The sequence below is a fragment of the Elaeis guineensis genome, chromosome 1 (assembly GCF_000442705.2).
Source record: "Elaeis guineensis isolate ETL-2024a chromosome 1, EG11, whole genome shotgun sequence".
Lineage (NCBI taxonomy): Eukaryota > Viridiplantae > Streptophyta > Magnoliopsida > Arecales > Arecaceae > Elaeis > Elaeis guineensis.
Window position 1 is genome coordinate 38,625,279 of NC_025993.2, and position 72,089 is coordinate 38,697,367.

Genomic DNA, 72,089 nt, shown 5'->3' on the forward strand with positions numbered 1-72,089 from the left:
TGCAAAGGTCCATTTATGGACTTAAGCAAGCATGTCGGAGTTGGAATACTCGTTTCAATGATGTGATCAAAATGTTTGGTTTCATCAAGAATGAGGAGGAACCATGTGTGTTCAAAAAGATCAGTGGGAGCACAGTTGTCTTCCTCGTATTGTACGTGGATGACATCCTCCTAATTGGGAATGACATTCCCATGTTGATCTCAGTCAAAATATGGTTGTCTAAGGAGTTCTCTATGAAAGATCTAGGAGAGGCATCCTTTATACTGGGTATTAAGGTCTATAGAGATAGACCAAATAGGATGCTAGGACTTTCACAGAAGATGTACATAGAGGAGGTGCTAAAGAGGTTTAGCATGGAAAACTCCAAAAGAGGTTTATTGCCTTTTAGACATGGCATTCATCTCTCCAAGAAGATGTGCCCTAGCACACCTGAGGAGATTGAACGCATGAGCGAGTCTCATGTATGCCATGCTATGTACACGATCTGATATAGCCCATGCTATGAGTGTCACAAGCAGATATCAGTCAAATCCAGGCGAAAAGCACTGGACTTCTGTGAAATGTATCCTTAAGTACTTGAGAAGGACTAAAGATATATTTCTAGTCTTTGGGAATGGAGAACTCCAGATTCAGGGATATACAGACTCAGACTTTATGTCTGATATAGATGATCGAAAGTCAACATCAGGGAGTCTGTTCATTTGTAATGGTGGTGCAGTTAGCTGGAAGAGTTCCAAGCAAACGGTGATTGCAGATTCCACCATGGAGGTAGAGTACATTGCTGCATCGGAAGCTGCGAAGGAGGCATTCTGGTATAAGAAGTTTGCCGCAGAGCTTAGAGTGATGTCATCGAATGCCATCCCTCTTTATTGCAACAATAATGGTACCATAGCCCTAGCTAAGGAGCTAAGATCTCACCAGAAGTCCAAGCACATCGAGCGACGATTCCATCTGATCCGTGATTACCTCGAAAAGGGTTATGTCGAGGTCAAAAGAGTCGACTCCACAGACAATGTGGCAGACCCGCTGACTAAGCCATTGGGCCAACAGAAGATCGAAGCCCACCTTGAGAAGATGGGACTTAGATATGTAGCCAATTGGCATTAGGTCAAGTGGGAGTTTATTAGATGTGTGCCCTAAATACCAGATCGGCTGACACATTTCTGTACAAATCTAAGGGCAAAATTATAATTTTGACTATAAATGAATAAAAGGGTTATTCTTCTATCACATTGTGTACATTGTGTCTGTGATACATCTTTTGAGTTAGTGAGAATGTTAATTCATATTTTCAAGAGTTGAAAATTTAAGGCATGAATTTACATAACTAACTCATAAACTGCTCCTGACCATAGGATCATTACAAGGATGGTGATTGATCCAAAAGGTTGGTGTACGATCGCTTCCTTAGGGTAGATGAGTATTGAGTCTACGGTGTGGAGACACCAGAGTGAGAGTACAGATATTCATTGAGAACGAGAGTACTGAGCGTGACCACCTCGAGCAGTCATAAGGAAATCTACCTTCTCGTCGATGACTAGCTCGATGCTGCAGTTGTGTGTCTAGTTCTTTGACCTGAGGTGCATCGTCGGTTCACCTTGAGTGTGTTATAGTTTGACTACACCATAACTCGATCTTCTAGCCATCCAAAATCCTGAGGTGTATGTTGGCTATAGCATATTCATTGTAGGAACCAGATCGCATCAAAATGGGATCTATCAACCTCGATAGATGAGAGGAGTAGTCCTATGGTGATCGAAAGATTGAGTCCTTAAGCCCATGGCCATGGCAGAGTGAAATAATGGAAAAGAGTTTTTCATTGGTGTTTCACATCGGACTCGGATCGATCGATTGATTCATATGACTGATGTTGGGTTTGACGAGTTCACCTTAACCCTAATTCAGTCGGGACTCATGATAGAGAAACTCAATCACACAGGTAGCTGCACCGAGAGGTTCATCTTTAGTTCTGATGGGTTGCCACCGTATACTGCTAGGTGTCACTGGTGGATTTTGAGAGTAATTAGAATGATTTTGATGATCGATCATTTTAATTGTCTGAATTAGAAGAGTTCTGATCCATCGAAAGGAGTTTCGATGATGTCGATGATGAGATCACGACATGTCTCATTACCATACAGAATTGAACCTAACTGGATCACACAAACAAGGGTTAGGGTCTGGATGTCATCAATTGACGAGCCCAATTGATTTGGATAAGATCCAATTAGGTTCAAGGAAATCATGTTAGCACTCGATTGAGCCTAACTTTCTCCTCGTGTAATCTTTTCTATCTTTACTGAGCCAAATGTGATCTGGCTCATCCAGAGAACCTTGGAAAGATTTCTCTCAGTTTAAATGAAGCTTGTCCAGCTCAGAAAAGGCTTGTCTTAATTCATGAGATGAATTTAAGACAACACCTGCTAATTTCTAGCACCTGCCAATTTCATTTTAGGACATCTGTCAAAAGTTGACATATGGGTCTTAAACTGAAGAGGACTTATTGAAAGATTTTTGTGGAGTATCCACATACCTAAACCTAATCAAATTGGGTGCCATAATCAGATTATGGCATGAGCCCAATTGGATTTAAGTGGGCGCCCCAAATAGATAAGAACCAAAGAGTCCTGATAAACTTGGACTCTTTAGCGCCACCTTATTTGAGCCTATCCATTGTTGGTGCCAACATAGGAGAGAGCATGGAGATTATTATCTGATATGATCAGATGACATTACTCCATCAATCAAAATTTTTTCAAAATTTATTGGAATTTTTTGATTGGTCGAATGATGTGGCACTGCGCAGCATACAGGGTCTATATAAACCCTGCTGCACCTAAGGTTTCGGGGCAGAACTTATTTTGTGCAAAAAACTCATTGACTGCCACCCCCTCCCCTCTTCTCCACATCCTCCCTGCTCTCCTTTCTCCCCTCTTCACGTCCAAGAAGTTGGATGTTCATCTGGCATAGGTGCAAGGCGTGGTGACGCCTGGAACAGAAGGCTATAGGACTTCTTCGACAGGCTGCTGCTCCAACTTCAGGAAGACTTTTGAAGATCTTCCTAATCAGATTTAGATCTAATTTTTGGAGCGTAGAATCGCGAGGAGAAGACGTTCTAGATCCTACCTGAGTAGATACTGGTAGAGGCCAGGCGCTTGCGTGGCTATATCAGAACCTCAAGCAGTGCTGCGATCATCTATAGGGTAATTAGATTACCCTTGAGGTATGTCTATATTTCTTATACTTTTAGATTTAATTTTGAAATTAAAATATCAGATAATAAAATTAGATCTAATAGATATTAGATCTGAAGTAGCATAAAATAAAATTTAAAATTTATTCTGCCTCAGATTTGATGAAATCTGGAAGATCCTATACAGGAAAAAGGCAATTTTTCCTTCAGATAGAGTATGTATAAAGATTGTGAGTCAGTCAATATAAAATCGATCACTCTTAGTAAAAGAAGATCGCATCTTGTGAATTTTCATCTCCAGATGACTCAAAAAAAATCTTTTAGCTAAAAGTAGGATGAAAATTAGGAGTTTCTAATATTTCATCATTGGTCATCATTGATTGATAGAAAATTAATATAAATATGTGGTTGATTTTGATATAATTTCATACTCATGAACATATTAAGGATACAAGGATGATCGAAGGATTGAATTACATAGTAACTTACTGCTGAAGGGCATATTTGATATTTTTATCAAATTTCACATCTTCTGAGTAGTTATGATACATTGCTAGATATCAATCTTGATTTATGAGTTTGATCGAATTAAAGAATTTAATTCGATTGCCAATTAGAAGGGATTCTAATTACTGAACTCAGATTAACTCATTTTGGACCTTAATCGATTAGAAGGAGTCTAATCAAATTAGGTCAACTTGCATCCAGACCTATTATTGGCTTGATGTGGAATCCAATGGATCACATATATAAAAAAATTAGTCAAGAACTTTTTTTGATAAGGTTGATTGAAATTTTGGATCTAATCAGGGTTCTCGGTAAGCATGCTAGCATATGTGAAAACCCTAGCTCCTTGAGAGATCAAATTTGGTCTTAATCTTTATAATTTAGCTAACCCAATTTGGTGAGTATTTGGGTTAGATCGTGCCACCTAGAGGCAGCCCAAAGACGGGTGCCTCAACTCATCTTAATGCCAAAAACTAAGAGTCCTTTTTGTTAAGGACTCTTGGTGCAAGAAATAAGAAGAGCGCATGCGCTTTTTGGTTTTGGCATGCAAAAGGACCAAGAGTCCTTCTACTTTGGGTCTCTGACCTATATGGCATATTGATCAGCCACTTAACCTCTCTAGCACACCTTTTAAAAGATAAAAAATCCTTTTGATTTAAGCGTGGAAACTCTTCTGGATGGAGGCGCACGCACGAGTTGGAGTAACACGATTCTTCACATTACAAGATCCTTCTAGCATCTAAATTTTATTTATATGGGATGCCACCTATCAAATTATGTTCCTTATTTGTTACATCATTAAATGGAACATTATCTAAAATTTTTTCATATTTATCTGGAGGTGGGAAGGATGCCTAAAATTCCCATAAGCGTGCGTGTGCGCACAGAAGGAGTTAATGCGAGGAGTCGCATCTTCATGCTAAGTTTTCTCTCCATTGAGATATATTCATACCTCAATTTTTATGCCATAAGAAGCCTCATTCAGAGAGCTATCTAGGTGGCAAAATCAAAAGTTTTCTGATTTATGATGTGGCATTGAAAGCATCTTTCTTTTCTAGGAGTGGCAATTAGATCGGATCGATCATGAACGGGTTGGATTAGATGCAGGTCAGATAGAAATTATCAAAATTGAATCTGACCTATTTATTAAACAGGTTAGATTTTTAAACCTAAATCAGACTCATTTAATAAATAGATCATCCGATCTAATCTGTTTAACCTATTTATTAAACAGTTAACCTATTTAACCAACTCGACCCAATCCGTTTAATCTGTTTATCATTTAACTTGTTTATTAGATAAATAATCTGTTTAACCGATTTGACCCAACTCATTTAACCTATTTATTATTGTATGCTATGATTTTCATTGAAAAAAATAAAGACTAAAATGAATTCAATTTTTTAAGAATAACCAAGGTGAACTAAATGATATGACAAACAGCTACCACAACTAGTTTCACTTGTGTGATTGCAATTTGCCTAACCTTATCTCAGAACTGAATTATATATCAAAATATTTTCCAAAACCTGAATTTAAGATAAATTAATCAAATAAATTGTCAATCCTGTACAATGAATGGTTGTAAAAGTAAAACTGTCTTTTATCAATCATAAATCCTGATAAATTAGCAATGTCATGATAGATAGAACATGCTTTTTATGATACACAGAAAGTGACATAATAAACAATAATGTAAAAATATTAATCACACCACAGATTTGCCGGGTATTAACTCTTTCCCACATCCTAGTAACTGAAGCACAGTATACATACATCTAACCTTCGCATATAAAGCAAGCTGATCAAATTTTCAAAGCATAATCATTGCACATGCTGATAATCATGAAAAAAATAAACATGAAAATTCAAAATTCCTAGATTAAGGATTAAGAAAAGTATATCTTGGAGAAGATTAAGGAAGCACAAAAGGAGGAAAAGATCAAAAGAGAAAAAAAAATACCCTAGATCTCAAGCGATAAACCTCCCTCAATGACGGTCGTTGGAGAAGAAAGCAGCAACCAGACAACCACTAAAAGAAAAAAACCCTAGATGGCTAGATCTCAAGTGGCCAAGCCGCCAAGGTGCCAAGCAGCACAAGCCCTCAAGGACCAACGATGAAGGAGGACCGTCATCGAAGGAGGAAATCAGAGGAAACTACGGAAGGAAAGGGCCTTCACAGTTCACCCGGACGTCATTGGGAAGGAAGCTGTCAGCACCGACCGAAAGAGTGGAGGAGCAAAGGAGGAAACCCTAGATTTACAAGTCAAGGATGGGAGGGAACATAAAAGATTGAACACCAAAGAGGCAGAGCCACAGAGTGAACAAGTGAATGCCGAAGGGTTTCAGGTTTCCTTAGGGTTTTAGCTTTTATATTTAGGGGATAGTAAGTTCACGGGTTACAATCCGATCTGATCCGACCTGACCCGATCTAATCCATTTATTAAACAGATTAAACAGGTTAAATGAGTCAGTTGTCTAAAATCTGAACCTGACCTAATTATAAAATGGATTAAACATATCGATCCATTTACAATCTGAATCTGTTTAATCTAAATCTATACTTGTTTAAGATGGATCGAATATGGGTTGGATTGGTAGGTCGGATTGATTTTTGCCACCCCTATTCTTTTCTGGCGGATGTGAGGGAAGGCTGAATCACCGTATCAAATAATTAAGAGTCTTTCTCTTATAAGACTCTTAATATCTGATATACCGATTCATAGCATTTGTGGAGAGGCTTATCTGGACCCTCTAGTGCCCCTCCTATTGCTATAAATAGGGGATGGCAGATGAGGGTGATCATTCAATCCTGACAAGTGTTATCCACTCCCTCTCTCCCTCTCTTACAACCCTAGTTCTTTTAGGATAAGGCTTGTTCTTTTAAGACAAGCCTAATCCTCTTAAGAAAAAAGATTTAAGAGGTTTAGAAGAAGGTGGTCAGATCTAGTGGAAGGTTCTGAGAGGTTTAGACTTAGGTCTGGAGGAAGATCTGATCGACTGGTGGCTAGTCGAGTTCTAAATGTTAAATATATGTCTTAGAACTCAATTGTTGGCTGACATATTTTTTATTCTATGACATAAATTTATACTAAACTATTGATTTAATCAATAAAGGATAAATTTTTTTTTTCATTCAAATATTATGTATCCTTAAATCATCCTTGAAATTGATGTTACAATACATATTCTCAATTATTGAGAATTAGAAGTATGTATAATCGATTCTTAACTTACTCCTGATCATAGGATAGTCATGGGGATGATGATTGATCCAGATAGACTAGTGCACGGTTCACTTCCTTTGGATAAATAAGTCTCTAATCTATGGTGCAGAGATATTGAGTGACAAATATGGATAGTTGTTAGAGAATAACTAGTACTGAATATGACTATACAAGAGATCACATGGATTTCTATTCAATCATCAGTGATCATCTCAATGCTATAGTTGTGTGACTGGCTCTTTAACCTACGGTGTCACAGTTGCTCGCAGTAAGGCTACTGTAGCTTGACTACACATAAGTATTGATTCGATTATAAATCTTTGTAGTGGATGTTGGCTACAATTGGTTAAGCTTTGGGAGCAAGATGTACATCTAGATAGGATCTATCAATCTTGATAAAGAAGAGTAGTCCTATAAAATTTAAGAAGCTAAGTTCATAAGGCTATGACCATAGCAGTGTGATTGATGGAAAAGAGTTTCTATTTGGAATCACTATTGAACTTGAGCTGATCAGATTTATCATATGACTGATAATGAGGTTTGATGATTTATCCATAACCTGCCATCTAGTCGGAACTCACGATAGAGGGATTGTATCACACATTAACTACACCTAGAAGTTCTATTTTAGTTCTACTAAATTGTCACTACATATTGCTAGATGTCACTGATGGATTGTGAGAGCTCAATAGGATCATTCTGGATCAATAATCTTTATCGAGTTAGAGTGAAACTGTTCTGACCTACTGAAAAGGATTTCAGTGATATTTATGATAGAGATCATGGTATATCTTACTACCAGTCAGAATTAAACTTATGGGGTCACACATCAAAGGAAGAAGATTTGGATTAGTTAAAATTGGACTTATAAAGCATCAATTTATATGGATTTAGAAAAATCCTATTGGGTTCATGTTAATCTTGCTAGCACCTGGGTGAATCTAATTTTTTTTGTGGTTAGTTTGCTTATATGATAAGCATTAGCTAATTCCTATACTTGATTTGAAGCTAATTGAATTTGATTCAATGGGCTCTAATGATTAGATGCTCAATTTATGGCTTGAATTAAATCAAAAAAGAGTTTCTTGATTTTTTTGATTGAAAATTTATCTCGATTTGATTAAGAACCCTTGAATTGAATTTATGAAATCATATGGGCTGATTAGAACATGTTTAATTGGATCCCATATAATGAGACACCCAAGCCCAATGTGGGCGTGGATCTAGGCTAGGTGATGCCTCTTTGATTTGGTCCAAGAGATTTTAAGCTAGAATTTCTAATATGATTAGAAGAAGAGATCCTAATTTGATTAGAACTCCCTTATGTTATCTATTTAAAGGATCCTAGCCCTACCTCTCAAATGTATCTCATAATTTTCTTCCTTGCCACCACCCTCATTGTGCCCAACGCCCCCTCTACTCTCTCTCTAGCCCATGCCCTCTCTCTTTAGGCATCCTCTCTCTTGGATCATGGAGAGAGGTGGGCGGCAACATCTTGTTAGTGTCAAGAGTTGGCGCCACAAAGTTGTTGGAGTTCTTCTTCTTCCTCTCAAGTTTGTTAGAAAGTTATTACAACTATTTTTTGATTAGTTCTTGATTAGTTGAGGGATCAAAAAGGGTTCTTAATTTTTCAAGAATCAAGAAAGAAAAATCAAATAAGGGTTGGTTCATTCAAGAATTAAGAAAAGGGATCAAGGGTTGATGTCTATCCTCTTAGTTCAAGCCTATTCAGACTTTGAGTTCAAGTGAATTATTTTAAGAAGAGTCAATTCAGATCGGCCTTGTGGATGTTCGTAGAGGTAGGATACTTGTGCTACTGATTCAGAACCTGCTCAACCTCAGATCCAGGGATTGAAATAGATTTAACCTCAGTTATAGGTTTAAGGCAAAAGGAAAGTGATTCAGGTATGCAACTTGATCACGGGCTTTTATTTCTTTTTACTAAAATCAGTTTATGTTAATTTCAGCATATGAACTAGATCGATAGGTGCTTTCATATGATGAATGCACGCTTAGATTAAAATTATTTTAATCTAATTTACTATATTTTAGATTTAAAAAATTTTTAAAATCCACATGCACTAGCACCTGTAGAAATCCAACAATGGTATCAGAGCCACATGTTCATATGTATGAAAGTAGCATAAAAATTTTAAAAATTATTTTCAAAATTTTGATTTTGATTTATACATGTGATGTATATATTTTTGTTCAGATCTGAAAAGTATTTTTATTCTAATTTTTAATCATATATGTGATATATGAAAGCATGCATAAGTTAGAAATTAATTTTCTGTGATCTGAATTTTTCATGTATACATATATGATGGTCTATTTAGATTTAAAATTAATTTTTAAAAAATTTAAATTTTTTTATACATATGATGGCATGTATGTTCTAAAAACGTTTCAAGAATCAAAAACTTACTTTTCATACAATGAATTTAGATCTGAAAATTATTTTTATGATCTAAAATTAGTGTGTATATAAATCGTTGGGCATGGGTAGTTTCTGCATTAGGTCATGTAATTGGATTGCATCTTAGGTTGTGATAAAATTATATTGGATCAACATTGATGTAGCTATTGATCAAACTGAGTCAAGTATTGATTTGGGTTAAATCAATTGAGCTTATGATCTACAAGTATTATAGATTGAGTCGATTAAACGCCATATGTATAATCGAGTCAACCTAAGGACCTAATTTGGCTTTATGGCTCGAATCCGATTTAGCTAAGCTGACTAATTGAAACTAATAAACCATTTGATGTCTAAAGCAAGTCTCGATTGATGATTTTTAATTGGAAGGCTACTCACCTAGATAATTTTTATCTATGGTGAGTTAATGGTGTATCCGTCCGTCGATCTCACTTATCTGATCAATTAGATGATTGGATTCATTAGTTGTTAAGACGTTTTGGTTTAGTCTATGCCAGTTAGATCGACTATGTGATGACTGATTAGATGAAACCTAACCTAAAACTTCCCAATCAATATTAAGCCTTATGGTCTTCTATCATTGTAAAAGTGCAGGCATGCCACTGGTGTTAACTGTTCTCGACTGGTTACAGTAGTTCAGTTGCATCAGAAACACGCAACCACTCTACTAGCAAAGAGTTGCTCCAGGGTACAGATGGAGTTGGATCCAATATGTGTTATCTGAGAGACTCAATGACGGCTTCACACCTGCTTATGAAAGGTGGGTCTGGCTTAACTAAGAATAGGATAATATGTATTATCTATGCTCACATAACTTAGAGATCAAATCGCTGCAATATGCTTAGAGAAGCATTTGGATAAAGAGTTTCCTACGCATCAGTGTGCATATCATCAATAACTGTTAGGTGAGGTATATTACATCGGTGGGACCGCAGCACCCACTAGAAATCTTACATTGGTCGCGTCAGATTTTCATTTTTTATCCGAAGAGTATCGAAATCCAAAAAAATAATAAAAATCTATTTGCATCTAAAAATTTCTAGAGCAAATATAAATTTAAGTACAAATATCTAACTAAAATCTCTACTTTTATAGATAAACAATGTCGGCCTCTAACTTTATAGCCTGCATCCTTGAAACCAACCGTTTGACTGGCACAAATTTAAAGGACTGGCTCAAAAATCTTACGATAGTCCTGAAATCTGAGAAGATTAGGTATGTACTCGATCATGATGCCCCAGCTTTACCAGTCCATTCTACGGTTGAGCAAAGAGCTGCTCTGGACAAGTAGACGGAGGATGACCTTAGGATAAAATGCTATGTGTTGGCTTCCATATCAAATAACTTGCAGAGCCAGCATGAGCACATACCTATTGTCCGTGCTATGATCACTCATCTGCAAGAGTTGTAAGGTGCGCAGAGTCGGACCGCGCCCTTTGAATTGTCCAAACGATTATTCAATATAAAGATATGCAAGGGGCAGTCTGTCCACGATCATTGTATGACAAGGATCAAGAACCTTGAGGAGCTTGAGAAGCTCGGACTTACTATGCAAAAGGAGTTAAAAGTGGATTTGATCCTTCAATCTCTGACTAGTTTGTTTAGACAGTTTATCGTAAATTACCATATGAACAAATTAGACTACAATTTATCCGAGTTGGTCAATATGCTAGTCACTACTGAGGGTACCTTGAAAAGTTCAAGCGACTCTATTTTTGCTGTTGAGCGGACATCTTTCAAAAGAAAGTCTCAAGGAAAGAAAAAGAATAAGCCTGTGAAGAAGCAGAAAAAGAAAAGTAAATCCAAAGAAGGGTCCATAGATCTGTACGAAGATGTGAACCCATGGATAGGTGTGTCGCTGTGAATCCTGATAGCCAACAATCCATGTTATGTTGTTTAACTTCCAAAAGCCAGCAGCAGGGAGGTTGACAGGCTGAAACTATGCTGATGCTGAGGGTGGTGATGCACTGCATCTTTGAAGTTCAGCTTCTTTCAGTTTTGCTAGAGCTTGCTCCTCCGAACCCGTGAACAACAAACCACATTGCTTGCCTAGGGACATAATTTCTGTTGTTGTAAGAGAGTTCAGAAATAGGATATCTCGTGGGAGCAGGGTTGATTCATGTAGACCCAGAAATTTGATTTTTTTTGGCCCTTAGTCTAGCACTTCTTTTGAAGCTGTGCATAGGCGATTCATTACCAGTCGGTAGGTTTTGGTCCACCTGGAAGCAAACTTATTTTTTGTTTGGGGAGCTGACCTTGGTAGGCAACGACACTTCCACTAGGTCTGTCAGAAGCTTTTTGAAAACCTTGTGAACTGGGACATCCTCAGTTTGTAGGTTGACAGCAGCTGAAGGGTTTTTTTGAGCCCTGAAGTGTCCCATCTCGTTTCCAGGAGCAACACATTCAGTAATAGGTGGTAGTAGATCAATAGGTAGCCGTTGCTTTTGCTTTTTGTTCCGACATGGTGGCAGGAAATTCCTAATGAGGTGGGCAATGGTTGAGAATAGAGGTTCTAGGAAAATTGATGGACTAAGCACAAGTGGTTGTGGTTTGGAAAGTGGGTGCACCAAAGTGAGCATGGAGTCCCAAGGGGTGACTAGACTGAGCTCTGATGAGGTATGTTCTGATTCGGCTACATGGGTTCGTCTCCTCCCTCCTCTGTTTTGGTTGCGCCGGGCTGAGGACGGGCTGTCATCCTCCTAATTCAAGTGATGGCGCCAGGAGCCAGTGGAGGGTGAACGTCCTACCGGGCCATTCCAAAACTCCCAAATCTCCCCCTCTCCACCATCTGGGTGGTTATTGTGAGATGCTGATTATGAGTTCCTGCTCAGAAATATCGAGATCGAAACTCGATATGTGAATGGACCGACCGTTACCTGGATGGATTTTGGTACATTTTCCATGGCTTCAAAAATAAATACTATGTCAAAACCTGTTAGGTCCTCCCATCTGAGGCTTGAACGGCTGGCGCGATGAGGAGAGCCAAAGCTGGATATGATAGATGCAACAGTATCCGCCATCCAGCAAATTAGAGGTAGGTTTTTCAAGGTTGCGTAAACTTTGAACTTCAGCTCATGCGGTACACCCCCCTGAATTGATTCCAATGATTGGTGATGAGGCTGAAACCATCTCCCCTAATGTGGCCCTCTGCCATAAGGTTTTGAACTGTTTGATTATCAGGGCAGGATACAAAGAACTCAAGGGGAGCAAGTCAACGAGTGGTCAAAGATCCAACTCTACGTGCTTTGTCAGCCGGTGTGCAAGAGACATCGTCTGGTTTGATCTGCCTACCGAAAGATTCTACGTGTGCTGCTTTCCTTAAATAGTTGGATATTTCAACCATTTCAGCTGTGAATGATAGAGAGACCTTGGCTTTGTTCTCCTGATTTAGGATTTGAGGAGTGGGGGTCTCACTTTGGTTGGCATGGCTGCAGGTTTGGTTGGCCGTGGAGGGAGTTAAGGTTACACAATAGGCTTTGAAATAAGGTTTGTCTTGCATCCACGAATAAGGCTGAGCAAATAACCGAGCCTCGAAGAAACTCACCCAATCCGACCCAATAAACATTGATTTCGGTCTGTTGGATTCGATTTTTTATATTTTTAATCTGTTTGAAATCGAACCTAACCGATGTAATATTTCACAAACTCATTTTCATTTTGGGACGGTGTCATTTAGAATTCAATACTTCATTCTAAAAACCATCCTGTCATCTATTTGGATTCATGAAAATATTAATATTAAATTATTAATAAAAATATATCAATTTGAGATAATTCTAAAATGAAAGTTTTTAAACGTAGTTGTTTTCAAATAAGTAATTTTTTTTTTTTTTTATTTTGTACATATCTAAAAATAAGTTCAAAATTTGTAACTTATAAAATTTAGTTCTAATTAATAAAATAAATAAATAAATTTAAGTGGGTCAATATTGAATTTAAAATCAATATTGAGCCAATATTAAAGTCCAAACTGACACAATCTATTCAAACGTGCTACAACTATTCACTTCAGTTTCAAACGATTTATATATGATAAATGATCAGTAGCAGATTGAGTTTTCTTCAATCTAATTAGATTCGATCGGATGAATTTTTTTTTCTATCCGATCGACCCCGACCCATGGTCAGCCCTACCCGCGAAATGAGTGGCCAAATTTATAGCACCAGTAGCCGCGCATAGGGTCCGGCAAGCAGCTCTGTAGTGGTCTAGATCGCCACAGCAAAAACAAGGTCATCTTCTAAAAAGGGTGGTCTTTTGAGTAGGTGCACTGGGGACGGGTATGGAGGAGCTTCTCCCTGCCGCTGCAGCTGAACCAGCTAGAGAGAAATGACCATACCTAAGAGCATCAGCATATGATTTTTTTGACATATCAAGTTTTTCCATCTTGATTCGGTTACTTGCACCTTTGATACTCGGCACCACCACCAGATTTTTGGGAAGTTTCGAGTGTTTTCGACGCCTTTGGCGTGAACGGCGTCGAGAAACATGGGTCCATACCTCTTTTTCTAGCTACAACGGGGGTTTGATGAAGCACACAGCATGGGGTGAGCGGCGACTAGACAGTAGCTCGACCGTGGAGGGAGGAGGTTGGTTGGCTGTCCTGGATTTGCCTTGGAAGGGACGAGGAGTTTTTGGACGTGGAGGTCTCAGAAACCTCGAGTGACATGTTTGTTACAAGGTGGATGTGGAAACTGGATCCTCTTTCCACACGCCACTCCGCATCCAGTTTTAGTTACCTCTTGGGTGGGTGCCATTGTCGTTGGGTTCATGCACCTTTTCATAATAAACTCGTTTGTCTCCGATCGGCGTAAGCTTAGCTCCTGTGAGAGGAAAACCCGGGTTCAATGCAAAGCGTTTCTTCTTTGAGCGATTCTTTGTGCACCGCGTGTTGTGCAGAAAACTGCGCACCGTATGTCGTGATTCATCACGCATGGGTCCGGGGATATTGGAGGAAAAAAAAATTTTTTTTTTTTGCCGATCCCGTGCGAGAGCGAATCACTGGATGCAGTGCGCGATTTTTTGCACCACACGCGGTGCACAAAGAGTTTCGCTTCTTCTTTTGATTCCTCAATATGATGGACTTCGGCCCGAGAAGAGTTTCGCTTCTTCTTTTAATTCCTTGATGGACTTCGGCCCGAGAAGAAATGGTGTTGAGGTGGTTTGTTGACTGGTTGACGCTATCATGTTTGCACCAGTGGCAGGGGAATGGCAGTACTTTGCAAATGGGTGGTGGTTTGGTACACAAAGTTGGAGGGGGCGGAAGAGAGGGAGGATTGGTGGTGGAAGCTTTGGGGTTTCTCTCACCAGAATCCCTGGAGCTGCTTTCCAAGACAAGTTTTGTTACCACGGGGTTCTTTCCTCTTTGATGTAACAATCTCATTGGCTGAATTGAGAGCAGCATAGAAGAGAATGGTGCATGGCAGATAGTTCTTTTCTCTTTGATGTAACAGCCTCATTTACTGAATTGAGAGTGGCATGGGGGAATTGGTGAATGCCACTACCATTCTAAAGGCGGAAAATATTATACTAGAAGAAGACTGAAAAATAATTATCTCACAAATTTCAGCAGAAACTTCACATCCGGAGCCTACTCACCTACTAATGATGGATATTTGAAGACTTTAAATTGAGTATCAACTTATGCGTAGCTCATGATGTTTTCGAAGAGATTAATTGGATAGCTTTCCATGTAGCCCATTATAGCAGATCTACTTCGTGGGAAAACCACCTCTAAATTATTAGGTTACCTTCAGGATAAATCGATGGCAGATGCAACCACGTATATTTATTTAAGAACTTTGTAAAGCAGCCTGTTCGACAAAAAATAAAAAAGCAAGAGCAAGAAAATGCAATTGTACAAACGTATGCCACTCAGACTTAACAAGCCATCTCTTCTTTGATGAATTTCTCAATACAACAAATATGTGGTAAAGGGTTCTACGAGGAACCATGTAGGTGTTCTATTCAATCAAGAATTCAATAAAATTAATTTAGCAGTGGGCAGAAAAGGAACTCGCAATCTGCGGCAGCCACAAGGATTGCTCCTTGAGCTAAGATGACCTAAACCTTCTAAGCACAAGTGACAATGACAGAAAATGCAAGGAAAAGATGCATGAGCCACAGCAACCAGGTCAACACACCACAGCCCCAAAAGAAGTATCATCAATAACCATCAATATAGTGGTTTTCGTATATATGCACGTCCAAGTTCTACACTTCCTTTTTTGGAGAGCTTTGCATAAGACCCCACTCAAATGTCAATTTATACAGTCATCCACCCCCTTGATACCGTTTTGCATTAAGCAATTGAATATGAGAAAATAAGATGTGAGAACAAGCATTTTACAGGTTACATTGTTTTTTTTTTTTCTATGACCACTAATCAAACTTTAGGTCAACATAGCATCGGGCAGATAAAACAATAAAATCAATTAAGCTTCAAGGAAAGAAACTTATTAACATGATGAGGGTTGCAATTTTGATATGCTATTATACACAAGATATGGTCTTGATAACATTTAACAATATGGTGCAGGTATTTCACACAATGAGAGAGTTAAATATTCTTTACATTGATGACAAAGTAATGCGTTCACACCAATAATACATTCAAGTACAGGATTATTTTCATGTGAGCAAATTTATGGGGAATGCAAGACGTTTCAAACTGAAAAGCCTAAATCGATCCATACAAATGGCAATTATCAGAACAAGTAACTAGCACTTGAAATATGATCACAAAGCCAATCAGAACACAGATTTATACTGTATGCAGCTATCACAGCTCACCAAGAGAGAAGCTTGTAGTCAGTACTTGAAAACCCATTACACTGAATCTGGCCAGAGCGCACACACCATCTGATGCATTTGTTTGTTGATTGTTGGTCACATTGGAGAAATCTAATCGTTCCTCCATGTTGAATATAAATAACAGAAAAAAATTATGTGTATACTAGTGAAATAAATGCTGTATATAGTTTAGATCTTGAGATTCTCACACAAAATAAAAAGTAAAAAAGGAGAGAGCAAATTTTGTAGTGCAGCAGGTGTCCACATATGATAACTTATGTTCTTTTCTTTGTTTTTTCTCTTATCACCTCGAAATATTTTGATACAAGAGCCGAAACTTTGTCTCAACAGAAAGGGAAAATAAGCTATGTACGTAGAAAACTTATGAAGACAGATAATTCTACTTTCTTGCCAAAGGCTCTGACTTGTACTCACTGCCAGACGTAACAACGTAACCTGCTCCAATCTGACAGTAATAAAAAAGAATTATAAGCAATTGGATAACATATGAAGCAGGATAACATTCTGTAACAAGTTGGACATGCTCAGAATGGCAGAAGGTGATAAACATCACCATAGATTGCTGCAAGGAACAAACACTTTCCATGTTTTCAGCTTTGCCGGAGAAATCAACGCATGGGATTAAAAAATTATTTGAGGATTGGAATCTCTACTTGGACTAATAGAGTCCAACTTTTATAATTCATCTGCTGGAACTGTGGTAACTGCATTCCCGAAACTGAAACTTTCCTTTTTATTGTCCTTTTCTTCATGCATATGTTTGTGATGTGCGGTGCACAATATGATTTCCAATGCTTCATACAATTTTCCAAGATTATCAACAAAGTTACTGGGCTTCACATTCATCCACTTGTTTATCATGTCCTGTTTGTGGATGATTCACTTCATCCACTGTTGGTATGCAGGGTATGCAAGAATGCTTGAAGGCAGATTTCTGTGCTCTTCCTGGTTTTCATTGAATCTTCAAGATAATCATAATGATCCATTTCTAAGAGTATAATTTGACTTGCACAGGAAGCCTATATTAATATCAACTAAACGGATTAGGTGAATGACTATGGTAAAGGTCTTAAAAACGTCTTTGAAAAAAGAGCTAGGTAAGGTTGCCTGATAATGATCTCTCCCAGGTAAGGTTGCCCTTAAAATAAGTTCTTTCTTCTCTGCTTCCTTCTTGCAAGCTGTAAAATGACTCCTACATATATGAGGGTTAAAGTTGAAACTAATTCAAAATTTCTTCTGGTCCAAACTCCATGATTTTAGAAGGTTTCAATTTCTTATAAAAATATTCGAATCTTCATTACCACATTTAGAGCCCTAGGCATGATAAGATGTTGAGACAAATGGTTCGGTCATGCTTCTTAATGAGCAAGCACCAGAATTCATTTATAAGATTTTAAACTTGTGCTGACAATTACATAAATCTGTGCAGTACTTAGCATTAATTACTAACACGCAGGGCTAATTCCTATGTGGAATACCCCATCCTTAAGCTCTGACATTGTACTAATGAAAGAGTTCTAGTAATGCTAGTACAGTTCACAACATAATTAGAGCATCTAAGATAATTAATCAGGGAGAATGAATATTCATTTGTAGAATTGTCCTTTGAGCCTTCTGCCAATGACACTTTTCCGTATCAACCATTCAATTTTCCTGACCATGACTCGACTGGGATCACTCTCTAGAAGGTAACATGACCATCAAAAAAGAACTAAAAGTTACATTATCCTCCCATTTCAGAAAGCAGGCAAAGCTAAATGACCTTCCGTTTCAGTGCAGCCACGATGCCCACACATGAACCCAACCTTAAAGCTATACAGAAAAACAATCTTTAGCTCCTTATCTCATCAAGATTTCAACAATGCTTATATCCCAAATAATATACCCCTCTGTTACCACTACCTATGTTATAATAGAATTTGTGGCTGTAATTTACCTGGATCTGCCTCGAGCAGAAATATTTGGGAACATAATAATGATTGTCATGATGGCCATTATTTGCAGTAACAACAGGAAATTGAAGGCAATAAGTACAGATTTGATTTTCAAAATATTTTCTTTATTTAGATGGACAGTGCAAATTTTGAAACAGTTAACGGTCATTATACCCATTATATAATACAGCGAATATTGGCCAGATTACAGCTGTTATTCAAATTCCAGCTATTGTACATATAACATAACAGGAGGCCATTGAGACTATTACAATTGTCAGTATAATATTGTGACAGCTGTAATTTTAAACCTAGCACCAAGGAGATGATAAATTCTACCAAAAGTACATGGGCAAGTATGTAGCATTCCTTGATAGGACCACCTACCCTACTAGAGGCTGTCAACATTTAACCAAAAAGGGAATTGATTACTTGGTCAAGACAAAAGCATCAATAAAGTGGCTGACCATCTAACTTCGTAATGTCCAACAAAACAATGTTCAAAAAGAAAAAAAAAATACGGCAGTGCAGGATATGACAGGACAAAAATATCAAGATATTATAACACCTTGAAATGAAGCAACTACAAGACAAAAAGTTGTAGCAAAGGCCAACCCTTCAAATTAACAATGGATATGCTACATCAAACAGGCAGTGGTGGAAGCATAAGCAGCAAAAGTAATTTTATTATCAACATCAACAGAATTACAACATTTTAGGAGCATTATGTGAAGAGAGTATTACATCTTATCTCTCAATGCAGCTCACATCAAGAACATCATGCCTAAAGCACTTTACCAAGATGACATATTGTGGAAAGAGAGCGGAAAACATTAGATGGGAAATGCATGTAGGCTTCTTTAAGAATCACCATAATGAAGGAATCATTGATGTCCTTGAGAAGTCAACCATGACTAGCAGCAATTATTATGATGATATGAATAATGGCTCTCTCTCCACTAGGGAGAATATCACATCCAATTGATGACAAACTCCTACGTAAACACTCAAGGAATTATGTAAATTTTAGTGGCATAACAAAACATTCAAATAGGTCTTAAAGTTGAATACTCACTTGTACCTATAAGTGACTTCTGCAACAAGAGGAACAAACTCCAAATTCCTAAGAGCATGAAGCTTATCAATCAGAGAAACCTAGATGATTATAAGTCCCACTAGAGGACCAACTCTCTTAAGTAGTTTCAAGGATGACAGCTATGGAAAATAGATTTTTTCAGAAAAGAGTATTTTCAACATCTTAAGTTAACAAAAAGTGTTCCAGTGCTGATGATTTAAGCAGTATGTGGCATGTGGATGGCTGAACCAAAGGTAGCATCCAGGGAAAAGACTTTAAAGTATCAATCGTACCATCAGGATTAAAGGGTATAAAAAACTGGGGATACCCAAGGGCAATGGTTATAGACATCAACAGTTAAACACAGAGAAGTTGTAGTCTCGCTGCTGTAAGAGGATGACACCAGAGTAAGGTTTGAAGTGTTTATCCATACTATCTTATATGTGTTATGTACTGCGTTAGCAATAATAAGGACATGGGAATACATGTCTCTAGGCCATAAAATATTGGTGTCTTTCTGTATTGTTATGTATTGGCACATATATGCATAGATCTGACCAAGATGTAGCACTACCAGTTTGATCCCTACTTCCACATTTTTAACCATGCCCAACAATCTTAAAAAGACTTGTTTTTATCCAATGCAGTCCAAACCACTTTCTTGTTGATCTTTTTCAGCTTACTTTCCATAATTGAAGGCCAAACATACGGGAAACATTATGCAAAAAAGTGTCATTTTGCATAAGACCACAGGTTAGAAATCGAAGAAACCCAAAATATATAAGCTGTGCAAATGGCTCCCGCAATATTAGCAGTATGTGAAAAACTACAATGTAACAAGAACAAGCCTCCATTTGTTTTCACATGAACTTTGTCTGATCATAGTTCTACAATAAAAGTATGTGACTATGTGTGACATATTGCCAGAAGTTATGTGACATCTGCACTAAAAAGCAATCAACAGAGATATCTAAGTTATAACTGTATATTTTTATACATTAATAAAAGGAAACTATGTTTACTTGTTTAAAATTTTTGTATACTAGCATGAAGCAATTAAAATTAATTACTTAAAAAACTGAATAAAGTTGCATGCCTTAGTAGATACGAATATCTATACATGCATAATTTCTTTTCGTTTTTTGGTAAGAATACAAGCATAATTTCTCATTCCAGTATCTACTGCTTATCGGCATGTGCAAAGGGAATAAGGCAACAATGGGCTATTTCATTAAACCTGAACATATTTGACCAGGCAATAGCAAATGCTACAAAGAAAAGGAAACAGAAAACAGGAAACAGCGAAGTAGAAGTGGTCATGAAGGGCTCTGCAAGCAAAAGCAGTGCCCTTGTTTGCTTTTGTCCAACCTCCCAATATTACTGCTCAAATAGTAATTTCATGACATATAACTTCGATTGCTAGATTTTAGCTTAACTTTATGAAATTAATTCTATATGTAGAAGACATTTTTGGTTTGAGTCTATTTAAAGGAAAAGAGGAGAAAAGGCATCCATGGAGTAGATCTAGTGCAAAGAATAGTGGATTTACAAGTTTTTAGTTTGGGTTTGCAATATATCACATTAAATCTTTTATGATTTTAAGTAATTAGAATTGAATTATAGTTTTAATTTTATACTGCATAGATATATATGTTGTTACTTGGCACTTGAAATGATGGTGATCACTATATTTCATTCTTTTTATATGTAGTTTCATATTTCATTCTGAATGATTGAATAAAAATAAATTTTAACAATTTCCTGTTCATACTTATATGCTTTCAGCTCAAAAAAAAAAAAAAAAAATACATAAAAAACACAAACAGCTCAACATGCTGAAGCACTGAGATATATGTCCTTGCTTCTTTTAACTTTTTTCCAGAAATTTTCTGGTTTTCTTCATAGTCTTTTTTTCTATTTTCTGACCAAAATAAACTCAAGACAAAACCATCAAAACTACTAAAACTAGCTCAGCAGACGGCCAAACCGAAACCAAGTTTCCGAACCTTGGTGTTAGGTCATTGATATTATTTCTTAGAGTATTTAGTTCTATGGAACTCCCTAACCTTCATAATTGTGTTTTGTATGAATAAGGAGTCTTTTTTGTCAAATATTCAAACTAGCTAACATATCCTTGGCCAGTTAAGAACATGACCTAAAAATAGATGGAGTATCTCTTCTGAGTTTGATTGATTTATCCATTGGGTCAAAGTAACTAATTAGAAATCTGTTTTCTAGATCTGCTCTTATTCTCTTGTGCATTTCTTTCCCTCTACTTACTGTATCAAATCATTATCAGATTAAATCTGATTGCTATGATGGAAAAATTGAGCAACCCAACATGTCAAAATAGAAAAACTCTTCAGACCAAATAGGGAAAAGCAACCGCAAGTTGCAAGAAAGGAGACTGACTGCCTCTACATTCTTTGGGACATATTGGCAAGAGAAATTGCAAAATTTGGTGTTCATTGTCTGAGGACCAGTGCATGCATGTATTTAGTCTTAGATTGGTTGTGCACTCAAAAGATTTTGAAAATTTATATAAGGCCAGGCAAGGTTTGCCGTACCAATTGGTAACATAACATACTGGCACCAAACTAGTATGTAGTCTCATGCTATATCGATATTTGGTATGCTCATCATTTCGTATCATAAGCAAATTGACATTGCAACAGGATAGTACCAATATAGGATCCGGTACCAAGATGGTGAAGTTTGGGGCCGGGCAAGGACTCAAGTCCCAACAGGACATCCCGTGCACGACATCAGGACAGAATACCATTCCAAGCATGAATCGCTCAATTCACCGTACCACTCCAAACCATCTGGTTTAGGATGTACTAAGCTGTATTGGTGGTAGATCGGCATGATTCCGCCCCATGATTTAAGAAACCAGCACGAAAGGGGAGAGGGAGGAGAGAGAGGGAAAGAGAGGGAGGGAGAGAGGAAGAGAGAGGGGGAGGGCCAGAGGAAGGTCTTAGCTCTCGATTTCCTTGTTTTGAAGGCTGAAATCACTTAAAAATGTCAAAATAAAAAAAGAGCCCCACAGGCCCCTGTTTTCGTACAAAATAAGGGAACCAATGGTGGAGCCCTTCTTTCAGCCCTCCCTCACCCCTCCCTCCATCCCTCTCTCTCTTTTCCTCTCACTTCTTCTCCCTCCCCCTTCCTTGCTAGCTCTACTATGTCAGTACAAGTGTGGCATGGAACCGCACAATATCATGACAAACCGTGCCACCAGGCAATCGGAATGGGTCCTAGTATTGACACCACACATTTTGATCTCGAGTGTCAGGACAAGACCATCCCACCATTGTCCTAGCATTCCGATTGGCACATCTTGGAACATCCCTTATCCTAAGAGTTAGGATAGGGTGGGATGGCGTCACATCCTATTCCTTGGGAAAGCCAAGACAACCTCATTCTAAGGGATTTATGACCCCAGAGCCAAGGATCCAAATAGTTTCTAGCTAGCCTTTTGGATAAGGTCTACGATCATTATAAATGGTATCACCGAACCCATGGGCTATGGCCCATGTGGTTAGAAGGCACTATAGCACAGCCCTTTCAAGGTTGACCATGAACCAATCATGGTGTTTTTGATTCTGAATGGACCCTTAGATTGGCAAAAATAGTAGGATCTAAATGGGGGGAAGTATATGAGGACCCACGTTGGCGTGTTTAATCCTACATCATTGCACACTAGGAAGATTTTGAGTGCTTATATACAACACCGAAGATCTCAAAAAATAATTTCTAGCTAGCCTTTTGGGTGAGATCCTCGATCATTACACAAGGCCAAAGATCACAAAAAGTAATGTCAGTGCAACAATCACGCTCTACCTCCATGTTGAGTCTACTAATGAAAATAATATGGGTGTTGCATTATCAACATTTGCTATTTGAAGATATTTTTAAGTGGTGTAAGGTGTGCTTAACAACTTATATGGGAGAGAAGAAGACAACAGCAGGAGGAAGGAGAACGGGAGCCAAACAGATGCAGGGAGATCGAAAGGTTTCTTTGCTCAGGAGAGTGAAAGGAAGAAAGGGGAGGGAAGAGAGGGGGAAGAAAAGGGGACAACAAGATCAAGTTGGGCGAGGTAGACCCCACTTTTTCTTTTTCTTAACGTACTTACTTTCAGATTCTTTACCAGTCAAGTTACTCTTTCAAAAGAAATACATGGTCTGCTTGAGTAATTTAAGGATAGGATTTAAAATTTGGTGCATCTGAGGACAAAGGTTCGAAGGTTATAACTAGTATTAACTTTTTTCCTCGAACATATATATCATATCTTCCCAAAAAATAATATTATACAATTTTTTATATTATATATTTTTTTTTTGTACAGGACCTTCCATTTTATCATTTTTCATCTTGCAACTCTCATGTACTTGCACCTACACCTTCAAGATACCAAGGTCATGGACATCAACCCAAGCCCCAAATTGAGAGAGAGATTTAAGAACAAAAAGCAATAAAAATAAAAAGAAAAATCAATACAAGTGGATTTGCACAACTTTTGACCTTAGAATATATTCTATTTTAGCAATATATATTCTATCTTTTATAAATTTCTAAAGTGTATGGAAGATTATAGTTAAAAATTTAGCAATAAAAATATATAAAACTCAAAAAAAAGGACAGACGCAAAATATTTGCACAGCTTCTAACTTAAAAGTACACTAAATAGGCCTAATTTGCCTTAAATAGATTCTTTTGAAGTCCAAATACATTTTAAAAAATAAATAAATAAAACCTCTAAAATAATTTTTAGAAAATAGAAAAAGATCATCCAGATGGAGTAACAGGATGCCTGACCTTGATGGCAATTGGAACATGGCATGTCCTATTCCTTGGAAGAACTATGATGCAGCCATCCCATGGGATTTAAAACCTTAGACTAGCATTTTACATATGCAATGCATGTGAGAGTATATACAATTTCTGTAAGTTTTTAAATATAGATATATTTAGAGGAGAAGGAAGGCTGTCATTTCTCTGTTAAAGATAAACATAGTAAGTGGGCTGATCACCGATGGCTCTTGGAGTTCAATTTCTTTGATTTTATAATCCCAAGAAGTCAACTTATCAGGAGTCTTACTTTTTTTTCTCTTTCTATTATTTGCATTATGATTCCATAGATGGCACTATCAATCATGCCTTTTCAAATATGAAAACCCAGCTACAAAGGGCATATTTTTTACAAAAAACAAACTCAGGACACAAAAGCTTCTGTCATTATAATAGTAGAGATAAGGATTTAAAAGATTTGATTGCCAAGCATTAATCTAGGACCACTCCTCTTGTTACTGCAACCCAAAAGAAGGAAGAAATATTGTAAAACTTCAAAGCGATATCATAGGTACCAAAACTAGAGGCAAAACAGAAACATGCAATACACAAATCCCCGGGTCAGCCATTTTGATTTTCTAGAAGCTAAGCATGCTAGAGGTTCCAGGCTGAGGAAAGGAAAGGGGAGCAGAGGATGAGAAATCACCTGACAATCCTTCAAAACAACACGCTCTTGAAGATGCACATTACTGCATATAACAGAACCTTGAACAAGGCACCCATCTTCAATGGTTACATGATTCATCACAACAGAGTTTACAATCTGCAGGAGCAAAAGAGAATAACATTTATATATAGATTTATAAAAGCCAGAAATTTAATTCAAATCAATTTTGCGAAACACAGACTATCCAGAAGGTCAGAGCTCAATAAATCTTTATCTCCTATTAATAACAAAAAAAAAAATTTACCCCACAAGATGTTTTTTTTTTTCTTTTTTCATTGTGTTTATGGGCGCTACCTTTACATTTGAACCAATCCTGCAGTGCCGGCCAATGATGGATCGCTTCACACTACACTTATCACCCATCTGTGAACCTTCTGCAAGCATGCATTGGGGACCAACCTAAACCAATAATCAGTAAGAATGAAATAAGTAAAGATAATGTATATTGATATAATCTGTAATGCACTAAGCAATGCTGCATGTTAAAACCATTCACAAACCGAAGAGAAAAAAAAACAATATTAAGGGGAGAGAAAGATCCATATACAATTAACAACTTCATATCGTACAAACATACATACATATATTTATATGAATGTATAATATGCATATATATAGATGTGTGTTTGTGTGTGCGTATACACACACACACACACACACACACATAGAGAGAGAGAGAGATGGACTTTGCACCTATCAAGAGGAAAGGGGATGTGTGTTTCTATAAAAGAAAACAAACAGATATTATTCACACTGAGCTAAACACAGGTCAATGAGCTAAACGTTGACCAACTATAAGGTAATGTAAGAGATTGGCTCACAGTAGTTTTTGATCCGAGCTCTGCTGATGGATGAATGATGTTGTTTTGTGAAGAGAAAGAATAACCAGAAAGGTGACTAGCCTCTCCTACCACCTACACATGAAAAGTAATTTCATTTCCCAAGTGAAATTTAACAGCACCAACATAAAGAAAGGAAAATCAACCCACAAAAACACCAACATAAAGAAAGGAAAATCAACCCATAGATCTTGGTGCAAAAGATTCTTACATCACGATTAATGTCACTAAATGCTTGAATTGAGTTCAAACGAGCACAATACTTGCTTTTGCTAGCAATATAAGCACAGCATTTATGCGTTCTCAGAGCATTTTCTGGAGACCTGGGACTCAAAGCAAGAAGCTCTTGATAAGCAGATGGTGCAATTTCTCGATGTTGAGACATCCATGTTACGTAGTTCTGGGAGGAAACTCTGCCATTTGCATTATCTTCTACCTTATGTAACCCATTGGCAGATATTTCTGACCTCTGAGTGCAAGTAATAATAACAATTTTAGATACTGTAAACCAAAAAGAATATATGCAGATATTAGTTAGCTTACCAACTGAGTCCTCACAAGATACGGCAATACATCCTGTCTGATACTATGAAATGTATCCTTCTGATCCAAAACATCTTGCAGAACAGTTCTGATAGACATTTAATTGCCAGCAAACAAAACTAAGACAATCAATATGAAAAATTGAAAGCAGAAGGGGGAAAGGAGAAAATAACAGAAATATGACCACATGCATGTGAAAAGAAAATTCTAACCTCTTGAATGCATACATATGAGCATCCATGAGATCAGCACGGATTTCCAACTACACACAACCAAATATAGAAATATTAGAACAATTAGTAAAAACAATACATCTTCTAAGTTATGAGACTATCGGTTTAAGAAGTGCACAAAGTATGCAAGTGCTGCAAAAGGTTGACCTGAAAACTTCCTTTTAAAGATGGAGAGCTGATATAAAGCAAGGAATGAAGTTTACAATGAATGAATGAAAATTATACAACTAGCAGGAATACAACCATATTTGGCAGTACCATTGCAAACCACCTGGTTTTGGGCATACTGAACCGTACGACCCTCAAATTGGGACTATATGAGGCCTCAGCTTAGAATAGAGCCCAAACCGATCATTCCTAGCCCGAACCAGTAGGTTCATGGCAGTTCGGCTCTTAAATAATTGGAAGGCAGAGAAGGCCTCCCATGCCTTCTCTGCTTCTCTCTCTCTCTCTCTCTATTTCTTCCCCACCTGGGAGGCCTTCTCTGCCTCTATCTTTTTCTATTTCTTCACCAAGAAAAAGGAGGATTTTCACATACTTCAGTTCAGATCCAACCACAAATCAAGTAAAGGGCCCTCTCCCCTTCCCTCTCCTCTTTTTTTTTTTTTTGCTGAAAATCAGCCAAAATAGAGAAAATGAAGGGAGATCATGCCAAAATATTGAATTTTGGTATGATTTCATGATATACTATAGAGTAGAGCTGATATGGGCCGGGCCTTGGGCCTAAATGGTATTCATTTTTTTGTTGGGCTTCGAGCCAGGCCTATTTAAAATTTGACATTTGTTCTGCCCAAGCTCAGCCCACAATCAGCTCTATCATAGATCTACGGATAATCTATGGAATGTAGCCAAAATCCTAATTTTTCATTAAGTATATGAATTTTCAGATTAAAAGTATATCCATGAACTACAATTAAAAAAATGATAAAAAATTTTCTATAAAATTGATAGCATATTTGGAAGGATGCATGCTAGTTTCTATCTCAATTTGATAGCAATTTGTTTAAATTTGGACATGATCATGTGCATAGCAATTTAGAACCAAATTTAAATAAATTTAAAAAATAAGTTATTGTTAGTGCATATCCATAGATTGAGAAAAATATACGTAGCACCAGCTGTAGGGTGTTAGACTACTCTTGAATGATTTTCAATGTGTCTTACAATTTGCATCTCAGATTGAAGTGTATCAAAGAGAAAGTGGACCTGAAATACAATGATCCATTTCACATTGATTTCATGTATGATGACAAGGATCGAATGATTGGTTTGCTTTAGGGCTAGCAAAAGCAGCCCGAGCTAGATTAGCTAGGATCGCCTCCTCAACTAGCTAGTCTCATAGGGTGGATGCAAAACAATGGATAGAATGATGCATGCCATGCTCACATCCAGCCAAAAGGCCATAGAGGCTGGGGGGAGCTAATCATTTGCTAGGCTCTATATCTAAAGATTCGACAAAGAGAGAGATTAAGAAAAGGACACAAGGTACCAATCTACTCAGAATGGTAACCACAGTTGAACCATCCAATAAGCTAGGCAAACAAGGACATCCAGGGAATGAAGGCAATACCTTAGATTAGTAAGAATGAGAAAGGAAAGAAAATTATAGTTCCATTAGAGAGAGTGGATAAGAAGTCTGTTAACTTTAATTTGGAGACCAGTGAGTGCTCAAATGACTAGTTACATAGATCATCTCACGAAATCAATAATAATGACAAGGGCAATTCAAACGGTGATGTATCTGGCGACTAGGAAGCTAATGATGGATATGGCACAGTGACTCAGTCCCAGGGTCTTTGATTCACCAGTAAGTTCCAATTAAGTTATGCCACAAAGGATAGGGACCATGGTGCACAATGTGGTAGAGCTTGTGAGAACACCACTGCAGATAGATCATGGACTCCTAAAAAGGTTATTCAAGACATGATGCTAATACATGGAGTAGAGTCCCTAGAGAATATCTGTTGTCTGAGGCATCGCATTTGAGCCAATACTATCCTCCATGGTCTCAGGCAACTTACAGGTGAGACTTCGCTTTCAGATAGCCCATCCAATATCAGATAGAGAATCAGTACCACGATGGCTATCCAGCAAGCATAGATTATGGGATGTGGGAATATGGGACAGATTATCTGGAAACTTGGTTTAACATCCTAGGTCTTACCTATGATCACAATCTTGATATCTAGGAGGGGCATAGACACTTCACAAAATTTAGATGTCAGTATGTATTTTGTACTTGAATGAAAATCTAATGCAAATCCCAATTCAAATGATGTGCTTATTGTCTTGGTCCCCTAGACACCTTTTGAAAAACATTAATTTGTGGAAAATAGGTTTCAAAATCCCAGAACACCACTAAGTTACTCCTAAACTAAACTAAAATCAAAAGATAGATGCAATTAGCAATTTATAACAACTACTTCTGTTCATGCTAGAAATATTTTGATCAAATGAAAATAATCAAATTGGGACATGGAAGTCTAGCACAAACAACTGAAGAACCAAGCATAAGAAATGTGAAAATAAAGTAATTGTAGCACCAAAATGCAAGGAAAGATGGATTTTAATATAAGAAACAAGATTTATATATCTAACTTTATTCTACAAGAAAGAATGATAAAAAAAAACTAAAAATGGTTAGAAAGAGGAATGATCTGCAAGGACCAACAGCATGGAATTAAGAAGTGGAATAACAGAAAGCAGGAACAAAATCACCACGGGTCAAAATTTCTTCATGGAAGAGAGCTTGCAGAGCTCTCCAGGCCACATGGACAAGGAAACAAACCACAAGAACTTTGGCTCTCAGATCCACAATCCACCGTACTCAGGAGCATGCCAGAGGTGCAGTGAGGCAGCAGCAACCATGAGAAGAAAATACTGTCCAATCCGACTATTCAACCTATCCCACATCTGTATGATTGAACAAGAGGAAAGGGATAGGTATTTGTATGAGAGAAGACAGGGAGTGAGAAATACACAGCATACGGTTCCTCAAGAGGGTTTACAAAATTGGTTGGCCAAAGGATTTAACCTGAACAAGCTAAGCTCCTCAATCTTGTTTTCCCACTTTAAGTAGTCCATGTAATCCCGACACCTGGTGCTTCCTTGATCTCATTAATTCATAATGTTACATCATCAAGTCACTTAGGCTGTTAAATGACTAGCATGTGATGACTTAATGAGGTGTAGACCCACACCATAGGCTAAGATAAACCCAAGCCAACTCAAAACATGTCCACTCAACGCACTAGAAGATGTATCGGAAACCTAAGACAACAAGGAATCCAAATGAATATTATGCCCAGAACTACTAGTAGCCCCACAAAATAAAAATGAATGAATACCACATCTATTAAACTACATATACCCTAGTTCATATGCCAAAACCCAACACATGATGATGCAGTATAATCCTAGGGCCAAATGGCCCTAAGCAAGCAATTTTCACAGCCATTATTACCCTGGTTGTAAAAATGGATAAGACCATAGTAGCTCCCATCATGGTGTGGAGGAACTCGTGGAGCTCAATATTGTAGCACATGCACCTAAAAGCACTTGGATGTACAAGATAATACATGATAATTTTGTTGTCTAATCACATCATGGGTTTATTGCATGTTGTGGACACCCAAATGATCAAGTGATATTCATAAGATCTTGTCCATCTTGTGATTTGCATATTGTATGCTTACCTTATGTTGGATCTACAAGGGAAAAAGCATGCTACATCACCACAGATTTTATTCATTAAACAAGAGGCCGTTCTTCTTTTTAATTTGTTGTGTATACTGTGATTTAAAACTTTCAAATTGCTTAACATCTATTATATGCAATCATGTTGATGTTAGTATGTAACTTGCATTTGTCAATATGATGTGTAATCCTTCATGTCCAGTCCCAGAATACATAGATGAAATGATTTAGGAGCAGTATTTGTTTAAACAAGTTGAACATGTGACTTTAAAATCCCAAATTTGCATGTCTAGATCATAAAATAATTACAGTTTACAAATAGTTCACAGAAACAAGTATAGGGACTTCAACTATATATTAAGCCCATATGTTCTTGCATGTCTTTCAAGGCCAGGACATGCTACACCATGCAACCATTACATTGTTTGGCACAAGACAGATTGGGTATTGTATAGCTGTTTTTCGGTTTACCAGGACAACCAATATTTTCAACTTTGTGTTCCCACTTCAGTAAGTACATGGGGTATAAGGATTTTCCAGGGATATTAAAGTAGAAGCAGAAGCTTGTACAAGTTCCTCAATGATGCTAAGAAGCAAAAATTAACTTAGACTAATCTGTCTAAATCAAACCAGCAAATCATAATGCTAGCATGAGATCAAGAAGTGAAATATAAGTGGAAAATATGGGCTTGTTTCATGATAACCAATCCAATAGTAAACATGCATACCTGACCTACAGCACGGAGAATGTTCTTCTGTACACGAATATCTTTTTCAACCTCAGCCCCTGTTAGGATAAAATTTAGCATCATAATAACAGCATTAAATTAAATAACATGCATGACCTTCCTAATAAGCAAACCTGCTGCTATATGTAACAAGAGCTGCCTAGTGGGATCCAGCCCCACAATATTGTATCTGCTTTTCTTAACTTTGTCTTTTCCTGCAGAAGATCCAGTATCTGAAGGTCCGCTGACAGGCGCATAACATAGAAGCGTAGTTACAACTGCACCATGTCTTCTGTGAGTTGCAGCCACAGCCCCAGGAGGCACATCAGAAACAAGGTCTCCACTCACAATCTACAAAGAAAATGAAGCAGCTAACAACAAAGCATACTGTACCTACATATCTACAATATGTTTTTCCTTTAGCATCAACAAAGGATCTTGGTTATTACCAGAACATCATTTGCAGTAAGGTGATGTGCCACAGCACGTAGTGCTCCCGCTGTTCCAACATCCTCAGGGACTGCAGCCACCTACAAGAAGGATAAAAGATGTTTTTATCATAATAAATTGATAGATAAGGTCATGTGTTGCAATTAGAAGAAGATCAGCTGTAGTACATATGATCCATGCAAAGTTTCTCTTGAATAAGTCACTTGCAGCAACTGATCCAGATAATTATTACCCTTTAGTTCTTAGTGTCTTTCGGGTTGCACTTTGGCTTATATCTGTACCTCATAATGAATGCAACTCTCTACTTGAAACATGGTTCTCATCCTTCTCTCCCTAGAACTCTACTCTTTACAATTTTTATGCCAATTAATGATAATCTTAATTTGGATAGCTGAAAGGACAGGTACATCTACCTGCCAGCTAGAATTTAATATATCATAGTAGAGTTTTTTTCTAGTCAAGATTTGCCTTCATTAATTGGGCACTAGCAATTAATACATTAACATCATGTCAAGATCCATTGTTTTTCTTTTTTATTATTTATTTTTTTGGTTGAAAAGAAATGTCAAGATCCACTTTTTTAACTGCTCAGGAATTTAAATAGGTCATATCTTGATCCACAGTTCCAAACATTTGTACCTAGTTTGATCAAGGGTGGTAGTTCTCCCCGATATGAGAGCTATGTCAGAGCTCTAACTGGGCCAATTGTAATTCTGACCTGAGGTAGCAAACAACACAGCAAATGGATGGAAATTCTCCACTCAATAGCCACCACTTAGGGCTCTGGTGCTGTTAATCAGAAAGATCTTGGTAGGATTTTTACTTTCTGGACCACCCCTTCTCTTTCTTGCTGACTGGCATCCCTTGCTAACTTCTCCAAGCTCCCTTCCTTCTTTGAGCTCTGCCATATTGCTCTTCTATCTCTTTCATTGGTGCATTTGTAAGAGTTCAAGGTAATTACCAACTTTTGGAATTCAAATTGACATTTGATGAACATATGAACGTTTCTAACTTGGCAACAGCAAAAGGAACAAAAATATCATCAAAACTTAAAGCATATAAGTAACAAAAAATATCCACCATAATTTTTCTTTTATGCCACATGAACCTTTCACCATGTCCAAGCATCTCACTGCATTGCAAGACAGCTGGTATTGCAACTATACAATGTGCCAATCTCAACTGAAGATCTATGAGCCACAAAAGCAAGGTATTCACATTGTCAAACACATTGTTACAAGAGTCAATACCATCAATCAAGAAATAGTCGCTTCTTTTTCAGTCCATGCATTGCTGCCAATAGACGAAATGATTGTCATAGATGGACTTCACACATTTTCACAACATTGATTTCATTTAAAAAGATGATATTCAATGCAATCATCGGCTCCAGAACATGGACAACCATCCTTATTCTTGCATCAGAAGATATATAGCAAATACTCGAAACATTATAACAAATTAAGGATAAGCAGTCAAGGAACAAAGCAAATAACGCCGAGACCAAACTGACCCTATGGCAAAACCTGATTATCATTCCTTCAATGCAAACCAGAAATTTAAAAAAAAAAAACAAACACTCCATCCCATCACCAATTCAAATGCATGTCAAATCTTTCACTGAGGCATTATCACAAACATCCAATGAATTCCAAGTACGACATGCACTTACTGCAAGCATACTTCCGAAGTGTAAGTACAGGATTTTTAAACAATGATTGCACCAATTCCAAACAGGAAAGAGATATCATAGGATGATGGATGCTTGAGAAATAAATAAATATCTGTGTCTCACCTCAACATGAAGGCGGTCGACATAAGCACCCGATATCCAGCCACCGACTCGAAGAGCGGCGTCTTCCCCTTCGACCACCTGTTATACACTAAGAAACTGATTGAAAGCTCTAAAATCACCAACCTTCGATCTTCTAAGGAGTGAAAAAGGAAAAAAGCGTTCAAGCAAAGGGAAAACGGGAGGAGGAGAAGGACGCACGACGATGAGGTCTTTGAGGTTGCTGGATTCGAGGAGCTCGAGTACGTAAGAGAGGACGGGGCGGTTGGCAACGGGGAGCAACGCCTTAGGGACCTCCTGCCATTAGAGAAGGACCACGTTAACGGAGAGAGGGGGGATTGGAGAGAGGGATTCGAAGGGGGAGGAGAAGTAACGGAGAAGAGGGACCTTGGAGACGAGAGGGGCGAGCTTCTTCGCAGTGCCGCCGGCGAGGACGACGACTTGGAAATCCATCATGTTTCTTTCACCGCGGCGGCAGGACGATATCCTGGTTCCAGGGATCGCTCTTCTAGGCAGCCGCGAAGCGGTTTATGCTATGTTCTGACATATTAAAGAAATCCAATAGTTAAAGCCCCTTTTTTACAAAGGGGATATAGCTCAAATGGTAGAGTTGCTCGCTTTGCATGCGAGAAGTACAGGTTCGATCCCATGCATCTTCATTTTGTAAATTCTTATTGAGAATTATTATTTTTATTTTTTTATGATATATTTGGTTAAAAAAATTATGAAAAATAAAAATAATGAGAATTATTATTTTCATTTCTTCCTCCTTTTTATGGCATTTTGGTTAAAAAGGTTATGAAAAATAAAAAAAAAATAAAGACTTTTCCATGTAAATAGAAAAGTTTCCTATCAGTTGTAAGTTTTTCAAATATATTAATTTCTTCAAGACATCTTTTTTTCTTTTTCGGCTTGTTCAAATATTTTTTTTAGAGATTTTTTTTCATTTTTCCTCTATCTTTTATGGTATATTTTTTTTTCATAGAATTTATAAAAAAAATGAAAACTAAGATTTTTCTTGAAAATAAAATATTTTTCTAAGAAACTAGTTATAAGTTTTGCAAATTTATTATTTTTCTAATGAAGTATGTAAGTTAAAAACTAGACTTTTAGAGAAAAATGAGTTTTTGAAATAATTTTTTTTTGCATCCAAACATGCCAATATTCATAAAGAAATGGCACCCATTTCTTTCTTTTAATAGCATATTTGGTTGCAAAAAAAAAATAAAAAATAAAAACAAAATAAGGACTTTTCAATGTAAATAGAAAAGTTTTTAAGAAAGCAATAATGAGTTTTTCAAATTTATTAATTTCTCTAGACATCTTTCTCTCCATTTTTGCTTGTTCAAATATTTGTAGAGAATTTTTTCATTCTTCATTGATCTTTGATGATATATTTTCTTATGAAAAATAAAAAATGAAAGCTAGGATTGTTCCCGAAAATGAAAAGGTTTTCTAAGAAACTAATTATAAGTTTCAGAAATTTATTATTTTTCTAATGAAATACACAAGTAGAAAACTTGACTTTGGAGAAAAATGAGTTCTGCATACAATTTTTTTTTTGCATCCAAATATGCCAATGTTCATAAAGAAATGACACACAATGCAAATATTATTATTCTTTTTAAAAATATAGCACACACACTCAATTTTTTTAAAAAAATATATGTTCTTAAGATATAGCATGTAATGTAGAATTTTTTACTCCTTTTAGAAAAAGGCTCTATGCTTGTAAATTCTATCACAAATAAAAGGTCTCAAAACATCCTTGGAGAAATGGCTAGTCCATGTTTTGTCACATAAAAAGGTTTTAGAATATTCTTAGAGAAAAAGACTGATAGGGTCAAATGCTGTCGTTAGGATACCGTGATTATCAATCAAATTTCGATTTTAATAAAAATTAAAAATATGTAGAAAGTAGTGAGTCGGGTTGAATCCACAAAAAAAGCAGGATTTTGATTTAAAATCTTTGATTTTATAAAAAGAAAATAAAATTTTGGAGAAAGCAATTTAAGTCGAAAAATAAATCAAGTACTAAGATTTACTAACTAGATCCTAGCATCGACTTGTAATAAAAATAAATAACAAAAATTTAAAAAGTATAAAAATAAATTGGTACTAAGATCTACTAATTAGATCCTAGCATTTACGTATAAAAAATAAAAAACAGAAATTTAAAGTGCAGGAAAATAAATTTTGCATTAATTGAAATTTAAATTCAAGTACAAAAAATTTAAAAGAAATAATAAAATAAAATAAAAATAAAACTATAACAAGGATCTGAAATTGATCAGTCAAGCCTCGTCAGGAAGATGGTTGATGATCTCTCCATCTTCCGTCGTACTCCGTAGAGCGAATCGACTTCTCTCCTTCTTTTTCTTAAGTCTCTAAAGCTATTTAATTTTTTTTCTATTTTTTTCTATATTTTTTACTCAATTTTTTTGCTCACAAAGCTTATTCCCAGACCTCCTATTTATAAATAAATTTTTCATAATTTTTTGATAGGAAAAGGAGTCCTAAAACCCTTAGAAATCATATTAATCTCTTAGGAATATTCCTGACCGTCGGATCAGCTTCGGACTGCCCAGATATAATCAAAATCTATAGTTTTAATCCTTATCAAAGGCGGATCGAATGAAAGCCATTGGATCTGGGTTCTGATGAAGTTCTGACCGTCGGATCATGCAATTTAAATCCTTAACACAGTCAGGAGCATCCTCAGCTGTTGGATCGCATGATGGATCACTTCTGGGCCGTTGGATCATGCAAAAACCCCTCTTTATAAACTGGCAATGGATGTTGATTGTCGGATCTGGGTCGAGATGAATTTCAGTCATTGGATCATATCCAGAATCCTTCTCTCACTGTGAGCCACGCTTGTGGACCGCGTGAAGTTTTCTGTGGACCGTGCCCTGGCTCTGTGGACTGACCGACCGGTCCACCGTACATCGAAGGCTATTTTCTTTGTTTTTTAGGGTATTTTAGCTCTGTTTTTGCTTCGATTTTTATCTAAAAAATTGAAAAAAATATGCATTAAATTTTTTAAAAATTTTTCTTCATTTTGGTGCTTAAATTGCTTAATTAAATTAACATCTATTTTTCATAAATATGCTCTAATTTTATATTTTTTTAAAATTATTTAATTTTATAAAAAAATTTAATTTATTAATAAAATTAGATTTTTGAGAAGATGTTAGCACCATAAATTATCAAAAATACCTTCAATAAATGTAAAAATATACCACTTATCATACTCTCCAACTTGAACTTTGCTCATCCTCGAGTAAAGAAAGAATTTAGAATCAAGTACTGTTTAACTTAAAATCTCAAATTTTACCAAATAATTTTTAAAAGGACCATCGATATTCAATAAAGCATAAATGAGGTATGTCATTGGGATATTAATACTAATTAATGTAAGAGTTAAACTAAGAACACTAAACTTTTTCTGAACTTTTTCAAATTATCACTACCTTTATCTCCAAATCATCACCTTCACATGGACAAGTATATTGTTACTTCCGTCCTTCATTTATTGATTGATTTTTTTTTTATGTTGTACTGCTATTGAGTGTCTTAACCCCTTAAGCTTTCTGTTTGACCCATGTAGCGAGTTTTCAATCAATGACTCCCAAACCAGATGGCTTTAGGACACTAGGTATAAAATATCCCTCGAATCTACTTGCTCGAATCAAACAGTCTCTGAGTTAAAACTAGCTTTACAACAAAGCTTCTTTGCCTTTCATACCTTTTGACGCAAAACTCAATACTTGCTTAGGCAAAGAGGCCCGGTTACTCAGCATGAAGTACTTGAAAAAAAATTTTTTTAAATATATGAAGAAACGTATAGTTACTTTATACAAGCCCATAAGAAGTAAACTCTTCTTTGATGCTGATAAAAAAATTTATAAATGCTCAAAAAAAATTATTTAAGTTCTAAACTTAACTCTTTATTGAGTTTTCTTAATACTTGATCCCTCAATATCTCACAAACTCTCTGATCTGTGCATCAATTTTCTTTTAAAAATGCTTGGTTTAACTCGATTCTTAAATGTAATCAGATGCTTAAATACTAAATACTAACTTACTTGAGAACTTAAAAAAAAAAAAACTATTCTCCCTTCCCAACTTAATCTACATTGTCCTCAATGGAGTAGAAAAAATGAACGGTGCATGTAAGGAGAAAGAAAAGGAGAGATATCATCTAATCCATAAGTCTTTTCAAAACTGATTCTCCCCCCAACTTAGCCAAGATTATTTTCAGATCCCTACAAAAGACACAAAGCAAGACTCGATTATCCTAAATAAAATGCAAAAGAAAGCAAAGGCAAAAGCAAAAATTGAAAACTTGAAAACTGAGTTACCTCTCAGGAAGTGCTAAGTTTACCGTCTTCAGCCAGCCCATGCTGATTCTCTTACCTATCCCGTGTCGAATATTGGATTGACAAATTCTAATGATTTTGGATTGTCAATCTCAAGAAGATGGCCTTTGATAAATTTCAATATTTTATTACCAATCTTCAAAAAGTATTTCACATCTTCATTTTTAATTGTAATAAGATAATTCATAAACTCATTCACAGACCTTTGTTTATCAAGAATTTCTCTTATTTGTTCTTCTAAAATGCTCATGAATTGAGTTTTGGGGTTAGGAGTTGAGTTCGACACAATGGATGCTGGAAGGGTGTCTTTTGATTTTAAACATGCATATTCAGATGTGATAAAGGGCAATTTCAATTTTGGAGGGGATGGTGATTCTAAAGAAGAAGAACTGATTTCTAAAGTTGAAGCAAATGAAATTTTTGATGAATATATCTCAGATAACTCATCTGCTATCTTCTCAGTATCAATTTTGAGCTCAGATTCTTCTATCGGATTAGTCTCAATACTAACATGTTCTTTCAAATTTACATTTCGGCTAGCATCAGTACTAGCCTCACTCACCTGGTCTTGGTATGCGTCTTTAAAAATTTTATCTCTTGTAAGCTCAGAGATTACTATATCAATTTCAAATTGAGGATTCTTAGGTGGGACATTGGATTGATGACTTGATCCAGGTAGTTGGTGGATGGGTGGGTCATTTTCAAAATTCAATATTGGTTCGTTTGGCAATTGACCTAGTTCTCTCCTCATGGTAGACTCAGTTAATTGATCTATTTGTGCTTCTAACCTGACGAGAGATTGCTGTTGGGTCATGATCATTTGTTGAAGTTGGCTAAATCTATCATTGGCTAGATTGATTTGTTGAGGAGATGGGTATAACGGCTGATTGTAATAAGATGACTGAGTAGGCTGACTAGGCTGATCACTATTATAAGCATAATTTTGATATTGGGGCCTACTCTGAAAGTTTTGCAAAAGAAGAATTTGGATCTAAGCCTGAGTCTGTTGGGGTCTCCAAGAAAAATTAGGATGGTTCCTCCAATCTTGGTTATATGCATTTATGAATGGGTCATTGACAGGATTAGAGTAACCTTGAGCAGCTTGAACTTGCTCTTGGATGAAAGATAAAAACTGTGCAGTCGTTGGACATTCGCTCACATGATGGGCCAGGCTAGCACAGATAGAACAAATCTCCTGCTAATTAGGTGGTGGTGTGTATTATGTAGGAGATTGTTGACTTAATGCCAGGAACTGATCAAATTTCTGGGCAAGAAGGTCGACTTTATCTAATCTTTGGGCTATTAGGTTCAGATCGGCCTTAAAACTAGAGTCTGTTTGCTTGATCTCAAAAATTCTTGCCCGCTTTTGGTGAGAGATTGATCTTTCGTAGGAGGATAATGAAGCATGATTGATTAAATTTTCACTCAAAGTTTCAAATAAAGTGTAGGCTTCATCCTCACTTTTACTCATGAATGTACCCCCACAAGATGCATTTACCATCTGTCTGTATTGGTCACCTAAACCCTCATAAAAAGCTTGAACAATTTGCCACTTAGATAGACCATGATGTGGGTATTTTCTAAGAAATTTCTTAAGTCTCTCCCATGATTCATGAATTTGTTCTCCTAAAAGCTGAGCAAATCCAGTGATGGCTCGCCTCATGGTGTTGGTTCGACCTATGGGATAGAATTTCTTAAGAAACTCGTGCTGCATTTCAGCCCAAGTTTGGATTGGTCTCTCTATTGTGCCAAGCCAATACTTAGCTTTGTCTTTAAGTGAGAAGAGAAATAAGGTCAATCTAAGTGCATCATCAATAAAATTTTGAATTTTCACCATAAAATAAATTTCTAAGAACTCATCCAGATGCTTGTAAGAATCTTCATTAGTATTTCCATAGAAAGATGGAAGTATTTGAATTATGGTCGACTTGATCTCATAGTGGCTTGCAGGGATATCAGGTAAGTGGATATAAGTTGATGGGTTATAGGTGGAAGGAATAAAATATTCTTTCGTCTGCCTAGGTGGTTCTCTAGAATCTCCAGCCATCTGATTTTTAGGTTTAATATGAATCAATCGTTCAATCTCAGGATTGGATTTAACTAGGTCAGGATAGAGAGATCTTCTACCTTGCATATACCAGTGCAAACCCTAATGTATGATTCAAGTTGTTTTTGTTTCATCTTTTTTTTTTTAAAAGAAAAAAGAGAGAGAAGAAAGAAAGAGCCCGAGATCTAGATACATAAGGTGGGAAGAAATAGTTGTGGTTTAGTGTTAATTACAATCAAGTTAGCAAACAATTAAACCTAGACACCTATAGGTTTCTTAGACCTAACAGTTCGATGTAGAGTGGCTTAGTCTGATACAAATTGAGTTTGTTCTCACTTCCTTCAACTAGCCAGGTAAGAGGTAGGATCGTGGGGGTCCCCCCGTTGCTTGTCTTAGACACCAATTGAATTGACCAGGTAAGCTAACGGAACCAATTAAATAACCATAAATTCATTTAAGCTGAGCCTTTATAACCTCTTGCTTTAGACACCAGTTTCAGGAGTGAGTCCGAACTTACTTTGTACTTGACTTGACCACAATACTCAAAACTGAACTCGATTAATACTAGGGGCCATTGTCTACTTGATTTTAGTTAGGCTAGGGTTAATGTGGGATGCTGGTTGGTTTTTTTTGGATCAAGAGAGGGTGATGAAATTCCCACCTTATCTTGTTATGGGTATTGCCCTTAAATTGATTTGAGATGAATATGCACAACCAATTTCAAACAAGGGGTTCTATGCAACTAAATTAGATGCATGAAACTAATAAAACTTGAAAGCTTACCTTGTCTCCAGCGATCATCAAAAATAAATCTACAACGATGAATACTCCTAAAAATTAAGTTTCTACTCTTGTCATGCAATTTTTATTAGATTTATGTGGATGAATTTTAGGTTAATTAAAAAAAAATAGTAATTAATACTAAAAAAAATAGTTAAGGCTAGGGTTAGGAATGATCTCACCAACATGGAAGCTTTCTATCTCCCTTTTTCTTTTGAATTTTTTAATTTTTTCTACAAAAAGATAAAAAAAAGTTAGTAAGCAATAGTCATAAGAAAATCAAAGAAATTAAACATTAAAATTGGTGCTTTCCCTGGCAATGACGCCAAAAATTTGATACGGTCAAGATGCTGTCGTTAGGACACCGTGATTATCAATCAAATTCTGACTTCAATAAAAATTAAAAATATATAGAAAGTAGTGAGTCAGGTCGAATCTATAAAGAAAGTAGGATTTTGATTTAAAATCTTTGATTTTATAAAAAAAATAAAATTTTGAAGAAAGTAATTTAAGTCAAAAAATAAAAATTAAAAATGTGAAAAATAAATCAGATACTAAGATCTACTAAGTAGATCCTAGCATATACTTACAATAAAAATAAATAATAAAAATTTAAAAAGTATAAAAATAAATTGATACTAAGATCTACTAATTAGATCCTAGCATTTACGTGCAAAAAATAAAAGACAGAAATTTAAAGTGCAAAAAAATAAATTTTGCATTAATTGAAATTAAAATTCAAGTACAAGAAATTTAAAAGAAATAATAAAATAAAATAAAAATAAAACTATAACAAGGATCTGAAGTTGATCAGTCAAGCTTCGTCAAGAAGATGGTTGATGACCTCTCCATCTTCCGTCGTACTCCGTAGAGCGAACCAACTTCTTTTCTTCTTTTCCTTGGATCTCTAAAGCTATTTAATTTTTTTTTTCTATTTTTTTTATATTTTCTACTCAATTTTTCTACTCACAAAGCTTATTCTCAGATCCTCTATTTATAGATGAATTTTTCATAATTTTTTGATAGGAAAAAGAGTCCTAAAACCCTTAAAAATCATATTAATCTTCCTAGAAATATTCCTGACCGTTGGATCAGCTTCGGACCACCCAGATCTGATCAAAATCCATAGTTTTAATCCTTATCAAAGTCGGATCGAATGTTAGCCGTTGGATCTGGATTCTGATAAAGTTCTGGCCGTCGGATCACGTAATTTAAATCCTTAACACAATCGGGAGCGTCCTCAGCTGTTGGATCGCATGATGGATCACTTTTGGGCCGTCGGATCACGCAAAAACCCCTCTTTATAAATTGACAATGGATGCTGACTGTCGGATCTGGGTCGGAATAAATTTTAGCCATTGGATCGCATCCAGAATCCTTCTCTTGTTGTGAGCCATGCCTGTGGACCGCGCCCTGGCTCTGTGGACCGACCGACCAGTCCACCGTGTATCGAAGGCTATTTTTTTTATTTTTTAGGATATTTTAGCTCCATTTTTGCTCTGATTTTTATCTGAAAAATTGAAAAAAAATATGCATTAAATTTCTAAAAAAATTTTCTTCATTTTAGTGCTTAAATTGCTCAATTAAATTAACATCTATTTTTCATAAATATACTCTAATTTTATATTTTTCTAAAATTATTTAATTTTGCATAAAAATTCAATTTATTAATAAAATTAGGTCTTTGAAAAGATGTTAGCACCATAAATTACCAAAAATACCTTCAATAAATATAAAAATATACCACTTATCAGAGGCCGTTGCGGTAGTCTCAAGTCACAATACTCTAGCATACTTACCTTGTAATGCAAAGTTCTCTTTCACCCCTTATTCTTAGAGATTAGTCTTAAAAAGATGAGCTCTAGTATGATAGCCCAAACCCAAATCAGGCCTAGCCACCAAGGAAAACATAGCCCAAATAGGCCATGTATGAATTTTAAAGCATAAAAAAAAGGAAACAACAGGGCTCCTCTGATGGGATCAGGATCCTCTGCTATTCTATTTGAACGGTAGGGGTAACTTTCAATACATCTCAACCTTTCATTTATTTTCACTCTCATCCATGGTTATTACGGTGCCACACAGATAACTTAAACTCAGCCCCAAAACTCACTGTTTCAATTAACCATTAAATCGTGCATCTCCCCCTTTAGCCTAAAAATTTTGGTGCTAAATAAGCTTGATCCCCCACTCCTGTTAGTGTGGCTTTTGCTCTACTACACTCAATAATAATTTGGGAGATTATATCATGCAATAGAGAACAACGAGAAGAAAGGAAGGAGGAGGAGGAGGATAAGGTTTGCAAGAGGAGGAAGAAAATGAATCATGATTGAATCCATATCCTTTTCATCCATGGCAACGAATTCAACTAAATCAAAGTATTTCTTACAAAATCATGAATTTTGAAATAATTCTCAAATTTAAATTTATGCTGCTTGTTTTAAACGAAATACTACCTTTATAATATAGAAGAAAGTTATGATGGCTTTATGCATTTTTTTCTTTTTTTTTTTATTTTCATCAACCAATTCTGCTATGATATAATATCTAAGAGAAATTTGCAAATTTAATTTAGAAAGATAGGTGAAAGCATTGTTCCATCAATGGAAAATGTTGATTTGGATGTTCACTAGAAGCCTGAATTAGGAATGGAATTTGATGATGGAGAAATAGCTTGAAAATTTTGAGTTAAGTATGCTGGAAAAATTAGATTTAATGCTCGAAAATGATGGTCCAACAAGAGTAAGAAAGATGGGAAGATAACTTCATACAGATTTGTATGTTCCAAAAAGGGATGTCGTAGGCCAGATAAAAGGGATTATCTTTATAAGAAATCTTGACAAGAGACTAGAATAGGATGTCCAGCAAGAAAGGGAATTATGTATATGCCGAATCATGAAAAGTATCAGGTGCATGACTTTGTTGATGAGCACAACCATATTCTTTCATCTTATAGAGACAACTCACATGTTGGCATGTCTATGCAAGTTATCTCAAGTCCAAGCATATAAAATTGATTTAGCAGATGATTTAGGAATTAAACAAAAAGCATTATTTGATTTGATGAGCAGACATGTGGGTGGAAGATCTAACCTTGGTTATACTAGGTTGGATCAAAAAAATTATCTTCGAAATAAATGACAAAGAAACATGATGTTTGGAGAAGCAGGTGCTCTATCACAATACTTTCAATAACAATTGTTGGAGAATGCATTATTTTATTATGTAGTATAATTTGATGTGGAAGAATAAATCATCAATATTTTCTGGGCTGATGCAAGAATGATACTTGATTATGCTCATTTTGGTGATGTGGTAACCTTTGACACAATATATAGCACCAACAATGTATATAGACCCCTTGTTTTGTTTGCGGGATTCAATCATTTTAAAGGAGTTGTGATTTTTGGGGCTGCTCTTTTATATAATGAGACAGCAGAGTCTTTCAAATGGTTATTCGAGATCTTTTTAGAAGCACACAAGCAAAAAAAGCCACAAATATTTTTCACTGATCAAGATCATGCAATAGCCAAGGCATTAGTTGAAGTGATGCCTGAAACATGTCATGGATTATGTACATGGTATTTGATGCAAAATGGCATAAAGCATCTAGAAAATATAATGAAGGATGGGTCTAATTTCTTAAGAGACTTCAAGGCATGTCTGTACAAATACGAGGAAGAAATTTATTTTCAGACAGCATGGAATTCCTTACTTCAAGATTACAATATTCTTGAAAACACATGGCTAAAATCTATGTATAAAGTAAAAGAGAAGTGGGCAAGGTGTTACATGAAAAAAGTTTTCTCAATAGGAATGCAGAGTACACAACTTAATGAAAGCTTAAATTCAGATTTTAAGAGTTGCTTAAAATCAGATTTGGATATTGTCCAATTTTTTAAGCACTTTGAAAGGGTTGTATGTGATAAGCGGTACAAAGAGTTGCATTGTGAGTTTCAATCAAGGAAAAAATTAGCAAGATTGAAGTGTGAAAACTCACCACTATTCCAACAAGTTGCACAAGTTTATACTCCTAAGATCTTTGATATGTTCCCAAAGAAATATGATTTATATTCAGCTACTTCCATAAAACATCGCAATAAAAGTCTATCGGGATCTAAATATGTGGTTGCCCTAGTTGATGGAGAGGAACAATATAAAGTCTCATTTTATTTTTGTGATCTCATAATTTCATGTAGTTGCAGAAAATTTGACACTTTTGGTTTTTTATGCTGTCATGCATTAAAAGTTTTGATGTTAATGACATTAAATTTGTTTCTGTGCAATACATCTTGAGAAGATAGACAAAAGAAGCAAGGACTGAAATTTTGTATAAGATGTCGCAGGAAGGAAGGTTCAAGAAGATGTTAACTTGGATAGCACACAGTGATCCAAACAACTTTGTCCAAAGCTAATAAAGCTAGCAACTCAAGTGGCTGATCTATGGAGGCATATGTATTTGTAGATAAGGATGTGGATGAATTAAGCAAGCAAGCTAGAGAGATTTGCAAGAAGCAAATTAATTTAAACAAAGATTCAGCTCACACTACTGAGTTTGTACAAAATATTAATGAGTTCATGGTGCATCAAAATCCAAATGAAGTGCTATCTAGAAAGGCCAAAGGATTTAAGAAGCGAGATGGTAAAATGAGTCAAAAGCATCCAAAAAGTTGGGTTGAGAAGCAACCAAAAAGGAGAAGAAAAGCTCCAAGTACTAATGATTTGCAAAATCAAGCTTATAAGGATTGTGAATTTGTAATTTGATTGCCTATGCTAATATATTTTCTGCATTAAAGAGGTTATAGAGTTTCTTTATTTTTAGTGTAGAAAAAAAGTCCTTCAAGTTACACCCAATCTGGTGCATCCTATCCAAAAGAATCATATCAGCTAAATGAGGTATATATTAGCATCTTTAAGTTAATTGTAAATTATGTGACATGTATTCATTACTTTGTATTTTGTATTCATGTCCCAGAATGTAGAACAACATTCAATAGCTTCAAATAATGAGTGGTCTCAAGCACTTGGAGGATTTTGATTCTGAAAGTTGATTTTGATGGTAATATAATTTAGCTGTGCTGCATATATTTTTATGATTTTAATTCTGAAAGTTGTACTCATTAGTTTTTATTATATAGCAGTTGTTGGTGCAAAAATCCACCTGCGTCGGAGAAGCTGGAGTCGAGGGAGTCGCGGTCGCCGTCGGGACCTGCAAAAGAAGTCCAAACCAGAGTTGGAGTTGCTCCGGCAAGACCCTCCGACGCTCAAGTCAGTTCTCTGCCTCAACAAGAATGGAGTGCTCGAACGAAAATTTTAGCAGAGTTTTGGGATAAAAATTAGAGCTTAGAGAATAACGTATCTGGGGTCCCCCCTTTTATAGGCGGAGGGCGCAACGGACTGATAGCGACGTTTGTAGCCGTCTGGCCGTGGGCCGCTCGGGGTCAGGAGGAGTTTGTTGTCAAGAGTAGTGGAGTGAAATCGTGGCCATCACTGGGACCTGCCACGTGGAGTCTGTTGTGGGGAGTGGAGGGGCATCCGTTGTTGCGACTTGCCAGAGAATGGAGGAACCGCGCGGTATCCGTTGCAGAAAGTGGAGCAGAATCATGGCCATTATTGTGGTCTGCCAGGGAGTGATGGAGCTGCACGGAATCTGTTGCAGGAAGTGGAGCAGAGTCGTGGCCGTTACTGCAGCCTGTCAGGGGGTGATGGAGCCATGCGAAATCCGTTGCAGGAAGTGGAGCAGAGTCGTGGCCGTTACTGCGGCCTGCCAGGGGGTGATGGAGCCACATGAAATCCATTACAGGAAGTGGGGCAGAGTCGTGGCCATTACTGCGGCCTGCCGGGGGGTCCAAGCCTATCGGCCGAAGTTCGGCTGGAGTGTCTGGCGGAGAGAGGTGGCTAGCTACCCGTCTGAGAGGAGCTCGGAGTCCGGCTCCCGTAGGAGTCCGGACGAAGTCTTCCTGCAGTCGAAGTCGGGGATGAAGTCCGGCTCCCGTAGGAGTCCGGGCGAAGTCTTCCTGCAGTCGGAGTCGGGGACGAAGTCTGGCTCCCATAGGAGTTCGGACGAAGTCTACCTGCAATTGAAGTCGGGGGTGAAGTCCAGCTCCCGTAGGAGTCCGGACGGAGTCTTCCTGCAGCCGGAGTCGGGGATGAAGTTCGGCTCCCGTAGGAGTCCAGGCGAAGTCTTCCTACAGCCGGAGTCGGGGACGAAGTCCGACTCCCGTAGGAGTCCAGACGAAGTCTATTTGCAATTGAAGTCGGGGGCGAAGCCCGACTCCCGTAGGAGTCCGGACGGAGTCTTCCCGCAGCCGGAGTCGGGAACGAAGTCCGGCTCCTGTGGGAGTCCGGGCGAAGTCTTCCTGCAGCCGGAGTCGGAGACGAAGTCTGGCTCCCGTAGGAGTCCGGGCGAAGTCTTCCTACAGCCGGAATCGGGGGCGAAGTTCGGCTTCCGTAGGAGTCCGGGCGAAGTCTTCCTACAGCCGGAGTCAGGGACGAAGTCTGGCTCCCGTAGGAGTCCGGACGGAGTCTTCCTGCAGCCGGAGTCGGGGACGAAGTCCGACTCCCGTAGGAGTCCGGGTGAAGTCTTCCCGCAGCCGGAGTCGGGGATGAAGTCCGACTCCTATAGGAGTTCGGGCGAAGTCTTCCTGCAGCCGGAATCGAGGGCGAAGTCCGGCTTCCGTAGGAGTCCGGACGAAGTCTACCCGCAATTGAAGTCGGGGGCGAAGTCCGGCTCCCGTAGGAGTCCAGACGAAGTCTACCTGCAATTGAAGTCGGGGGCGAAGTCCGGCTCCCTTAGGAGTCCGGACGGAGTCTACCTGCAATTAAAGTCAGGGGCGAAGTTCGGCTCCCGTAGGAGTCCGGATGAAGTCTTCCTGCAGCCGGAGTCGGGGACGAAGTTCGGCTCTCGTGGGAGTCCGGGCGAAGTCTAGAAGGTGGTCGATCACCGTGGAAACTTGGGTGGAGTCCGTTCGTCACGAAGAATCCGGTCGACGCTGGTGGGGGTTTATCCATCGGCAGAACTTAGGAGTGTTGCGGAGGCTCGACCGCCAGAGAGGTTCGGTAAGATGTCGTCGGAGGTCGGAAGTCGGTAGAATCTCCAGAGGGTCACTCCTGTCACAAACTTCGGCTGGGGGGTATTTTATACCCAACACCAGTCCCCCTACTTTCGAGTTCGAGTTTCAAATAAAGGAAGTATAGAGAAATTTTCACAGTCGAAGTTGTCCCCTTGAATCTTATGCACGATCGCCCTCAGATATTCTGGCATTTAATGCGTGCGTGCTGGAGTCTTTTCGAATCGAGGCGATCCGAAGGGACCTTTCGGAATTCTCGCTGGAGCGTTGGCCCAGGTACGATGCAGTAATGGCCTGTCAGCTATCAGCTGCTTTTAGCCGCCTGCAGTGGCGAGCATGGGTCGGCCTGGGGAGATCTGCGATCATTATAGCACCGGATCCTAGGGTCTATTTAAACCCGCCTTTCCGCCTTCAGGAGTCTCATTCCGCCTGAGAGTTCTGTCGGTGTCTGCCTTCTCTCCGAGAGCTCTGACCCTCTTTGGCGTCCACCTTGGCCCTAAGCGTTCTTCGAGTCATCCCTGTCCTCGCCCCTCTGCATCCTTCGGAGCGATCTAGGTTAGTCCTGAAACTTTCATTTCTCTTCTTGCCATATAGGTGCCCTTTCTCTTCCATTTTTCTTCTGCCGCATTCCTCTGGTTTGGTCCCCTGCAAACCTTTCGCCTCTTGTCCCGCCTGATTTCTCCAGGATTTTTAGGGCCTTTGTTTGAAATATCTTCCGGCACCTCTGCCTCTAGTGGTTCCAGGAGTTCGTCTGCCTCAGCCCTCCAGGACCCCCACACTGTAGACGAACCCACATCTAGGGCTGGGCCTCGTTCGATTTTTGTGTCGGATGCCATTACTTGTTCTCTGACTCCAGAGGAACTTTTACTGATAAGGGTTCAGTATGGAGTTCCTCCGGAGTACGATCTGGAGCTTCCTGGTCCCGCCGACCGGGCCAGCACCCCCCCACCTAGCCATTTCTGCCTGTATCAGGAGGCCTTCCGTACTGGGCTCTGACTTCCGCTTCCGCCCTTCGTCATCGCCCTTTTTCATTTTTTAGATATTTCCTTAGCTTCAGTCGCACCGAATTTCTTTAGGTTTCTGATAGGGTTCCTCTCTCTTTGTCATGTAGTCGAAGTTCAGCCATCTCTTTCTTTGTTTAGGCATTTTTACACCTTCAAGTGTCACCCCTCGGCAAAGGACTGGTGGTATTTCTCCTCTCAGTTTGGCAAGAAGGGATTGCTGAAAGGTGCTCCCTCTTCAATCCACAACTGGAAGGGAAAGTACCTTTTTGTCCACTGCCCGATCTTGAGGCTGGGATTGCCCCCCTGGGGCTCCCTAAGGGACTCTGTCCGTCGGGCTCCTAGCCTGGGGGAGGATGACCTTCAGGCCACCCGGAGGCTTCTTGGTTATTCGGCTCCTTCCCTTCCCAACCTTCTGAAGGAGCAGTTTTTGTTCAACATTGGCTTGAGTCCCCTGGATCCTGCGAGTATCCCATCTTTCCTTTCCTCTTTTTTTCTCCCACTCTTCTTCTTTTTTTTTTTTTTTTTTTTTTTTTTTGCATGTCACTTCTTCCTTTTTCACCCCATCACTGATTTTTTTTTTTAGGAAAGGGTTCTCCCTAGCTTTTTACGGAGTCACGGTAGCATAGAAGGGTCGCTGAGAAGGTTTTCTTCTTTCTTGTCGGGTCTCGAATAGTCGGATCTTAATTGGTATCGAGATGAGGTTCTTTCCCTATTTTTGATATGATCGGTTTCAGCTCAGGTTAGGACGAGGTTCTCTTTCTGTTCCTAACGGGGTTGTGGGGGCACATATGGGCGCTGTATGGCCTCTCCCCCCATCCGGTCTACAAATAATCGGGCCTTCGATCTTGCTCATGTTAGGACGAGGTTCTCCTCCTGTCCCTAACATGGTTGTGGGGGCGCATATGGGTGCTGTATGGCCTCTCCCTCCATCCGATCTACAAATAATCGGGCCTTCGACCTTGCTCATGTTAGGGCGAGGTTCTCCTCCTGTCCCTAACATGGCTGTGGGGGCGCATATGGGTACTGTATGGCCTCTCTCTCCATCCGGTCTACAAATAATCGGACCTTCGACCTTGCTCATGTTAGGGCGAGGTTCTCCTCCTATCCCTAACATGACTGTGGGGGAGCATATGGGCACTGTATGGCCTCTCCCCTCATCCGGTCTACAAATAACCGAGCCTTCGACCTTGCTCATGTTAGGGCGAGGTTCTCCTCCTGTCCTTAACATGGTTGTGGGGGCGCATATGGGCACTGTATGGCCTCTTCCCCCATCCGGTCTACAAATAATCGGGCCTTCGACCTTGCCCACATTGGGGTTTGTTTTTGTTGTCCGATGGGGTCGTCCCCTGTCGTTACAAGTCTATGCCAAAAAGGGAAAGATATGCAAGTCTGAAAGAAATCTTGATTTAAAGCGGGATCGTTCGCAATACATTTACAAGTTTTCAAACCCTAAGGCTGTGGAAGATCTGCTTCCTGTCAAGGTCCTCCAGAGACGGAGTTGATGATCCCAATTGGAGGCCGATCTCCGGGCTGCTCTTCCCTCCTCGGTGGCTCAGGCTGCAGCAGGGCCCTTGGCCGATCTTCTCTACCCTCAAGCCGGCACCGAATGAACCTATCGAGTCGACCTCGTCGGATGAGCTCCTCGATTTCATCTCGGAGCTGGATGTATTCCTCCGTGTCATGGCCGTGGTCACGATGGTAGAGGTAGAACTTGTTAGGATTGCACTTCTCGAGGTGCGTGTGCATCCTCTCTGGTCTTGGGAGTTGCTCTCTGACCTCCATCAGCACCTGGATTTTCGATGCGTTGAGGGGGGCATAGCTGCAGAATCTTCCTGGGAGAGAGCCCCGCCGAGCCTGCCACTCCGGGCTTCCTTACCTATGTGCTCGGGGAGGAGTCTGGACGTGCTTGTGCCCGGGAGGAGTTCGAGAACGTGGCCGAGCTTCTCTCAGCCCTTTTTCGACTGCGGGCTTACTCAAGTCTCCCGCCTGCCACTTTCTCATGGTCTTCTCATCCTTCATTTTGAAGGCTTCTTTCGCTCGAGCGTACCCTTCAGCCCGAGCCAACAGGTCAGCAAAATCCCTGGGGTACTTCTTTTTCAGGGAGAATAAAAGGTCGTTCTTCTGAAGGCCGTCTTTCAGGGCGGCCATCGCTACCGATTGGTCCAAGTTCCGAACCTCCAACATGACGACGTTGAAACGGTTGATGTAGGCCTGAATGGACTCCCCCTCTCTCTGCTTGATGTTGATGAGGGACTCCGAACCCTTCCGGGGATGCCGCTGCTAACAAAATGAGCCACAAACTGGTGGCTCATTTGATCAAAAGAAAAGATGGTATCCGACTTCAGCATCGAGTACCAGTTTCTCGCTGCTCCCTTTAAGGTGGATGGGAAGACTCGGCATAGAATGGCGTCGGGTGCGCCATGAAGCAGCATCATTGTCCGGAATGCCTCCAGATGGTCAACTGAGTCCGAGGTCCCGTCGTAGCTTTCAAATTGATGGAGCTTGAAGTTTGACGGGATCGGTTCCTGCATGATCATTTGAGAAAAGAGAGAGTCAGTACAAATATCCTCACCATAAGCGGGGGGAGCGTGGTGGAGTTCTTCGATCCGTCGGTTCATCTCCTGAAGCCTTCGGTCCAGAAAATCCTCTCGACTACGGGTCTCGAGGGTCTTCTGATAGAATGGAGGTAGAGATCTTCCAGGGGTGGAATCGTGATCTGACTGAGGGCTCTCCACCCTCGGATTCATCTTTTCGGGAAAGACGGGGCGGCTGGTCCAAGTGGCCCGTCCTACCATCGGATTTTGGAGTTCTGGTGATGCTCTCTCCAGTTGCACTGATGCCTGCGGCTGCTGCTGCTGTTGTATGGCCTGCACAGCTTCAGTGAGACCTCTGACCTGCTGCACCAGTAGGTCGAATTGCTCCGCACCAACCACCGTTGCCGGAGGAGGAGGAGGAGGCTGAAAAATTGGAGGTGAGGCCGGAGCCTGAGATCTAGCCGCAGAGGCTGTGGATCGCCACACGGATGATTTGCAGGGAGGCATCGAGCGAAGACCTAGTGGGGGAAGGAGGAGAGGACGTCGAAAAAGATGATCGGAGGTGGTCCCATTGAGCGCTCCTTTAAGAACAAGGGTACTGCGAAGGTTCAGCCCTTCCTCTAGCACCAATCCTGTTGGTGCAAAAATCTGGCTGCGTCAGAGAAGCTGGAGTCGAGGGAGTCGCGGTCGCCGCCAGGACCTGCAAAAGAAGTCTAAACCAGAGTTGGGGTTGCTCCGGCAAGACCCTCCGATGCTCAAGTCAGATGTTGCTCCTAGATTGATTTTGATGATTACAAAGCAGATTGAAGGGATACAAATATTTTTAGTTGAAAAAGTCTTTATGCTCTTCAGGGGCAAAATCGTAATTTTACTAAAATTCTGATTTGATAGTACCATTTGGTAGAACAAATGATTTGTAATCTATTGGTGAAAATTTCATTATTTTTGGACTTATATTTTTGAAGTTATGAATGTTTGAAGTGCATGAGTCGACTCATGAGTCAACTCATGGCACAATGAGCTGATTGGCACGCAAAAATTTTCCTTGGCACGCTGGTTTTTTGGCTTGGCACGACCTGTGAGTCGACTCATGAGTCGACCCACAAGGCATGAGTTGACTCATGAGTCGATCTCTGCTGGTTTGGGCCAAAAAATCCAGAAACCAACATTTCTGGCTGTTGCAACAGAAGTCGACTCATGAGTCGACTCCTGAAGCATGAGTCGACTCACGAGTCGACCCCTACGACGGAAATTATCCGCAACGGCTAGTTTTTTGCCCATTTTAATTACCTTTAATGCTCCCTTAAAATGCTCTAACGACTCTTTTTCTGCCTAAAATATTTTTCCTTGTTTCTTAAAGCTATAAAAGGTTTCAAAAGGTGAAAGAAAAAGGGGATCAACGATATACACGAGAGAAAAAGACAGGGGATCCACAATATACACGAGAGAGACAAGGAATCAATGATATACACGAGAGATTGTGAAAGAAAAAAAGCAAGAGCGTTCAAAAGGGCATTCAAGAGCATTCAAAGAGAGGGTTTTTCAAGCCAATTTTTCAACCTTGATCAAGAGCTCTTTCAAAGCCTTCAAGAAGTCTTCAATCAAAGTTCACCTTCTCCTCAAGCGTTCATTCAACTCTTCATCCATCTTGAGGAAATCCAAAAGGGGATTCTTCATTTGAGTAAAGTGTATTTAATGTTATATTCGCTCATTTAAGGAGCTATTCTTGTACTTATTTATGCTCTAAACTGTCTTACTCTTTGTGAGTAATTGTTCTTATTTTTGGAGGATTTTCAAAACAAGGGAAGGTTGATCCGAACTTGAAATCGGAGTATTTTGGGTTGGCTTGTACCCGAAAAATAAGTGGACTAGCTTGGGATAGCTAGTGTCGGAGTTTCCGACGTTTGTATTCTGGTTGAATACAAGTATAGTGGATTGGAATTCCCAAGTAGGAGCTTAGGGAGTGGATGTAGGTGCAAGATTGGCACCGAACCACTATAAATCCTTGTGTTTGTGGTGTGCTTTATTGTTTCTCTTTATTTCTTTATTATATCCTTGCATTCTTGCTTTAGGTAATTAATCTTGAATTAAAGTCTTTCTTCTCATTCATCAAGCTTTTAACAAATACTTTTCATAAGTAATTAGTTAAGCTTAAAATTTTTAAAAACCCAATTCACCCCCCCCTCTTGGGTTGCATAGCTGGACAACAAGTGGTATCAGAGCCCGGTGCTCTAGCCCTTCTTTGATCTAACAATCAAAAAGCCAAAGATCTATGGCAACCCATGTCGGTACTTCTCTAGCCGAGGGGCAATCTACCAACCGACCTCCACTTTTCAATGGGTCTAATTACACCTATTGGAAAGCTCGGATGAAGATATTCATACAAGCACTCGACTATGATATGTGAAGTATCATAGTGAACGGTCCTCACACACTCACCAAGATTATAGATGGTGAGGAGTCAACCAAACCCGAGAAAGAATGGGATGAGGTTGATAAGAAATTGGCACAATTAAATGCTAAAGCTATGAATGTTCTTTATTGTGCACTTGATGCAAATAAATTTAATCGTATTTCTACTTGTGCATCTACTAAAGAAATATGGGATAGGTTAGAAGTAACCCATGAGAGAACCAATCAAGTAAAAGAGTCTAAAATAAACATGCTTGTGCATAAATATGAATTGTTTAAAATGGAGCATGATGAGTCCATAACTGCTATGTTTACTCGTTTTACTGATATAATTAATGGTTTGAAGAGTCTTGGCAAATCTTATACTAACAGTGAGCTTGTAAGGAAGATTCTCAGGTCATTGCCAAGAACTTGGGAAGCCAAGGTGACTGCCATCCAAGAAGCAAAGGACTTGAACACTCTACCTCTAGAAGAGCTTCTTGGATCCTTGATGACTCATGAACTTAGCATGAAGCAACATCAAGAGGATGAAGTCAAAAAGAAAAGAACCATTGCCCTCAAATCCACAGCTTCGCCTGATGATGAAACGGATGACACTGAAGATGAAGAACAGGATGAAGAGATGGCACTCATCACCCGGAGATTTAAGAAGTTTTTAAGAAAAAGGAAACAGGGGATGAGAAAGAAGTCATTCACAAAAGGGGAACAAAGCAAAGAGAAAGAGAAAGATCAACCCCTTATATGCTATGAGTGCAAGAAGCCGGGACATTTCAAATCCGAATGTCCACAACTGAAGAAAGGTCCCAAAAAGTTCAAAAAGAAAGCAATGATGGCGACTTGGAGTGCGAGTGATGACTCAAGCTCCGATGAGGAAACCTCAACAGAACAAGCCAACCTGTGCCTTATGGCACACGAAAATGAGGTAACTTCTGAATCCCCTAGTGAATTTACTTTTGAAGAATTGCATGAAGCATTCTATGATTTAATTGATGAATTAAAGAAACTAGGGATGAAAAACAAAGAACTAAAATTGGAAAATCAGTCCTTAGTGAAACAAGCTGAAAATCTTTCAATTGAAAAATCCACCTTGATTCAAGAAAATCAAAGCTTAAAGAATGAAATTAACAAGCTGAAACCTATAGTAGATAAGTTCACCTTAAGTTCAAACAAATTAAAAATGATTCTTGATAATCAAAAAGCTGTATATGATAAGGCTGGACTTGGCTATAACCTCTTGAAAAAACAAAAATTTCTGAAGAATATTTATGTAAATTATTCAAGTAACAAGTCTACAAATATTACTTGTTTCAAATGTGGTAGAATAGGACATAAATCATACACATGCCTTATTAACAAATCCGCAAACACAACTATAAAGAAAATATGGGTTCCAAAAGGAACCATTTTGACTAACCTAAAAGGACCCAAGAAAGCTTGGGTACCTAAGACAGAAACTTGACTTTTGCTTGCAGGTGTGTCTAGCATCCCAAAGAGGAAACAGGAAATAATATCTTGACAGTGGATGCTCGAGACACATGACTAGTGATGAATCACAATTCATCACGCTTGATGCTAAGGATGGAGGGATGGTCACCTTTGGAGATAATGGCAAAGGAAAGATCATCGGGATAGGTAACATTGGTATCACTCCCTCCAAATACATTGAAAATATTTTGTTAGTTAAAGGTTTAAAGCATAACTTACTTAGCATTAGTCAATTTTGTGATAAAGGGTATAAAGTTGTTTTTGAATCATCTGTTTGCATTGTGACTAGTCCTATTAACGATGGCATTAAATTTATAGGACATAGGCATGGCAATGTTTATATGATAGATTTGAATGATTTAGCCAAATTAGACATGCAATGCCTAGTATCCTTGAATGCTAAAGTTAATGAAACTAGTTGGCTGTGGCATCGTAGACTTGCACATATTAGCATGCATTCTCTTTCAAAATTAATTAAGAAAGAATTAGTTCTTGGTTTGCCAAAACTGAATTTTGAAAAGGATAGAATTTGTGATGCATGCCAATTAGGCAAACAAACTAGAGTTTCATTTAAATCCAAAAATATTGTTTCAACTTCTAGACCTTTAGAGCTCTTGCATATGGACTTGTTTGGACCAACTAGAACCACTAGTCTAGGAGGAAAACGATATGGCTTTGTAATTATAGATGATTACTCTCGTTTTACTTGGGTTTTCTTTTTGGCACACAAAAATGAAACTTTTCATATTTTCACTAAATTTCACCAAAAAGTCACTAATGAAAAAGGGTTTTCAATTCAAAATATTAGAAGTGATCATGGAACTGAATTTGAAAATCAAGACTTTGAAAATTTTTGTGATGAAAATGGAATTGGCCATAACTTCTCTGCTCCTAGGACACCCCAACAGAATGGGGTAGTTGAAAGGAAAAACAGAACCTTAGAAGAAATGGCCCGTACCATGCTTTGTGAAAGCAACCTTCCAAGATATTTTTGGGCGGAAGCAATTAACACAGCATGTTACATTTTAAATCGTGCTTTGATTAGACAATTTTTAAAGAAAACCCCTATGAACTTTGGAAAGAAAGAAAATCAAATATTGCATATTTTCATGTTTTTGGTTGCCGATGTTTTGTATTAAATAATGGCAAAGAAAAACTTGATAAATTTGATACAAAATCAGATGAAGCAATCTTTCTAGGTTACTCCTCCACTAGTAAAACATTTAGAGTTTTCAACAAAAGAACTTTAGTAGTTGAGGAGTCCATACATGTTGTTTTTGATGAATCTAACGATCTTCCTTCAAGGAAGAATGAGGGTATTGATGATGCAGATCCACTAATAGAAGGTATGAAGGAGATCACTCTGAAAGATTCAGCAACTCCAGAAGACAAGGATCAAGAAGACAAACAAGATGAGAGAGGTGAAGAAATTCAAGAACAACCTCAAGGTACAAATGACCTATCCAAGGAATGGAGGTATGTTCACAACCACCCTAAGGAGTTAATTATTGGTGATCCTATGCATGGGGTAAAAACCCATTCTTCACTTAGAGATGTAGTTAATCATTGTGCTTTTGTATCTCATTTTGAACCTAAAACTTTTGAAGAAGCTGAAAATGATCATAATTGGATTAATGCAATGTAAGAGGAACTTAATCAATTTGAAAGAAATAATGTTTGGACCTTAGTATCTAGACCTAAAAATTATTCAATAATTGGCACAAAATGGGTCTTTAGAAACAAATTAGATGAGCATGGTAATGTAATTAGAAATAAAGCAAGACTGGTTGCTAAGGGATATAATCAAGAAGAGAGAATTGATTTTGATGAAACCTTTGCACCTGTTGCTAGATTAGAAGCTATTAGACTTCTACTTGTATATGCTTGCTTTATGAAATTTAAATTATTTCAAATGGATGTTAAAAGTATATTTTTAAATGGATATATTGCTGAAGAAGTATATGTAGAACAACCCCCTGGATTTGAAAATCATGCTTTTCCTAATCATATCTTTAGATTAAATAAAGCTTTATATGGATTAAAACAAGCACCTAGAGCATGGTATGATAGGCTAAGCAAATTTCTACTAAATAATGATTTTTCAAGAGGTAATGTAGATACAACCCTCTTTATTAAAAGAAATCAAAATGATATGCTAGTTATACAAATTTATGTTGATGACATAATTTTTGGGTCTACTAATGAATCCCTTTGTCAAGACTTTGCTAAGCTTATGCAGGGGGAGTTCGAGATGAGCATGATAGGAGAACTCACCTTCTTCCTCGGACTCCAAATCAAACAATCAAAAGAGGAAATCTCCATCACCCAAAGCAAGTACACCAAGGAACTACTCAAAAGATTTAGAATGGAGAACTGCAAACCAATTGGCACACCAATAAGTCCCTCATGTAAGCTTGACAAGGATGATGAAGGTAAATGTGTAGACTTAAAATACTATAGAGGTATGATTGGATCATTATTATATTTAACTGCAAGTAGGCCTGATATCATGTTTAGTGTTTGTTTATGTGCTAGATATCAATCTAATCCTAAAGAATCTCATTTGAATGCTGTTAAAAGAATCCTTAGATACTTAAATGGTACTCAAACTCTAGGGTTATGGTACTCTAAGGACTCACAAATTGATTTATTAGGATATTCAGATGCTGATTTTGCTGGATGTAAATTAGATAGAAAAAGCACAAGTGGAACTTGCCAATTTCTTGGAGTTAACCTAATCTCATGGTTTAGCAAGAAACAAAATTCGGTGGCACTGTCTACGGCTGAGGCCGAATACATTGCAGCCGGAAGTTGTTGTGCTCAAATCTTGTGGATTAAGCAACAACTCGAAGATTTTGGAATCAAACTTAATGAAACACCAATAAGATGTGACAACACAAGTGCCATAAATCTATCTAAAAATCCAATTCAACACTCAAGATCCAAACATATTGAAATAAGACATCATTTTATAAGAGAACATGTTCAAAACAAAAATATAATTTTTGAATATGTTTGCACTGAAAATCAATTAGCTGATATCTTTACAAAGGCCCTTAGTGAGGATAGATTCTGTAAAATTAGGAGAAATCTAGGAATTCTAGATCCATATGCCTAAATTTTTCTCAATTTCCAAGAATTGATGTTAAAAATTCTTAGAGCTCAATTTCCAACATCTATCCTGGTCCCAAAAGCTCAAGTTTATTATTCTAAAAACTTATCTTTGAGCAAAACTCCTTCTCCCAAAATTTCAAATTTTTCTGGAATTTATTCATATTTTTTTCTGAATTTCTGAACTTCATGAGTCGACCCCCATGAGTCGACTCAATGGCAAACTTGTTATTTCCTCAAACTTCCCACGGGCTCATTGTTTTTATATGGGATCCTGTTCGTGAGCCGACTCATCCTTCATCTTCCTCCTTCCAAAAGCCGACTTCTCCATTCCCTTTTGCTCCAAATCCAAGGATCTAGTTCGAGGCACTTCTCCCTCTTCCTCTCCACCAAAAATCGCCACCTTGGAAAGGGATTTTTTGTGCTTTCTCCCATTGTTTGGCACGGTTGGAGCATGCCCTAGCACTCCACCGTTATTCCCAAATCCACCTCTTTTCTCCACCAAAATCCCTCTTCACTCTCTTTTGATCCCTCCTCCACTCATTCACTTGTTCCTCCAAGTCTCCTTGCCTGCTACTGTAGTGAATATGGCTCCGAAGATGAAGCTTCCCCAAAGAAGAAAGTCAGTCCGTGAGCCTGAAGAAAATGTCCGAAAGAAAAGGAAAGCTGCTCAGTCTTCCACTGCTCCCACTCCAGCTTCAGTATCTGCTCAAGGTCCCCCTCAATCCTCCCTAAGCCCCAGTAAGAATCCTCTTTCTGATAGAAAAGTTGAAACAGGAAAGAATATAGATTTTCGGTTCTTTGAAAAAGAGGGTTTTACATTTGCAACTAAGATTAAAAACCAAGGATGGGGTTTCTACTGCTCCCTTAAGGAAGTCACCTATGTTGACCTAGTTAGAGAATTCTACCAGAATCTACATTATGAAAATGGGTCAGTGACTTCAACAGTCAAGGGTATTGATATTTGCTTGGATTCTAGTATATTGGGAGAAATACTTGATTTGCCTAGTGAGGGTTACTCTTATATGGAACTCCCAGTAAAAGAAGAGGGGATCAGTGTTATACTAGGGGGAACTTATTCAGGGAGTTTAAAGAAATTGGAAGCAAAGATTTTGTCTATTGAGATGAGGATCCTACATCAGATGGTAACGAAGCTCTTCTTTCCTAGGAGTGGTAGGCATGATTTACTTTCCAGCAGAGATGTATGTATCATGTTTCATGTCATCACTCAGACCCCCCTGAACCTCCCTGCACTTATGATAGAGGCCATGAGAGAGACTTTGAACAGATCCAAGGCACACTTGCCTTATGGTATGGCCCTTACTAGAGTATTTAGGAGGTTTGGAGTTAGCTGTGAGGGGGAGGCATCTACTAAGCTCTCTCATGTGGACACTTTCAACCAACACACCCTGCACCGAATGGGATTTACAAAGACTGATGGTGGTTGGATCAAGGGCTTTGAAGAAAGAACTGAGGAGAGAGCTGAGGAGAGAGCTGAAGACAGAACTGAAGACAGAGCTGAAGAAGAAGGTCCATCATCTCCTGTCCATGACTTCAGGGCAGCATCACCAAATATCCAGTTCATTCCTGATACAGAGGCTGGCCCTTCAGAGTTTACTAGGATATCCACACCAGTGTATCAGCCAGAGAGCAGAGTACCTCCATCAGAGTTCAGACTGGCTGATGATCAGATCGAGCAGATATCACAGCGTGTGGCTTCTTTGCTGTCTAGTCAGTGGAGCAGTACTACTTTTGCACCAAGAGCCACTTCTTCTGATTAGACCATGACCCCCCACATCTCCACTGTGTTTCAGATGATATCAGATCAGTCCATCCGGATTCAGCAGCTTGAGGACACCGTCTGGAGACTGACTGGCAGAGTTCTTGACTTGCAGGGGCAAGTCCTTGCTTTGGCCCATCCTCAGCCACAGGAGTCCACTATTAAGGTCACAGACCTCACTGCAGAGGCTGGCAGGCTCAGAGGAGCTCTGGAGGGTGGATATGAGTTACTGAGGAAAGAGATCCGAGGATCGAGTGAGCATGCATCCACTCAGTTCACTGCTCTACTTCAATCTGTTTTCAGAGCACTGAACGTACTTGATTCCATCAGACTCACCCTTTCTGTTCAGTCCTTAGCCTCTCAGCGTTCTCAGCCTCCCAGTTCATCTCGCTCTCCTGCTCATGCCAGAGGTAGACGGGGTAGAGGACGCACTTCTGATCGAGATCCATCAGCTTCTCATCCCATATCTGATGACTCTGATCCATGACTTCTCATGATCATTACTAGATCCTAGGTGTTAGTGTCTTGTTCTAGGATCTGTATTTTGGGGCCATGTATTGACAATTAGCTGGTTGACTTTTATATTATGAACTATGTATTGAAACAATTATGATTTTATGGTATCATCTTTTACTTATATTTCTACCTTTTGTAATGATGACGATCATATTTTGGTTATATATATTCTCCTTGTTGAAATATTGTCTTCTCTTTATTGTTGTTTGCTGTTAATAATTGCTGTATTAAGGGGGAGCAAACATCTGTGATAAACTCTAAAGGGGGAGAAATTAAAGAATGTTTCAGAAAAAGGAGGAGTTAACCATGTTTGATGATGTCAAAAAGGGAGAGAAATTAAACAAAAAGCAATCCATCAAAAGCAAAACCATAAATTATGAGCAATTAAAGAAAAAGCAACCCATCAAAAGCAAAACTACAAATTATGAGAAATTAATGAATTGGAGAATTTAAAGAACAATATCAAAAGTACAATGCAAATAAGTAACTTTTAAATTATTTCTTTACATATGCTCTGATTTACTTTAAAAATTTAAATATGCTCTGATATACTTCAAAATTCTAACTTGCTCTGATACATCTTTTGAAATTTTATTTACCTTGATACATCTTAAGAAATTTAACTTACTCTGATACATCTTAAAATTTTTTTTTAACTTGCTCTGATACATTGTAAAATTTTTTTTCTGATAACATTGTAAAATTATTTTTCTTGCTCCGATACATTGCAAAATTTATTTTTTCTCTTGCTCTGATACATCTTAAACTCAAAATGATCTAATACACTTTTCAAATCAACTCTTAAACATGCTTTGGCACATATAATTATTTTTTGTATCAAAAGCAATTAAAGCACATAATTATTTTTTGCTCTGATGCTAAAACTAAAATCAAATGAGAATGAGCAAATTTTCAAAATACAGCTTGATCTGATAACAAAAACAAGTTTTCTGCTCTATCACCAAAATCACATAATCCAATGAGCATATCTTCAAATCTTTAAGCAAATGGGCAAACTATTCTTGCATATGACCATTTATATCACATGCCAAAAGAATCATACTCTTTTCAAGCATATACACCTATAATGCATTCTTTTGAAATTAATGCATTCACATAAATGCTTTTGTTCAAGTGTTTTGTCATCATCAAAAAGGGAGAGATTGTTGCTCCTAGATTGATTTTGATGATTACAAAGCAGATTGAAGGGATACAAATATTTTTAGTTGAAAAAGTCTTTATGCTCTTCAGGGATAAAATCATAATTTTACTAAAATCCTAATTTGATAGTACCATTTGGTAGAACAAATGATTTGTAATCTATTGATGAAAATTTCATTATTTTTGGACTTATATTTTTGAAGTTATGAATGTTTGAAGTGCATGAGTCGACTCATGAGTCAACTCATGGCACAATGAGCTGATTGGCACGCAAAAATTTCCCTTGGCACGCTGGTTTTTTGGCTTAGCACGACCTGTGAGTTGACTCATGAGTCGACCCACAAGGCATGAGTCGACTCATGAGTCGACCTCTGCTGGTTTGGGCTAAAAAAACCAGAAACCAACATTTCTGGCTGTTGCAACAGAAGTCGACTCATGAGTCGACTCCTGAAGCATGAGTCGACTCATGAGTCGACCCCTGCGACGGAAATTATCCGCAACGACTAGTTTTTTGCCCGTTTTAATTGCCTTTAATGCTCCCTTAAAATGCTCTAACGGCTCTTTTTCTGCCTAAAATGTTTTCTCTTGTTTCTTAAAGCTATAAAAGGTTTCAAAAGGTGAAATAAAAAGGGGATCAACGATATACATGAGAGAAAAAGACAGGGGATCCACAATATACACGAGAGAGACAAGGAATCAACGATATACACGAGAGATTGTGAAAGAAAAAAAGCAAGAGCGTTCAAAAGGGCATTCAAGAGCATTCAAAGAGAGGGTTTTTCAAGCCAATTTTTCAACCTTGATCAAGAGCTCTTTCAAAGCCTTCAAGAAGTCTTCAATCAAAGTTCACCTTCTCCTCAAGCGTTCATTCAACTCTTCATCCATCTTGAGAAAATCCAAAAGGGGATTCTTCATTTGAGTAAAGTGTATTTAATGTTATATTCACTCATTTAAGGAGCTATTCTTGTACTTATTTATGCTCTAAATTGTCTTACTCTTTGTGAGTAATTGTTCTTATTTTTGGAGGGTTTCCAAAACAAGGGAAGGTTGATCCGAACCTGAAATCGGAGTGTTTTGGATTGGCTTGTACCCGGAAAACAAGTGGACTAGCTTGGGATAGCTAGTGTCGGAGTTTCCGATATTTGTATTCTGGTTGAATACAAGTATAGTGGATTGGAATTCCCAAGTAGGAGCTTGGGGAGTGGATGTAGGTGCAAGGTTGGCACCGAACCACTATAAATCCTTGTGTTTGTGGTGTGCTTTATTGTTTCTCTTTATTTCTTTATTATATCCTTGCATTCTTGCTTTAGGTAATTAATCTTGAATTAAAGTCTTTCTTCTCATTCATCAAGCTTTTAACAAATACTTTTCATAAGTAATTAGTTAAGCTTAAAATTTTTAAAAACCCAATTCACCCCTCCCTCTTGGGTTGCATAGCTGGGCAACATCAGTTCTCTACCTCAACAAGAATGGAGTGCTCGAACAAAAATTTTAGCAGAGTTTTGGGATAGAAATTAGAGCTTAGAGAATAACGTATCTGGGGTCCCCCCTTTTATAGGCGGAGGGTGCAACGGACTGATAGCGATGTTTGTAGCCGTCTGGCTGTGGACCGCTCAGGGTCAGGAGGAGTTTGTTGTCAAGAGTAGTGGAGTGGAATCGTGGCCATCACCGAGACCTGCCATGTGGAGTCTGTTGCGGGGAGTGGAGGGGCATCCGTTGTCGCGACTTGCCAGAGGGTGGAGGAACCGTGCGGTATCCATTGCAGAAAGTGGAGCAAAATCATGGCCATTATTGTGGTCTGCCAGGGAATGATGGAGCCGCACGGAATCCGTTGCAGGAAGTGGAGCAGAGTCGTGGCCGTTACTTCGGCCTGCCAGGGGGTGATGGAGCCGCACGAAATCCGTTGCAGGAAGTGGAGCAGAGTCATGGCCGTTACTGCAGCCTGCCTGGGGGTGATGGAGCCGTGCGAAATCCGTTGCAGGAAGTGGAACAGAGTCATGGCCGTTACTGCGGCCTGTCGGGGGGTCCAGACTTGTCGGTCGAAGTTCGACTGGAGTGTTTGGTGAAGAGAGGTGGCTAGCTACCCGTCTGAGAGGAGCTCGGAGTTCGACTCCCGTAGGAGTCCGGACGAAGTCTTCCTGCAGTCGAAGTTGGGGACGAAGTCTGGCTCCCGTAGGAGTCCGGACGAAGTCTTCCTGCAGCCGGAGTCGGGGATGAAGTCCAGCTCCCATAGGAGTCCGGACGAAGTCTACCTGCAATTGAAGTCGGGGGCGAAGTCCGACTCCCGTAGGAGTCCGGACGGAGTCTTCCTGCAGTCGGAGTCAGAGATGAAGTCTGGCTCCCGTAGGAGTCCGGGCGAAGTCTTCCTGCAGCCGGAGTCGGGGATGAAGTCCGGCTCCCGTAGGAGTCCGGACGAAGTCTACCTGCAATTGAAGTCGGGTGCGAAGTCCGGCTCCCGTAGGAGTCCGGACGGAGTCTTCCCGCAACCGGAGTCGGGGATGAAGTCCGGCTCCTGTGGGAGTCAGAGCGAAGTCTTCCTGCAGTCGGAGTCGGGGATGAAGTTCGGCTCCTGTAGGAGTCCGGGCGAAGTCTTCCTACAGCCAGAATCGAGGGTGAAGTTCGGCTTCCGTAGGAGTCCGGGCGAAGTCTTCATACAGCCGGAGTCGGGGATGAAGTCCGGCTCCCGTAGGAGTCCGAACGAAGTCTACCTGCAATTGAAGTCGGGGGTGAAGTCCGGCTCCCATAGGAGTCCGGACGGAGTCTTCCTGCAGCCGGAGTTGGGGATGAAGTCCAGCTCCCGTAGGAGTCCGGGCGAAGTCTTCCTGCAGCCACAGTCGGGGACGAAGTCCGGCTCCCGTAGGAGTCCGAGCGAAGTCTTCCTGCAGCCGGAATCGGGGGCGAAGTTCGGCTTCCGTAGGAGTCCGGATGAAGTCTACCCGCAATTGAAGTCGGGGGCGAAGTCCGGCTCCCGTAGGAGTCCGGACGAAGTCTACCTGCAATTAAAGTCGGGGGCGAAGTCCGACTCTTATAGGAGTCCGGATGAAGTCTACCTGCAATTGAAGTCGGGGGTGAAGTCCGGCTCCCGTAGGAGTCCGGACGAAGTCTACCTGCAATTAAAGTCAGGGGCGAAGTCCGGCTCCCGTAGGAGTCCGGACGAAGTCTTCCTGCAGCCGGAGTCAGGGACGAAGTCCGGCTCCTGTGGGAGTCCAGGCGAAGTCTAGAAGGTAGTCGATCATCGTGGAAACTTGGGTGGAGTCCGTCCGTCGCGAAGAATCCGGTCGACGCTGGTGGGGGTTTATCCATCGGTAGAACTTGGGAGTGTTGCGGAGGCTCGGCCGTCAGAGAGGTTCGGCAAGATGTCGTCGGAGGTCGGAAGTCGGTAGAATCCCCAGAGGGTCACTCCTGTTACGAACTTCGACTGGGGGGTATTTTATACCCAACAGCAGTCATTCGGTGATCCTTTCCGTCCACTAGATTTCTCAATGCCAAATGAAATATATCTTAGTCAGGTGAATGTTATTGAAAAAAATATTTAATAATTAAAAGAAGTTTTCATTGATTTTTGTTTACTAGAGTTACAAATTTATAAGTATATCTTAGGTGGTGGGTAACAAATCCTCTCAAGTATCAGATCCCCTTGGTGATATCACAAATTTTAGCTTGCAATCTAGAAAGTAATGTACTATTATATTATCAGATATCTGTTTCTTCATGGCCAGTGGATAATTAATTAAGCTTTAATTTGGTATTTATAGGTAGGGAAACACCATCAGTTGCTGAAATAATTAATCCTAGTTTTGAAGGATATCAGAAGCTCTTTTTTGGTCAGGAGGAAATTGCCATCCCAGTGCATGCTACATAGGAACATAGTCAAGTAGCAGTTTTAGATTATAATTATTTTTTTTTATTTTAGCTGTCTGCTTACTATTTGCAAAGTGTAACATGCTACTGGACAATACTTATAGTGGATGATTTCATGGCATCATGATCCAACACCTTTTTTATGGTCATGTGGAACCATATTCTTTTGATTTTAACCATGTGCTGTCTCTTGAAATGATCAAGATCTATTGTTTCTTTTATACAGTTATGTTAAAATTGTGTCCTTCCACTATATGCATCAATCTGCACATTTTCAATCTTACTGATAAATTGTAGCCAGAGACAGCTCAGATCAATAATTTACTATATAATAAGTGATCATCAAATTGTTCACAATGTATAAAATCAGTTTCTCCTCTAGGATAAGCAAGTTTCACCAATTAAGTCTTTTTCAATTTGTGCTCTATAGGACTATAATTATGTAGATTAAGAAGGGTAGAAATGGCTTAATGATGCCTGCATAGCTAATTATAGAACAGGACAACAATGAAGCAACGATTTCCAATTGGATTCTAAATATTATTTACAATATAATTTACATGATAGAATCCATATACGCATGCCTCACTCCAATATCATGGATGTTTACATCAAGATAAATTCAAAAATATAATTTTCATCCACATTCATTACATGCTAGTGTTAGATGTATGTCCTAGAAGTCAGATTGGCTGACACACATACACATTCTAGAGGCATAATTTTATAATTAAATTATGAAATAAATAAAATTTAGATTATTTTTCTATTCATGTTGTATTTTGATTGTGTCCATGAATCGTCTGAGCAATTAACGAACGATGACATGTATTCTCAAGAGTTGAGAATTTGAGGTACGTGTTATTAGTGATTAATTTCTAAATGCTCTCGATCGATAGATCATCATGGAGACGGTGACTAATCCAGATAGATTGATGTAAATATCACTTTCTTTCGTGGATAGACAAGTTTCGAATCGACAGTGTGAGGATACTGGAGCGAAAGTGTAGGTGCTTGATAGAAATCAAAAATACTGAGCATGATCAATATGAAAAGTTACTATAATGGCTATCCACTCATTGGTGACTTACTTAAAATTGTAGTATTATAATAGTTTTTTGACCTGCGGTATGTCGGCTATTTATAGTGGGATTGCTATAGTTTGATTGTACAATCATTTGGTTACCTAGCCATTCAGAACATTACGGTGTACATTGACTATAGTCGGTCTATTGTAGGAATAGGGTGTGCACCTAGATAGGATCTATTGATCCTGATAGATAGGAAGAGATCCTATGCAATTCATGAGTCTGAGTCTTAAATCCATGGCCATGGTAGATGAATGATAGAAAAGAGTTTCCATAAGATTTCATATGGACTCGAGTCGATTGAATCTAATATATGACGAACGAACGAATTTGACGAGTTATCCTTAACCTACGTCTTATCGAGACTCATGATAGAAGAATCGAATTATACAGTAACTACACCTAGAGGTTCATTATTTTTATTCTGCTGGATTGCCACTACATACTGCTAGATGTCACTGGTGGATTGTGGGACTCGTCGAGTATCATCTTGATGATCGATGATCCTTAAAGGGCAGTGTTGAAATTATTTCAATCCATCAAAAGAAGTTTTGATGATATTATGATAGAGATCATAATATATCTCACTACCAAATAGAATGAAACCTATGAGGTCACACATAAAAGAGATTTTTATCTGATCAGATGGTTGATCAACGATTATAAATTGTTGAAGGATAACATCATCAATGTGATTGATGATTAACCTTAAGCAAAAGTTGCAATTATGTAATCATCTAAGTGTTAATGAATTATAAAAAGATTAATTAGCTATTGGACTGCTAATTGGCTCAATTTGATTGAGCAATGAGGTTAGATCAAATCTGATTGAATTAGATTTAATTTGACTTAGATTGAGTTTGATTGGATAAAGCCTAATTGCAAAGGAGACTAATTCTTGATTTGATCAGGACTTGAATTCAGATAATTCCTAATTAGATTAGAAATTTATTAAAAAAATTGGGTTCCTAATTTAATTAGGTTCCTTCCTCTACTTAGGTCAAACCAAATCAGATTTGGTTTAAATCAAGATAAAAAATTCAGAGTCCCAAAACCTTGGGATTCTCTCCCCTTGCGCACCCTTGGGTTTCATGCTGAAAATATTCATGCAGAAAGTGTTTCTACATGAGAAATATTGGCGTGAAAGAGAGGAGGGCTCAAAGAAGGGTGGGGCGGCACATCTTCATGAGTCATCATCCTTATCTCTTGCCTAATTTGAATTCGATTCAAATCAAGAGATAATGATAAGAATAGTAGGAGGTTTCTTGATGAGTCATGATTCTTATCTCCTACTTAATTTGAATTTGATTCAAACCCAGAGATAAGAGATAAGAAAAAAATAAATAAGGGATAAAAGGAAAGTTGTTGTGGTGCCAAACCCGATTGTTTTTCACATTGAGAAATTTGTGGGCGTGAGAAAGAGATCTGATTTCTTTTTCATGCCTCACAATGTTAGCGTTAAAAATTATAGGATGCCCCATATTTGATGTGGTGTGTCATGGGCCTAAACCCTACTCACTTCCTCCTTATAAAAAGGGTCCAAAAGTTGAGCGCCCAAGGATAAGAAAATCAAGAGAGAAAATTATTTTCTCTAAGCCGAGCCTCCTCTCTTCTTCCTCTTCCTTATTCCTCCCGCATTCTTCTCCATCTCAAAAGAGCCTGTGAGATCTAAGAGGAAGCTACTTCAGCCATCAAAGAGGAGTCTTCTGCAAAAGAGCTAGCACCCCAGTGAAGATACCCACCTCTGATCGGAATGAGTCTTCGTGTGGATATTTGTGAAGGTCGGACACGTATGCGGCTAGAGAAACCATTCAGATCCACAATTATCGGTTGTGGTGTAGTATGACTCACGCAAAGGTATTGAGATCCAATCTTAATATTATTTTATTTTATTTTTAAATTATATGCATGTCTTCGATCCGGGCATGGGTAGATGATAGATTTGATCTATTGTATGTGGAGTTAAAGGATTTAACCAGATCTACTTCCACTGTCATTTCAAAATTATTTTAAAATCTATGCATGCAAACCTATCCAATTCCTAATAGTGGTATCAGAGCCACTATTTTTTTTTTGACATGCATGATCTAATTTTGCTTTAGTTCTGAAAGTTTGAGATATTTAAAATCAATCTTGTGCTGCTATAAGGTTGTCCTGATATAGGGTTTACCCCCTATATTGAAAAGATTGTCCTAGCTTAAGATTGATCAGTTTTGAAAATTATTTTCAAAACTTTTAAATCAATCTTTTAGATCTAAAAATAGATATATATGATATATTTATATTTATATCTAAAATTATAATGATTAAAAATTTATATCGGATTGCTATAAGGTTGTCCTGATATAAGGTTTATCCCTTATATTGAAAAGATTATCCTAGTAAGATACAAATCAATTTTTGAAAATATTTTTAAAATATTTTAATCATTATTTTAGATCTGATTTAGTATGTATGAGATATGTGTAATTTTAATTTTAGATCTAAAAATTATATATATGATATATATTTTGTAGTTTAGATCTAAAACTGCATATATGAGATATATGACTTTAGGTTTCAATCTGAAAGAGTTTCATGATCATAAGCTATTAATGCATGCAATAAAATATAATCTAAAAGCTGAAAATTATGTTAATTATATGTGGATATGGGTTGAACAAATTAGTCCTAGTGATCAAGCTACAATTAGGGTCAATTGATTAGATCATATTAAAATCCTTTGTCAATTTTGAGCAGTTGATTGAACCTAATCAATGGTTAATTAGGATTAGGTCAAAAAAGCTCAAAGTCGAGTTTAATTGTAGTTGGTCGCATCGATTCACATTTTGATATGAATTGATTGACTTAAGATTGAATTTAGCTCCATGGTTTGGGTCCGAATCAATAGGCCAATCTGATCGATTCTAATCAACCTATTTGGTATCTAAGATAAGTATTTAGATGGTGATTCTTTAATTAATTTTATTGTCTGACCTGATCAATTCGTTGGTGTCTAAAGAAAGTAACGAAAGAACCTCCACTCATCTTAACTTATCTGACCATTTTGGGAGATTATATTTTGTATTAGGTTACTTATTGACTCAAGTTCACCAATACTGATTAGGTTGATCAGACATGAGATGTGCTGATCTAAACTAAGTTAATCAAACATGAGATGCATTGATCTAAATCAGGTTAATTAGACATAAGGTGTGCTGAACTAAATCAGATCAATTAGACATGAGATGTGCTGATCTAAACCAGATTAATCAGATATAAGATGTGCTTACCTAAATCAGATTAATTAGACATGAGATATGCTGATTTGAACGAGACCTATCATTTACATAAGTTGTATGTGACTACTTAGAAGAGATCCGAACTTAAAACCTCCTCAATAATATTAAGTCGAGGGGTCTTCTACCATTGTAGAATATCGTGCCATCTCTGATATTGATCGTACTCGACTGGATACAGTGGGTCAGTTATATTAGGGGAGAAGCAACCACTCTACATGTGGCGTGGAGATGGGGTTAGACCCAAGATCTGTCAGGTGAGGATCCAATGATGGCTTCACCACGCTCAATGGTGGGTCTAACTTAACTAAGGAATAAGGTCAAGGTTTGTCAAGTGAGATTTCAGGACTTAGAGACTAAGTCTATTGTAATTTACTTGAGAAGCATTGGTCAAGAGTTGTCCACCTATTGGTTGACACATTCATCAAGATCTGTCATGTGAGATGGTGTATCAATCAGTGGGACCGCACTACCCACTAGGAACCTTAACTCGCGAAGGAGTTTTTGGTTCCTAATGTGAGGAGTGTTAGGATCCAAAAAATTAGTTGGAGCTCCATAAAAATAGTGGGAGCTAAGTTTATTTTTAAAATAAATTAAAATCAATTATAAAAATCTAACTAGAAATTTTTTCTCTCTGTAGAAAATTGTTTGCCTCCAATAGTTTAGCCTGCATCTTAGAAATCATCTAAATATCTGGTTTCAAATGTAAGGATTGGCTAAGGGACTTGAAAGGTGTTTCGAGTTTTAAGAATAGGTTGTCTTAGATTAAGAAACGCCAAAAAGAACCTTGAATAGGTCAAGAGACATACTTTTAGAAGGTTTGTTGAACCTACTCATGATTAAGACTAACCTTATGCTTTCTTCTTCTACTAGTTAGATAACAGACTTTGGTTCTAGTGTACATTTGTGCACTTCAATGTAGGATCTTAAGGATTGTAGAAGATTGAGGCTAGGAGAAATGATCCTACATGTAAGCAATGAAGCAAAAATTGCTGCTGTGGCCGTAGGGACCTATCCTCTTCGATTACCATCTGATTTCTGTCTAGAACTAAGAAACTGTTACTGCGTGCCTAATACGAGCAAAAATTTGATTTCTGTTTCGTGCTTAACATAGGATGATTATGAAATTAGTTTTAATGAGGATCATTGTACTATTTATTTTAGAAATAAAATGATAGCATGTGATCACTTAATTAATAGTCTCTACCATTTGCATGCTGATGCAAATGAGTCAATTAATCTATTCAAGCAAACTATGAGTACCATTGGATCTAAAAGATCTAGAGATGAGCTTAATCTGAAGTACACGTGGCACCTTAGACTGGTCATATTAGAGAAGAAAGGATCAATAAACTGGTAAAAGATGATCTTTTAGACTCATTTTCGGATGAGTCATTTTCAATCTGTGAGTCCTGTCTTCAAAAAAAAATGATCAAGCTTCCCTTTTTAGGACACGAGGAAAAGATCATGAAGTACTAGCTCTGGTACATATTGATGTATGTAGCCCATTTGATGTGCCGGTCAGAGGAGGTTATCTCTACTTCATCACCTTTATCGATGATTTTTTAGGTATGGGTACATATTTCTTATGAGACACAAACCTGAAGCCTTTGAAAGGTTCAAAGAATCAGATCTGAAGTGGAAAAGCAAATTGAGAAATCACTCAAGGTACTTTGATCAGATCAAGGAGGAGAATATCTGAGTGAAAAATTTTTTAATTACCTCAAGAAACATGGCATAGTCTCTCAATGGATTCCACCTAAAATATCTCCGCTCAACAAGATTTTACAATGGAGAAATCGGATCCTATTGGATATGGTTCGATCCTTGATAAGTTTCACTGATCTTCCTTTATTTCTATGGGGACATGCCTTATTGACAGCCAATTACTTAATTAATAGGGTTTTCTCTAAATTCGTTCCTACCACACCATATGAGATATGGCATGGTAAGAAGCCGAATTTTGGTTATCTCAAAATTTGAAGATGTCCGATCTATGTCAAACGGTAATAGATGGATAAGTTAGAGGCTAGATTTATGAAAACTCATTTTATAGGGTACCCAAAAGAGTCTTTGGGGTACTATTTTTACCTCCTAGATGATCACAATATGATTGTGAACCGGCATACCAAATTTTTGAAAAAAGATTTTATCCAAGATGGAGGTAGTGGAAGGAAAATTTAGCTCGAAGAAATTATCTTTAAAGAGCTATGAGCCATAAAGCCTGTGGAACCGATTCTACCTCGTAGATCCACTAGGATCTCACGTCCTCCTGAAAGATACATGGGTATGCTGACAGAGGATGTAGAGAAAATATTTTTCTTGGATAATATGGACTATGTTGATGATCCTAAAACCTATGATGAGGCGATATCAGACATCGACTCTGAGAAATGATTGGAAGCGATGAGGTTAAAGATTAACTCAATCCATACCAATCAGGTCTGGATCTTAGTAAATTCGTCAGAAAGAATAGTTTCCATTAGATATAAATAGATCTTTAAGAGAAAGATCGGTTCGGATGGAAAGGTGGAGACCTTTAAAGTGAGGCTTGTGGCCAAAGATTATAGTCAACACGAAGGTGTTGACTATCAGG

At 38.3% G+C, this 72,089-nt stretch overlaps 1 protein-coding gene and 1 non-coding gene across 5 annotated transcripts; one reads left to right on the top strand and one right to left on the bottom strand.

The window, feature by feature from the left end:
* Nucleotides 1-15,916: 15,916 nt before the first annotated feature.
* LOC105034452 (uncharacterized) lies at nucleotides 15,917-33,529 on the bottom strand. Of its 4 annotated transcripts, none has more exons than XM_073253004.1 (13): nucleotides 33,372-33,529; nucleotides 33,186-33,281; nucleotides 32,988-33,065; nucleotides 31,192-31,272; nucleotides 30,877-31,093; nucleotides 30,743-30,801; nucleotides 26,298-26,347; nucleotides 26,086-26,173; nucleotides 25,754-26,011; nucleotides 25,525-25,617; nucleotides 24,998-25,102; nucleotides 24,683-24,799; nucleotides 15,917-16,226 (listed from the first exon to the last, which is right to left on the bottom strand). In XM_073253004.1, exons 1-13 carry the CDS (start codon nucleotides 33,438-33,440, stop codon nucleotides 16,194-16,196), a joined length of 1,344 nt encoding a protein of 447 aa, XP_073109105.1. In that variant the 5' UTR covers nucleotides 33,441-33,529; the 3' UTR covers nucleotides 15,917-16,193. The 4 variants fall into 4 exon arrangements, with proteins under 4 accessions (XP_073109105.1, XP_073109106.1, XP_010907933.1 ...); XM_073253005.1 differs by having other exon boundaries at nucleotides 15,917-16,268; XM_010909631.4 differs by lacking the exon at nucleotides 15,917-16,226 and adding an exon at nucleotides 16,310-16,623.
* Nucleotides 33,530-38,925: 5,396 nt separating this feature from the next.
* Nucleotides 38,926-39,032, top strand: LOC140854974 (small nucleolar RNA R71). The gene has a single exon (XR_012138067.1). It is a non-coding gene; the product is annotated as a small nucleolar RNA R71 (small nucleolar RNA).
* The last annotated feature ends 33,057 nt before the right edge of the window (nucleotides 39,033-72,089 follow it).

Coding starts and splice junctions, on each gene's coding strand:
- LOC105034452 (XM_010909631.4), bottom strand. CDS start 33,440: ATGATGGATTTCCAAGTCGTCGTCCTCGCCGGCGGCACTGCGAAGAAG. Junction 31,094..31,191: donor TTACTGCAAATGATGTTCTG/GTAATAACCAAG, acceptor TTTTCTTTGTAG/ATTGTGAGTGGAGACCTTGT. Junction 26,012..26,085: donor ATCTTGTGAGGACTCAGTTG/GTAAGCTAACTA, acceptor ACTTGCACTCAG/AGGTCAGAAATATCTGCCAA.